Here is a 72,089-nt window from a genome sequence, read left to right on the forward strand (position 1 = left end):
TGTTCATGCAACTCGTGATAGCTCCATGCATGTTATTCATTATTTATTATTCATTATTCAATATTTCATGATAAATCAACTCATCATTTCCAATGCACATATTACAAGAGAAACATTGTTTCACACATTTAGTAGAAATGAAGATGCAAATTTTCATATTAGATCACTTTTATTTTTGCACAATAAGCACATACGTTAGATATGTGCATACTTACACTTTGTTTTATAACCTGTAAATTTTATGGTCATCCCTATGTATTGCCTTAGTCATAATTATTCACACCCTAATGACATTGGTTAGTCTGTGGTTAATAGGTGGTTAAAAGAGTAGTTAGTTACCTTGTACATTATATATACATGAATGCATGATTTGTAAAGGAATATGATTTATGGTTTGTCACATATGCGTTTCATCTTCCTTCATTGTTGATCCTACGATGTGCTAACAATGGTATTATAGCCAAACAATTTTATGTATCTCAAGCCAAAGACCGTCACCCATGAGTATCCGTTGCCTTTCACGATAAAGTGTGTTATTCTAAGCAAAAGGAGGTGCCAATATGTTGCACATGGAAGCACCAAATATAGAATAAAATGAATATCCGTTGCCTTTCATGATAAAGTGTGTTATTCTAAGCAAAAGGTGGTGCCAATATGTTGCACACGGAAGCACCAAATAGAGAATAAAATGTGTTATCATTTGATTGCAACACTATGAATAATACTAGCTATTTTTTAGTTGTCTATGTTGTGAATGGGAGTGCATTGGATGAGGAATATCATTGCATTAAAATTAAAACAATTTCGCCACAACAATATACAAGTGACTTTTTATGTGACTGATGATGATATTGCATACTTTGACATGGCTGAGAATCAATGGTTTGACAGTATAATTGGTCAGTTGATACATCACTGATGGGGACTTTGAATGTCAGCCATTCTTATTGTTTTTATTTTGATTATAGCTAGCTTGTGTTTACAACTAATAAAAATTACAGCCCACTACCACGCTGGGATGCATCTTTCGATTATTTCCCCAATTAAGTTTTTTAAATTCAGTTTGCTCAAGTAAAACTCATCATTATGTTCTTTTAGGTAAATAATATCTATTTATTTTCAACCTAATCCCAATTTCATCATTTTATGCTTGCAGCAATAGTGAATTATGTACGATTTAATTAATTCTATCACCATAGTCCAGCAATTAATGGGAAACACATTATCTTTGCTAGAATGATTTCACTTGCACATGGATCTTAGTGCTTTGCTCTACTTTGATTCTTAAATATTGTCACCCACCTTCAAGAGAAAAATACCATCTTTGTTTCTTACATTTTATTTAGTTTTCTCATGCAACCCTCAATTATAATGATACTTTAAGATTACTTATACTGTTGATTTCCAACCTTACCCAAATTTGTCATTTCTCATTTTCTAGCAAAGTGAATAAAATCTAAAAATACAAAATCATGAGAAGGTGTTCGTGTCTCTCAAAGGTGGAGCTGTAAATGCCAACTTCTTACACTTCCAAAATAAAACAGGCCTCACCATAGGTAACATGATAACTGCTTTAACAGATAGATCGAACACGAATGCTAAGCCAGATAGCAATTAGGTAACTGTTGGGCTCGGTCATACAATAAGAATAGGTTCCCCATATGATTGCATGCTTTCGTATTGTAAATTTGTAATAGTATACACTATAATTTGATTAAGACGAATAAATTACAAGAAAAATCAAAAGAATAGTTAATATCATATTTTATATTAATAAGTAAGTATAGCTAACTTAAAGTATACCTAGTATTTTAGTAGACAAACATGTTTCAATTCCATAGAACTGCAAAAATATGTACTCTACAATGAAGTAGTGCAATAGGGTTATTTGTCAACCAGGTGCATAGTTTTAAGGAAACTTACCACCAAAATGATCAAGGCTCAAATCTTAACGTTTATGTACAAATTTGTATATTGCTTTTATCTGGTAATTTCTTCGATGTATATAAGTGACTATAATGCCTTGAAGTTGGCAATTAAAATACAAATAAATAAAATGATAAACTAAATGTTACAATACTGATGATATTAATCTAATGGACCATCAAAAAAAGAAACATATATTTTATCACTTCATTTCCTAATCATATACAAATTCAATGGAAGGGAAATAGACAACAAACAGAAAAAAAAATCTAAGGTAGATATTAATGTAAGGAAGCTAAACATAATGGCCAATACAAGTCCTCCTTATATGAATAAATGGCTATTGACTGTGACAGAAACAAGAAAAATAAGTATACTTTTTGCACACAAACTCTTCTGCGCATCTTTTCAACACAGCCTATGGTAAATATCTTGATAAATGTGTGAATCCCCATAGCTGCCAAAAAATATAAACCATGGGGTCATAAATTTATACCATACAAACTAAAGTTATGTATGCATACATGAAAAAAACATCATAAGCATTTAATGTACCTCTAAATATATTTTGGCACTAGGCACATTTTGTATTTATCCTCATAATCAACAAAACTGTAGCTTAATTTGCTCTAGATTTTGATGGAAGAAGAAATTGCATTGCACTTTCAATAGTTGACTTTTACAACATATAGATTCAGTTTGACTGACAAATTTTTACAATATATAAATTCAACTAGATGGGAAAACATAATGTGGAGTAAAAATGAAGCAAAAATAAAAAAGATTGCTTAGCATTTACATTGTCAAAGTTAAAACTTGCATCTAGAAATTGAATCATTTTCGAGTACTGAAAAACTGTCCTTACACTGCCTTTCAATTCCATATGTGTTACTTCATTATTGAAGAAGCATTTAGCTATCAACTTAGTAATCAGACTAAGAAATCAATCTGGAAGGGGATGACCTTTGGCCAATACAAGTTGACAAAACTGAGGATAGCCCACTAAAGTAAAGCTAAGCTTACATTAAAGATAGAACTAATCAGTAATTGATAATGCTATAAAGAAGAAATAAACAGACAACAATGTAAAGATCACAATGTGAGATCCAGATGTATAGTCATACACTGCAATAGTATGTATGCATTTGACAGTAACAACACAGTGGTTATTACAGTATCGTAGCTCCTTGTAAATAGATATTATTTAATAACTTTGGCTCATTGTAAGGAAGAACTAGACCTAAAACTTGGATCGTATTATCATCAATTTTTTTTTTGAAATGTACTATTGCATTTTTTCTTGTCAGCATCAAAATTAATGTGTATTTCAGTCCTGATTCTCTTAGCAGCTCTTATTTCAACATAAGCATTCTCTTAGCAATGGTGCCTCTTTTCTCTTTTTTAATGTTAATATTATCTTTTAGGTAGGAGGATCCACTCCCATTACAATGTCAACCTCAATGTAAAGACCCCTTGTCTTCAATATCGGTTCTCTGTTGTTTTGTTGGTGGATGAAGGTTTATTTTGGTTTTGTATTTTCTGATTTTTATTTGCTTTTTGGAAGTTTTCAGATATGATGAATGCAAGGTATTTACAAATGCTTAAAACATGGGAAGCTGCTACAATAATGCATCTCGAATAACTAAAAATTTCATAAACATTATATGGAAACCAGCTAATTAGAAGTCTTTATTTGTCTGCAATTGAAAAACCAATTATAATGATAGATAAGGAACCTGAAATTTCTGATTTGATCAGCCCAAAGATCTTCTTATTATCCTCCAATGATGCGATTAGGCTTTTACCACTTCAGCACCACTTTCAAGATTTTTTGTTGATTTTTTAGAAGCTTTGTAAACCAAAATCACCCACCTAGGGTCTGGCGCCACTTTGCAGCTGAGAATGTTTGAAATCTGCAGCATGGCTGCTAATGATTTGTCACAAATAATTCTCCCTTTGCTGATTACCAGTAGTTCCTCAATCTAATTCAAGAAGATTATTGAAAACTCTATGAAAAAATCCCCAATCTGCACGATATTGACTTCTGGATGAAGCCAACCCTGAGAGCTATCCTCAGCTGGTATTTCACAACCTCAGACAGCTCTGACAATGAAGAGTGCACGTTCTCCAATGTCCAAAATCTCTGAAAATCTGCAGGAAACCCTTGTCTCTCCACAAACTCCAAAGCTCACAATATTCAAGAGAAATGATAATCACATAATGAGTTCAATTTCTCTTGCAAAACCTTATATCCCCTTATGAAGTTCAACTTCCTCTAAAAAGCATTTTTAAATAACATTTAAACTTAGGAAATCATTTTAATTTCTCATTAATATTGGACCCCATAATTAATTGTAAAAATGGCCCCGACCCACAACTTTAAGTGAAATTATAAAGTTAAATTATAACTTTATAATAAGCCATTTAATGATTTAATATTAATTTGGCCACTAAAATATTAATAACTCCCAAAATACTTAATATTTTGATATGTCGTCTGAAACGGGCGTCCATCTGGCTTTTCCCCATGTGAACATGTGCTCTTTCTAAAAATAGAAAGGTCCCCTCTCGAGCAACTTTTGGCTTACTATAAATAGTGAACATGGCAAATGAATAGCAAATGAGGTCCAAATGATGCCAAACGAAAGCCAAACGAAAGCATACTGAACCCTGGAGTAGATACCAACTGAAAGAGACCCTCTATCCATCCTCATTAGCCTACGAGGGTTAGAATTATAGGCTAATCTACCTGATACTTATGACTAATTGGAAGGGGACATCACAATCCGCCTTTCCTTGAAATTGCTTGTTCTTAAGCAACTTCAATTCAGGATGCTGCAAAATATCATCTCTTTCCCATATAGCATCCTCAACTGGCAAATCTCTCCACTTAACCAAATATTCCTTGATGACTCTATTTCTCAATCTACACTCCTTGGAATCAATGATGGCCTTAGGTACTAATATCAATTTCCCTTCATCATCAAGAGGAGGTAGCATTGTGGATGGAGTGACATAGTGTCCTATCGCCTTTTTAAGGCATGACACATGGAAAACATTGTGCACCTTTGCATCTGCCGGCAACTCTAGCTCATAGGCCACCTCTCCAACCCGCCTGACAATCCTGAATGGCCCATAATAATGCGGCTTGAGCTTCTCTGCACCACTCTTCTTAAGGGTGGATTGCCTGTATGGCTGTAGCATCAAGTACACCATATCACCTACATCAAATGATTGCTCAACTCTCTTCTAGTCTGCATATTGTTTTTGCTGGTTCTGTGCCTTCTATATATTCTCCTTCAGTGATCTCACAATGTCTTGACTCTCTTGAAGATCCCTGGCACTCAACACTCTACTGTCACTTAACAACAAGTCCAGAAAGTTGGGCGCATCAGACCTATACAAAGCAATGAATGGTGTCATCTAGATGGACATGTGATATGCAGTATTATAACAGTACTTGCATAGATGCAACCACTTCACCCATGCTTGCTGCTATCCGGCTATATAATTCTGGAGGTAACTTTCCACCCACTTGTTTACACTCTCTATCTGACCATCAGTCTGTGGGTGGTAGCTCGTATTAGGGGTGAGCTCGGTACCACTAAGTTTGAACAACTCCTGCCAAAAATTACACATGAATCCGCTGTCCTTGTCACTGACTGTAGTTCGAGGTAACCCATGAAGTCTGAACACCTCTTAGAAAAAAAGATCTGCAACCTGAACTACTGAATAAGTAGCTGAGATTGGAAAGAAATGGGCAAACGTCGTAAGCCGATCAACAACCACATAAATACAATCTCTGTTGTGAACTCTAGGCAATCCAATAATGAAGTCCATCGATAAACATTCCCACTTCCTATCAGGAATGGGAAGTGGCTGGAGAAGTCCTGCTGGATATGTATGTTCCTCTTTATTCTGCTGACAAACAGGACACTCTCTAACATATTGAAGAACATCGGATTTGAGCCCCTTCCAGATAAAACATTCCCTAACCTGCCTATATGTCTTATAATAACCGAGGTGTCTTGCCATGGGGGAATCGTGTAAGGCCCTCAGAATCCTGTTCTTCATCTTTGATCCTGGTACAAGAAATACCCTCCCTTTGTAAATGATGAGATCATTTACAATGGAGTACCTACTGTCCTGCACTGCACCATCCATGATGCTAGAGGCCCACGAGTCCTTAGCATACTTTGCTGAAATCAAATGCCTCTAATCCTCCGTAATCTCAACCATAGCACTCAAATGCGGCCTACGAGACAACTGCATCGACAACAATATTATTCTTCCCTTTGACATAGGTGATGTCAAAGTCATACCCCTGCAGCTTACTAACCCACTTTTATTGGCGATCATTCAAATCACGTTGCCCAAGAAAATGTTTCAAGCTATTGTGGTCTGTTTTGATGCTGAATTTGGAGCCCACCAAGTACTGATTGAACTTGGCCAATGTGTGCATTATGGCCAACATCTCCTTATCATATATACTTTAGGTCCGCTCAAGCCCCCTCAACTTCCTACTCTCATAGGCAATGGGGTGCTTATCCTGCATGAGGACTGCACCAATTCCCTCTCTTGATGCATCGCATTGAAGCTCAAATGGCCTAGAGAAATCTGGTACAGCCAATACTAGACTTGTAGTCATCAATTGTTTGAACTTCTCAAAACACTATTGTGCCTGATCGGTCCAAACAAAAGTCCCCTTCTTCATCAAGTCTATCAACAGTGCTGTCTGCTGAGAAAAACCCTTGACAAAGTGCCTATAAAAACCACATAAACCCATGAAACCTTTGAGATGTGTAAGGTTCTCTGGAGTAGGCCAATCCACAATAGCCCGGACTTTATCCGGATCCATCCGCACCCCTTCAGCACTGATGATGTGCCCAAGATATAATAGCTCTGTCAAACCCAATGCACACTTGGACTCCTTGCAATACAAGGACTTTCTCTCCAAAATACCCAACACTGCATCCAAATGTGCTAGGTGTTCTTGCCATGTCCTACTATATACCAAGATGTCATCGAAAAATACAAGGACATATCTCCTCAACTGATGTTGGAATACTCGGTTCATAGTGGACTGAAATGTCGCTGGTGCATTGGTTAAGCCGAAAGGCATAACCAAGAATTCAAAATGTCCACAGTGACACCAGAAAGCTATCTTCTCTAAGTCTTGCTCCCTCACCCGAATCTGATGATATTTTGACCTTAAATCAATCTTTGAGAAGAAGCAAGCACCATGTAACTCATCGAGTAACTCATCAATGCGCGGAATGGGGTATCGTTTCTTGATGGTCCTCTTAGTCAAAGCCCGGTAGTCTATGCACATTCGAAGAGTGCCATCTTTTTTCTTTACCAACACCACTAATGAAGCAAAAGGAGACTTGGACGAATGTGGCCCATGTCCAACAACTCCTTAATTGTTTTCTCAATTTCATCCTTCATTTTCTTTGGATGCCTCTAAGATATGATCATGGCAGGTTTGGCACCCTCCTCGAGCTCAATAATATTATCAATACCCCTGTCGAGAGGTCTACCAAGTGGAATAGCACTAAACACCTTGGGGTGTTTAGTCAACAAGTCTTGTATATCGGGTGGATAATCCACGTTCTGCTGCTCCAACTGTGTAGGCATTATTCTACATTCTGCTGCCCGCTCTAGCTGATCATGGCGAATTAATCTCTCCATCCGCAAGCTTGTGTCTATTATTGCCTTGAGCACACATTTCCTCCCATTTGCTTCAAATTGTAACTCCATATGTTTCACATTAAGTGTAAGCTCCTCAATAGCATGAATCCATGTCATGCCAAGCACCACATCCATGTCTCCCATATTGACTACATAGAAGTCAGCCTTAAATTCATAAACGCTCAAGCGCATAGGGAGATCGGTAATCATTCTGTTACAAGTGAGTGCATAACCATCGGCTACTCTAACACGCACTCCCTCAAACTCGTGTTTGAATCCCATGCCTTACTACCAACTTCTCATCAATGAAGTTATGTGTTGCACTTGTATCAAAAAGTGTGATGACTTGCTGCCCTGCTATAACTCCCCGCATCCTGAAAGTGCCCTCACAATGTAAGGAAGTAACGCACATGGTAGTCCTTTTGCCTTCTGATTCATTTTCTGACACTTCTGAAGCCTTTTTTGACTCTGTATCCTCATGGTCAGTCTACTGATCTGAAAGAACAGAGTTATCATCACGCTCATAAGTCCATTCCATTTGCTTGGCCTTGGCCTTAGGCCTCAAGGGACACTCATGCTCGGGTGTGTAGGGTAACACCAAAAATATAACTTTTTCCTCCTCAAATCATTCAAACTCTCTTGATTCTTGCCCATAGGAAATTTAATCTTGAAATCTGATTTTTCTAGTCTCTTATGAGAAAATTTATTGTCTTTCTTGGAAGTAGAGAACTTAGGTGGAAACTTGCTTCTAGGTGCTGCAAGCTCCATGCTACGTGCCTTTTTCATGGCTTCCAACAAAGTGGGTGGGTCAAATGCCTTAATCCAACCTCTCAAAGGCTCCAACAATCCCTCCATAAATAATATGACAAGTCTCCTCTTTGAAATGCTAGGCACCATCTTTGTGAACCTCTGGAATTCACCAATATAAGTCTCCAAGTTACCCACCTGTTTCAGTTGCCCCAACTCTCTAAAATACATCTGAGGATCTTTGCAATCAAATCGATCTATTAGCCCGCCAATAAACTCTGCATAAGAGGTAATGTGATTATGGCCAAGGGTGACCAAACCATGGTACCACCATTTGTGAGCAGCTCCTTCTAAATGTAGTGTAGCAAATCGGATAGCATCCTCTTCAGGCATCGGTTTCAACGACAGAAAGTCATCTAGCTTCTGTATCCATGCTCTAGCTATACACTTATCACTCCCATCGAAATATGGCATTATAATATTTACCAAGAGTTTGCTGGTAATTGTTTGCCCTCTTGGGTGAATAACTTAAAGCACACAGATAAAACACATAATGCAGAATAATAATGCCATAGATACCAGATGCAATATATCAGATGTTATTCTATTCATAAATCGTTGTCCAGTCATTGTCGTCCTACACAAGTTACATTCGGAAGTATATAAAGGTACCGAGGGGGTGTGAGCGCCAACCATCGCACCGCAACTACCACTGCTCGGCTGCCAACTAACAAACACAATTACAACTTAATTAACTAGTTTTATTTCCGTGTACAATATTGCCGCCAACATCATCCCCCCCAAAAGAAAAGAAGTCGTCTCCGAACGACTTAATACAAAATAGAAATGACATTAAACATAACTGCTGACGCCAGTCGAGCCCAGAACTTATACACCTGTTGCATCCTCGCTTAAAAACCCTTTTCTGCTACCATCCTATGCTCAAGTGCGGATTTCACCATTAGTGCTTCCTTTGACATCACAATCCTCCTGTGCCTAAACCAAACTTGTCTACAAGACATGCTTTTCAGTCTCAGCCTCCACCAACTGCTACTCAAATGATATTGTCTCGATAGCCCCCGACGTTGCCCTCTTGGCATCCAACTCCTGGGTACGCTGAGCTAAGTCTCACGCTAGTACTGCCTCCAACTTGGTGGTCAACTCCTCCCGAGCCCTCTCTGCATCCACCAAGGCAACCTCAAGTCCAACCGAGACATACTCCAAGTTCCTCAAAGCATACCTATCTTGCCTGGAGGTGGCCACAACCCGCTGGCACAAAGGCTAGGAGACACCTCAAATCCTCCATCACACTCCCCAAAGGCTAGGGCAGCACTCCTCGCGGGGTTCGGGGGCAGCGCCCCAGGTGCGCTCCCTGTTGCAATACAGGGCGGGGTCGAGGGGCAACTGCTCGGGTCCCCTGTCTTTGGGATTGCCCTTCATCCTTCTCGGTTTTCCTTGCTCGAGAGTCGCCTGCTATGGTCCTGTGCCTCTCGAGTCCCCTTCCATCCTCTCGGGTCCCCCTCCGGGCTCTCGGGTGTCCGTTTGGCCTCTCGAGTCCCCTGCGCGCTTCGCGTGGTAGGGTTTCAATTTGGGCCCGTTGGTGGCCAATCTATTTTCAATGGCCATCTGAAGACCTGGAACCACAAATTCTACAGGGACCACAGTCTCCTTCCCGCACATAAGAAGAAGAAGAATAATAAAGATTTTGAAAGCTGCGGCCTTCCACACAAGGTTCCAATCGTTGTCGACACAATTGATCTTTGGATTATCTACGTCACCGAGGTTTGGGGCGTCTCCCTTCCAATATTCTATGTATTCTGGTAGGTACGCCTCCTCTGTTACTTGCTCTAGTTCCTCCACTTCGAGCCTATAGCTCTAGAACATTTCATAATCCTCCATTTGCCAATGGAAGAGCCCGTTCAATGACCCTGTCTCATCCTCGGATCACTCTCCTAGTTTGAGAATTCCTTCGTCGTTAGGCTCCCTGCAGCCCCGTCCTTCGGCCCTCGGGTCGCCTTTTCCTTCATCCTCCGATTCCAAAGATGATGCCAGTTCCTCGTCAACAACCTGGGTCCTCAAATCAATGGTGTACTTCCGCCCCCCTTTCTCCATAGAAAGGGTGTTCTTTTTCCAGTCGTGGTTCACCTTTGCTGTAACCAGCCACCCTCTGCCTAAGATGGCATCGTACTGTTGACGTGGACGAAATCGCATTGCTGCAAACTCCATACGGCCAACGCAGAATAGAATAGCCGACTGATTATCCTACTCTCTCTTGAGATAAGGAAGTCTCTAATGCTGTTTTTTAAGTTTGATCAAAGGAGACAACCTCAAGGTTTCTTTTGTCAGGTCTTGACTGCGGGATCTCTCAGTGGCTTGATGTGTTTTTGCTGGAAACACAAGGGGACTTACGTTTGATTGGCAATTCCATGTACAAATTCCCAAGGACCTTTTACGGTTTTCTTTCAGGTGGTGTTGGTTAATTTGAAGCTGATTTAGCAGGACTGCAGATTTCTAAAAAAGGGAGATAAAATTGGGAGGAAAGAAAGGAAGGGTAGGGAGAAAGAGAACTGTAAATGTTAACTAGGACAACAGATTTACCCAAGCAGACAGACACCTCCAGGAAACCAAATTAAGCATCATCAGTCATTCAGACACAATGTTTGCATAAACTTAGTGCAATCTTCAAAGGAGAAACCAGATTTTCATATTACCAAATACAATATTAGAACTTCTACATTCATGATATGTATACATTTGATAATCGAACTGAATCATAAAATAGCCCAGATTAACCATGCAGAAAGGAAAAAAGCAATCAGCTATCCTCTAATGGTATGGACTGTGAAGGTTCTATCAGATGCTTGGTAAGAACTGCTGTGCAAAATGAACAGACATAATTTAAAAGCTTTCTAATTTAAATGAAGAAGGAGACCATGCACTCACAAGGAAACTTGAAGGTAATTTTAATCCATTGTATTAATTCCTGCAAAATTTCTTCAGAGCTTTCGCAACAATTCAAGAACTTCCTCCTTTTTTGAGGGAAAACCAGTCCCCTTAAATAGGTTTCCAAAAATGGATGAACGGCCAAGATCTAATCTAGACAAGTGGCCCAGATTCATCCTTACAAAAAGAGGGACCCACACTCATAAATAGGGGGATAAATACCTACAACTACCCCAAAAGGGAGCAATAACTACCAAAGGATAATTACAACTTTTGAGATAATCCAAAAAAAGGGAGGTGCACAAAAAACTTTACAATATGTTGACCAAAAGTCAACTGTCACCTTTTTGGGACAAAAGTGCACTTTTTAAGACTTGGAGGGAAAAAGGCATTTTTGAGAAACTACTTTCTCTATTCTGGTTTCACATTCCTTTTGTAGAAACTGGTCTTCGCCATGCAGGTATTCTCGCCATAAATCACGACTTGCTGCTCGTTCCTTGCGGACATATTCCTGAAACTTGATGCATAATTGGAAGAGGGGATTAAAAGGTGGCACGGGAGGGTGGCGAATTTTGTACTGCATGCCTTCGAGATACTGGTCCACGTGCCTTAAACCGTCCTTCCAGCTGGAGCGATTACGCTCGAAGCACAATATGTCTGAATGGAACTGACCGGCAAAACTCAAGTCTTCAATGGAATAAGAAACCTTATCTGCTCCCAACCTTTCCTCCCAATCCGGCCGGATTACACTGTCGGATAGGTCATTTATCCACCCCGAAACCATTGATCGGAGGATGGTCTTGCCTAGTTCTTGCATGTTCCCCAGAATTGCCTCACATGCGTCATTTTCTTTGTCAATAATTTCCTGGGCGTCGTTCTTCATGGTGACGGTCCAGTACCATTCCTTGAGAACACTGATGCTATGGGGATCCAGGATGTCAGGCAGTGTGGGAATTTGTGTATGTGTCCAGAAAAGAGCTCTTAGGAGGGGAAGGGTAGAGGCCGCTACTTCATGCATGTGAAGGGATTCTCTCTTTACTTCCAACAGCCTGACTAGAGTGAGCTCTCGATGGAGAGCCATTTCCTTTACTTCTTTGAGGATCTGTTCTCCCTTTTTCTTGATGTCCTGCACCCATTCCTTAACGGCCTTTGCGGTATCCCGAATTCCTTCAAATTCAGTTGTGGTCCTTTGCGCCAATGCCATTGGGGGAATATGGGATTCAGAGGGGTTGTGTAATGGCCGCAGGAGCTTATCGATGTATCCCTCAGCCTGCTCAGCACGGGCCCGATACATATCCTTTTCAGCCGTGATTTCCTCGAGCTGTCTGAGTATGTTCTGCACTGAGTCCTTAAATTCCTCCTTTTCTTGCTCTTTTGTAGCTCGTCCGATGGGGACAGTCGCAATGCTATAATCTGCTAGTGTTATTTGATCTGCTGGCTTGTTCGCGGGCGGGGTGGCAATATGAAGAGTGCGGTTCCTTTGCTCATCTTTGGTTATCTTAGAGTATGTTCTTGGTTTCTTCTTCCCTTTCGCTTTTGCTTGATCCATTCGTGAGAAGATGTCCTCTAGATCGATGGGTGCCTTGGTGGCGGCCCTGCGCTGAGCTCTGGCGATCAGCCACTCTTGAGGCATTGTCTGGGTTGAGGATGGGGTTAAGTTAGCACCTTGTTCTCCCATGCTTTCAACTGGCTGATCATAAATTAGCAGCTGTCCCGCCATCGGAGGGGTGGAAGAAGGAGGAAGTTCCTTGTTTGCATCTGAGTTCTCCCCTATCTCACTGAATAATTGTCTGACATCTTCCTGTGATGGTGGCTCCTTGGTTCCCTCGAGCTCATGGATCTCGTCTGTTCTTTGTTCCCCTTCGACAGTTGAGTCGTCCTTGGCTGCATGGAGGAGTAGCAATTCGTGGCGGCTCTGCTGGGTAGGTTCATGCACTTCGATCCCCTGGGTGGATGGGATTTCTCCTTCCTCTATTTGGTCACCCGGCTTAGTCGGATTGGGGCCCTTTTGCTCGGTGTCTGGCATATCTGGAGCAGGAGGATCATTGGCTTGGAATGCCTCTATGTCGCTCTGGGAAGGCGGAGCAGGTATGCAATCCAAATCTATGGCGTCGTCGGACGAACTCGGGTCCCTTGAAGATGAAGTGGTCTCTGGCCTTCTTATGGGAATCTTCTCCCTCCTTGTTCTCTTGGACGTCCGAGTCCCTCTGCAAGCCTTAGCTTTCTTTCTTTTCTCTGGTTTTTCAGCTGATGTCCTTTCATCTTCGGAAGACTGAGAGTCGAAACTGCCCATCAGATGGTAAGTAAACTGGACACCCTCATGGACTAGCCTCTCGATCTGGTGATGTAAGCATTGATCTGTGTATCTTGCCGGGGCTGCCATGACTGCTTCGAAATCTGTGATTGGGTCTTGAGACCAATCAATGCCAGGCAAGAGATGCCTTACTGCTTCGAATTCCCGGACTTGGAGACAGTTTCCCGAGTCTGTGAGCTGATCCGGGACCTGACGGTACTCAAAGAGTCGCATTTGCTGCACACTCAATCTAGAATATTCCCGTCGCCTGACTTCGTAGTCATCGAAGCAATTTTTCCAATAATCTTCAATTGACTCCTTTGCTCTGTAGCGCCTACCGTAAGCCCTCTTTGCCAAATTGTCATGATCAAAACATTTCCTTGGGAAATGTTTCTGTAGGCCATAAGAGGCTAGCTCTGCAAGGGACTCTTCTGCTAGGGTGGGAGTTCTCAATTGGGCATCATGGCTGCCTATGATCATTGGAAATGCGAATCCAGCCTGCTTGCTCTCTCGTAGTAATATGCCGGCAGGGCGTGATTGTCTTGCCACCTCCATGAGGACTACTTTATCGGTTGGGTACCGCGGAAGTCGAAGGGGGGCACCTTCGAAGCCAGCAATTCGAATGTAGGAGAATCTTGGGAACTGAATGAACCAGGCCCCATACCTCTGCACTAAAATGGTAGCTTGCTCCGAGAGCCTTATGTGTAACCCTCCCTGCATTAGCCTGACTAGGCGCATTGTGAAGGCATCGTTGACACGTTCGTACTGTCCAACCGCGTAAGCCGGGCTGCTCTTTTCCCTTTGAGCTATATCCTGATAATGCAGCTGTGGGTAGCAATCATAAACCTTTACCTGACCAGGCCTATTCCCGATCTCGCCTTTCATTATTAATCCTGGCAGTGGCTGGTTCTTTGCGAACATATAGACCAAATAGGAGGTCATGGTGAAATACTTCTTTGTCTCAAGCTCAATCAGCTGAGCGTGGATGTTATCACTTATGATCTGGGCCCAGTCAAACTTAGACTTTCCGGCAAAGACCTGTTCTGTAAAATAGAACATCCATTCTTCAAAGTAGTTGGACTTAGGAAGTCCCATGACTCGGCTAAGTAAGGTGACCATATCCCCATGTTCATTATGAAAGTCACTCCTGGGGGTCTTTTTCACAATCCTGGTGCTTGAAGGCCTTTTCTCTTTGAACCATTCTTCGTTAGTCAATGCCCTGCATCGGGCTGGGTTCATATCATATGCCCCCTGTGCCTCGTCCATTGTTGTAGCTATGGGATTATTTGGAAAGGGGATATCAAATGCATCACCGATAGCCTCAAGGGAGAAGTCGGCAATAGTCATATCTTCCAGAAGCACTAATCTGGACTTTGGCTCGTAATGCCGAGCAGCTTCCACTACTAATTCATAGTTTTGGATTGCTGGAGGAAAACCTGCTGCTTGGGCGATGCCACTTTCCACCATTTGCCTAGGCCTGCCATATGCATTGGGTGAGAAGACCCGATCCCTGAAATCCTGAATGTCAATGTGGCCAAGGTCGGTGTCACCAATGTTGTCCCAGACGCTCTGGACCTTTGACTCTCTTAATCCTCCCCTCTGATATTGATACTTCATTTTTTCAACTTTCCGCGGGATGTCTGATTTGGATGCTCGTGAGGTTTCTGCTGCAGCGGGTGTTTTTGATGATTCTGCCGCTGATTTAGGCATTTATCCTGCACAGCCAGACACGGATTACAAGGTGATACAAGAACGATAATGCGGGTTAGATAATAACAGAAGTGCTTCAACAGACCGAGATTAGTTTAAATATCATTTTGGCTAACAATTTGATTAACTTTAACAGCATCATATTCCCGAAGATTTATGACTAAGCATTCCTACTTTCGAATTTTTTGGATTAATTTTCAACAAAGGCAAAACATGAGAATTTTGAAAAGAGATGCAGTTTCCGGCCAAACCTCGGGAATGAATCCTAAATTTCGGAGGTTCGAATAGCGGAGATGCAGACTCTAAGCATTTCAAATTTTGCGTATTTGTTTACTTGATTCACACATTTTAAACGACCGTACGCGATAAAGCGTACTTACCTGATTGGAGCGAATGATGGGTGATTGCCCGACCTTGTTGCGCGGGGCGAGCGGATGGTCCTGCAAAATTTGAATCCCAACGGTTATCCTTCCTGTTTAAATTTTCGCGGTTTGGAGGATGAAAGAGGATTTATCAATTTCACATGGTTGTGTGCCTAGCAACCTGAATTTTAAATGGTTGATGGGAGGATGATGCGGTGTCTTACCTCCTTGTTTTCGGATTTGAGAGTTCTTTCAAATTTTGAATTGCATTCTTTGAATTTTGACAAATTGGAGGCTTCGGATTTAACCTTCGCGGACTTCGGACCTGGGGTAAGGGGTGTGGTTTGCGCTGAATAGTAGATTCTGCGTTAAAACTTCGCTTTCTTTTAGGACTTCGTTTTCTGCGTTTTCTGCTCGCCCTGGCCTCCGCGTTACAAACTGTGCCTTCGCGTGCCAAAGTTCGGATCTTTAGCCCGAAGAGGAGATGCGTTGGATTTTAAACTCGGCTTTGCCCTCGTTTTGGTTCGGACCTAAAGTCCGAAAATGATCGCGTTATACTTTTCTCCTTCGCGTTGGTCCGGACCTAAAGTCCGAAATGATCGCGTTATACTTTTCTCCTTCGCGTTGGTCCGGACCTAAAGTCCGAAATGATCGCGTTATACTTTTCTCCTTCGCGTTGGTCCGGACCTAAAGTCCGAAATGATCGCGTTATACTTTTCAGTTTTCGTCTCCGCCGAAATTCGGACCTGGGGTCCGAAATGCGATCGCGCAGTGCTATGTTACTTCGACCATCGCCGAAGTTCGGGGCTTAGGGTCCGAAGTGTGATCGCGTGATGCTTTTTTAAAACTTTGCCTTTTGTGTTAAAGTTCGGACCTCAGGTCCGAAAATGTATTTCGTGATGTTTTGAAAACTTAACACTTTGTGTTGAAGTTCGGACCTCAGGTCCGAAATGTATTTCGTGATGTTTTGAAAACTTAACACTTTGTGTTGAAGTTCGGACCTTAGGTCCGAAATGTATTTCGTGATGTTTTGAAAACTTAACACTTTGTGTTGAAGTTCGGACCTCAGGTCCGAAATGTATTTCGTGATGTTTTGAAAACTTAACACTTTGTGTTGAAGTTCGGACCTCAGGTCCGAAATGATCGCCACCTTATGTTTTTTTTTTTTTTTGAACTTCGAAATTTCGGACGCTTAAGTCCAAAAGCGAGCGCATAACGTTTTTTTACCTTAACTTGACTTTCGCCAAGTTCGGACCTGGGGTCCGAAAAGGAGCGCATTCGGTTTAAACTTGCCTTCATGTTTTAAAACTTTTACTTTCGTAAAAGTTCGGGCCTGGGGCCCGAAAAGGAGATGCATCATGTTAAACTTTGAAATTTTGGAACAAGCTTTCGGCATTCTCGCCCGAAAGCCGGACCAGTCAGGAGGACTCATTGGTTCATTATTCCAACGTCGATCAGCTTATGGACCGATCACGAACTCGCTCGAAGAGACACGAGAAACTCTGCTTGGATTCTCGGGATAACGATCAAAAAACTCAAAACAAGAAAGGGGAACCCTGTCGGCGACAGGGAGCGTGTGCAACGCACAACACGTACCCCTTCTTCTTGAGTGGGATTACCACAAAATCTAGTATGAAGGGTTGCGTCTCGATGGTAACTTGTTGGCCCATCAGTGTCCCGATGGGTTTGATTCCATGCTGATCTGCTCCGAGCAGATTGAATGTAGATGGCCACAGTGTCGGCTTCCTGAGCTTCCACCAGGTTTCTTCTGGAAGAACATTCACTCCTGATCCACCATCGACAATAGTGTTTGTCAAGGTAGTCCCCAAGTATGCCCATTTCTACCACCGCCGGTTGGCGTCCGCTGTTGACTACCAACAACATGGGATCGACCGTGGGGCTTAGGACCTCCCTTAACGCATGGTCGGCTGTGGGGCTCATGACCTCCCTTGTTTTCACCTGTGAGGGTACGGAGTTTAAGATAGCCGTTTTTAGCTGCGGCATGGTCTCCAGGAGGTCTTGTATTCTCACGAGTACCTCCATCTGCAATATTTGCCCAATGATGTTATTTTCCGCTTTCGTACGGGATGATGTACTCGCCACCTCGTTGTCCCGTCGTTTGGCCGTCATCTCACGTTCAATATTGGCCTTTGCCTCCCGTAATCTCTCCTCCTCCGTACGAGGGTTGGGATAAGTGGCTTTTTTCGTCTGGGCGCGGGTGATCGCCAGTACTTCTTTCTCACCAGTCTTCTCAGCTTTCTCAATGTTGAGGAGATTAACCCCTGCCTGTGGGCAATTTGCGTCCTCATGGTCGCCTGGCCCACACCAACGACAGAGGTGCTGAGGGGTGGCTTCCTTCGTGCAATCACGGGCGAAGTGCCCCCACTGATTACAGGCCCTACATTGGATAATTGGCCGGCCCTTGGCGTCATACTAGATACAGCTTCCATTATTGTTATTGTTGCTATTCCTTCCGCCACCGCGTTTGTTGTCCCGGTAACCTCCAGATGATGCCGTTGTGTTGGTTTTCGAAGTTCCGATGGCCGGCTGCTTTTGCATGAAGAGAACTTGTTGGCTCCTGGTTTTCATATTGTAGGGACATTCCTTTGTCAAATGTCCCGCAATTTGACAAATGTCGCAGAAAGCCTTCTTGGGGTAGGACCCCTTGGTGTGTCTGTCACTCCTACAGTCGGTACACCACACGTCGTTTTCTTCAGTCTTACTTGTACTCCCCTTCATGGCTTTGAATTCTTTCAACATTCATTCCATGTCCTTTTGGAGAGCGTGCACCTTTTTACTCGATTCGCCACTGCTGCTGCTTTCCCCGTCAGAGTCTTCATCATCGTCAGATGAATATTTATTACTTTTCTTCTTCTTTGACGTTTTGTATTCGCTCTCTAGGTCCATCGCCCTATTATAGGCGTCGTCATATGATGTAGGTGGAACGATTTTCATCTTCCTTCGGAGGGAATGCTTTAGTCCCTCCACGAACCATCGCTTTTTCAACCCATCTGCTGGTTGACTCTCCATTTTTCCCAGCAATTCCTTCAGCCTCCTGCTGTATGCTCGTACTGTCTCCTTGATACCTTGTTTGGTATTGTATATCTCCGTTACAATTTCATTGTCATCACGGAGCAACCAAAACTCCTCCGTGAATTCCTTCTGTAGATTGGCCCACGTGGCCACTTTTTGCTTGTCCACATCGGAGTACCAATCTATGGCAACTCCACGTAACGTGGCTGGGAACTGCTGTACCCAGTCATCCTGGTTTGTCACTCCGTTGGCGGACCAAATGGTTTCACATGTACGGCAGTGCCGTAAGGGGTTTTCCTTGTCGTCCCCTGTGAACTTTGGCAATTTTTGTTTACTCGCCATCCCAGGTTGTCTTCCTGGGGGCGGCTATGCTTGTGTCTGTGACCCTGCGCTGCTTCCTCCGGTGGCGCTGGTGGTGTGTCCTGCGTGGGCGACTGGAGGTACGGTGTTTTGCCTGTCGTGTGTGGCACCTACACCCGTACAGTTGCCCTCCCCTTCACTCCCACCCGCGCCCACTCTTGGTTCCCGTTGGTGATCTTCACTCCGTGGTGTAAGGGATAAGTTTCTAAACTGATCCCGAGTCTCTTCGACTAGATCTCTCCTTAACCTTGTTTCCGCCAGAAACTCTTCGTGGCTCTGCGCCCTACGGTGTTCTGGCGACGCGTAGAAACTTCCCTCGGTTTCTGCACCCTCCGTGACACCTCCTTGGTTCCCCTCGGGCCACCCTTCGGCAGGTCGTCCTTCGGCAAGTTGCCTCAGCCTCCGTCTACGTTCTACTTGCTGCTTCAGAATCAAGGCCCTCTGCGTGGCCTCCCACTCGTCCGTTTCTGGTTTTTTTTTTAATTTCTATCTTTATTCAATAGGTTTGGCATTAATTGTCGCACATTTCCATAACTTACAATACATAAATCAAAACATGTCTTTATTAATTCATCTGCTCAAATACAACTCGTGTCAATGACACTTTTATTTGAAAGTAAAAAGTTCAAGGTTCAATTCCCTCCTGGCCTGGCGCCATCCTATTCCGTTTCCCGTCGGCTGTTTTCTTCGTAGTGTCGAAGGATCTGTTGGCGTCGCTCCTCCTAGGCAATTTCCTCTAGGTGAGCCTGTTGTGCAAGCGATGCCTGTGCAAGCAACCGGGGGAGGTGGTTCATCAACCGGTTTACTGCCGGGCTAACCTCCAGAGCTGTCCACACGACACTTGGTGGGATTTCCGCCTCCGCCGCCTCTCGTCGAACGTATGTCTGGATGGCTACCTGGAGTAGAATTGAAAATTCTCTCGTTGCCGTGTCTTCTCCTGTGTAAAGTTCTGTTTGCGCATTGTCGGCCTCTGGGTTTATTTCACCAACGGGTAGGCCCATTGTGTCTGTGCGCCATCCGTGTCTTCCGTTCCCGAGTACGTCTAGGCAGCGGCACCGAATGTTTGCCCTCTCGGGTGAATAACTTAAAGCACACAGATAAAACACATAATGTAGAATAATAATGCCATAGATACCAGATGCAACATATTAGATGTTATTCCATTCATAAATCGTTGTCCAGTCGTTGTCGTCCTACACAAGTTACATTCGGAAGTATATAAAGGTACCGAGGGGGTGTGAGCGCCAACCGTCGCACCGCAACTACCACCGCTCGGCTGCCAACTAACAAACACAATTACAACTTAATTAACTAGTTTTATTTCCGTGTACAATATTGCCGCCAACAGTAATCGGTTCGTGCTGGAGCATGATATTCATTCTTCCACCATTTCTCCTACTCCTTTGATTCATGAACTAATCAAAGGTCCATTGTTCTCTCAAATCAGGGGGTAGGGTGGTATATTCTAAATATGCCTGTTGTGCTTCAACTACATAAGGTACAGGGGCAGCAACATGCGGTTGTTCTTCTCGTGGAGTGAAGGTAGGGAATAGAGGTCTAGAGGCTGATCCTCTAGTGAATGCATCACGCTGATTGACTGTCCTATCCCTTCCATTACCCTCCATATCATTGTTGCTACTATCCCCACGAACACCACTATTTTCTCCCATATTGTTCTAATGATTTTGATTCTAATTAGCTTACTGATTATTGTTTTATTGCTGTTCCATTTTTCCTAACAAGCGTGACATCATGTCAAGCATGGTGTCGAACTTCCTTTCAATTCTTGCATCCTTGTCATCTTCTGCCATGTTTTGAACTGCTTTACCGTTGTCTCTTTCTCTCAAAGCCTCTGAAAATGTCTCAACTTCAGGCACCTGTGGGTTTTGATATTGCTGTCTTCTTTGTTCCCTGTTATAATATCTGATATCTCTTTCGCTCATCTGACAACTTCATCAAAACTGATCACAAGATGGCAGAATATTGGCTCTGATACCACTGTAAAGACCCCTTGTCTTCAATATTGGTTCATTGTTGTTTTCTAGGCAGATGAAGGTTTATTTTGGTTTTGTATTTTTGTATTTTTATTTTCTTTTTGGAAGTTTTCAGATATGATGAATGCAAGGTATTTACAAATGCTTAAAACATGGGAAGCTGCTACAATAATTCATCTCGAATAACCAAAAATTTCATAAACATTATATGGAAACCAACTAATTAGAAGTCTTTATTTGTTTGCAATTGAAAAAGCAATTACAATGATAGATAAGGAAACTGAAATTTCTGATTTGATCAGTCCAAAGATCTTTTTATTATCCTCCAATGATGCGGTTAGGCTTTTACCACTTCAGCGCCACCTTCAAGAATTTTTTGCTGGTTTTTTAGAAGCTTTGTAAACCAAAATCACCCACCTAGGGTCTAGTGCCACTTTGCAGCTGAGAATGTTTGAAATCTGCAGTACGGCTGCTAATGATTTGTCACAAATAATTCTTCCTTTGCTGATAACCAGTATTTCCTCAATCTAATTCGGGAAGATTATTGAAAACTCTATGAAAAGATCCCTAATCTGCATGATATTGACTTCTGGATGAAGCCAACCTTGAGAGCTATCCTCAGCTGGTATTTCACAACCTCAGACAGCTGCGACAATGAAGAGTGCACGTTCTCCAATGTCCAAAATCTCTGAAAATCTGCAGGAAACCCTTGTCTCTCCACAAACTCCAAAGCTCACAATATTCAAGAGAAATGATAATCACATAATGAGTTCGATTTCTCTTGCAAAGCCTTATATCCCCTCATGAAGTTTGATTTCCTCTAAAAAACATTTTTAAATAACATTTAAAATGTTATTACATTTAAACTTAGGAAATCATTTTAATTTCTCATTAATATTGGACCCCATAATTAATTGTAATAATGGCCCCGACCCTCAACTTTAAGTGAAATTATAAAGTTAAATTATAACTTTATAATAAGCCATTTAATGATTTAATATTAATTTGGCCACTAAAATATTAGTAACTCCCAAAATACTTAACATTTTGATATGTCGTTTGAAACGGGAGTCCATCCCACTTTTCCCCGCTTTTCCCCATGTGACCATATGCTCTTTCTAAAGATAAAAGATTCCCCTCTCGAGCAACTTCTGGCTTACTATGAATAGTAAATATGGCAAATGTATAGCAAGTGAGGTCCAAATGATGCCAAACGAAAGCCAAACCAAAGCATACTGAACCCTAGAGTAGATACCAGCTGAAAGAGACCCTCTGTCCATTCTCATTAGCCTACGAGGGTCATAATTATTGGCTAATCTACCTGATATTGATGACTGATTAGAAGGGGACATCATACTCAAGCATATATAACCTTGGAGATTCAATTTGATTTATTCTTTTCTACACATAAATATTGGAATTCATCATTAGGCATATCCTGTGTAGCATTGATCTTTTGTACTCCGATGTTGTTCCCCTTAAAATTGGAATTATAGTACAAACTACTTACATTATTTTGCACATACATTGTTGTTACTCTATGTTGTGAAACTTGTATTTAATTTTTTGCATTTGGATTTTTTGTTCCCAGGTTATCTTTGGAAGAAATATCCTTACAAGTTGTATTAGAGTGCATATCTAGGCAAGCAATATGGCTAGATAGCAAATGATATAACCTATAATTTGGGCAGATTCCATATTTTTCTCTTTAGATTTATGTCTCATGTTTCGTTTCAGCAACAATATTCTTTGTTAGTTTGTTTTACATTTTTGAATAGTTTGATGAGTTGGACCCTATTATAGAAAATTAGAAATATTCAAATCTAAAAATCTTCAAAACAATGACAAATTTTGTAGAAAACAAAAGGGTAGTCAACAAATATACATTTCTTTACATGTCTTTGATGAGATGGGGAAAAAAAAGAAAATAAACCTACTAGTGCAAGAGAACTTGCAAGAAACATATACCATTTGATTTGCCCCTGCAAGTTGATAGCAAAAATATTGGTCATCACTTATACTTTATGGAAATCCTAGACACTAAATCATAATCCACCAGCTACTAACCATTTGTGGCAATCACAAAATTAGAGCTCTACTTCACCCAGTAGAGGTAATGGATCCTTTGGAAGGCCATAGCCATTTCCATTCCATACCACTAATTATGACTCAGGGATTAGCCATCATCCAAAGTGGAACTCAATAAATTCAATGGCATATTTGATATTAGTAAATGATGCTTTCAAATGGATAGCTCAAAAGCAATAATATTTTAATCCTAGCAACCTGTACTTTGATACGAAACAAATTTAGTGGTAACAATGGATGCTCAAAAGAAGGTTGAAGGGTCAATCATGCATTAGATTAATTAAATAATGTCAACAATATTTTGATGTACAGTTGTTCTGTAGGTATGTGATTTTTTTGCAATGTAGTTTTTACTTGTGCTATGACTAGCAAATTGTTGCATGTAGGTTGTTCAGTTGTGGGTATGTTCCTCAAATGTAGGGTTTCTAGTTTCATTATTTGGGTTTATATGATAAGCAACACTTCCATGTAATTCTTACAGCTTGTTCAATATAATATGGTATCAAAGCCTAATCCATTGGGTTGGTGATTGAGCTGTGTGAAGAGACTGCAAAGCGAGACTGAAAGTACATCCAGATCTCTCTTTACATGCAACAAACCTATTAAGTAGAGGTAATATGATTTTCTTTATCATAGTAATGTGCTGCAGCATATGGAGCTCAGATGTGTAAACATCCATATAATGCAGCAACTAAAAGCTTGCAGCCCTCTGGCCACACTGCCACTCATCCATCAATGTTTGATTTCCGTTGTAGTCAAGTGTTCCGGTCTTCTCCCAGCAAGACTCGGCTATACACTGTATACTTGGCATCTTCAGAGTGGAGATGAAGAGAGCAGATACTCAATATATATGCTGCAGAAGAGCTTGGTGTGAGACATGTCAATGCTTGAGCAGTCACTGAAGACCATTGTCTCATGACAGGTAAGGGAAACGCAGGAGAATGTATATGCTGCAGAAGAGCGTGGTGGGAGACATGTCAATGCTTGAGCAGTCACTGAAGAGAATTGTCTCGTAGCAGGTGAGGGAAATGCAGGAAAATGTTGTTGCATGATCCATCTGATAGTTTATATGGCTTTTAATGCGTGTGATTTCAAATTTTCAACCACTGGGGCATTTGGGAGTGCCTGGGAAACAGGTTTTGAAGTTCCACTTTGTTACATGGTCTTTAAAATTATATACAATTTAGGGCAATATGTTTATAAATTTGACTTATTCTTACTTTTATGAAGTTTTTATAATTAAATATCCTTAAATAGTTGCCTTACTTTTGATTGGAGCAAATTAATTTAATATCTTTTGAGGGGGAGAATATTTTCTCTGCAACTTCGCCACATTGTGTCATTATCATATAAACAACTATGAAAATCAGCTTCAATCCAGCACTGCTAAGTTTCCTGCTACAAGTGTTTCCAAAATTTGCCTACAAAGATATTATTAATGTAAAATATTTCAAACTGTGAAGAATTTTATCTTGAAAACATGTCACATCATGTTTAGTGGGATCTAAAACATTGCCGTAAATTGGTTTTGTTCCAGCTCCAATGAGTCTCCTAGTTTAACTGTTTTTGTAAACCTGGAGCCTAGTGTAGTGTCCTGTAATGGCAGGGGTCCAGACCTATGTTCTGCCTGGCTATCAGAAGTTGAATGGAAAGAATTATACCCTATGTAGTCATAAGATACCAGTTGTGGGTAACATGACCTTGATCAGATCATGTTGAAGGAGGAAAGACTTGAATGAGCTATGACATGAGGCATAAGGAATCTTCAATGCTTCTGAAGTTGTCTATCATAGACGCACTAATTCTAGAGGTTCAAAGTGCCTTTAATGCAGCTACATTTTGGAAGAGTCTCAAAAATAAATATCAAGCATCAAAAACTGGGATAGCTTTAAAATATTTTGTTTCTGACTAAGTTGCAGAAAGAAGGATCTATTTTTGACTACATTTTGTGTTTTAAGGACCTCAGTGATCAAGCGTAAGCCATTGAAACCCAGTAGATAATGAGGATTTTGGTGATGCATAATTTACCATCATCATTTGATTCCTTTGTATCCTTGCACCTAATTGCAGAGACTCAAGAGCAGAATTTCAAAAAGTAATCTTTTACAAAAGGAATGAAGGTGGGAACAATCAAAACCAACAACTTCAAATATCACAAAACTGCATTCAGTGCAAGAACCAAAGAAAAGACAGAGAACAAAGCAACTGATTCATCAAGTAAATCTGCAAGAGGTGATAATTCATCACAAAGATCAAAGTGGAATTGACGTGTAGATAGCTCAATGGTTGATGTGATATTGCTGGAATCACAAGGGGGACTCACATTTCATGAGAAATTGTGAGGCAAATTTGTTGTCACCATAATAGCAGTTTGAAGAAGGAAATTTGTGAGTAAAAGATTTTCCATCATGCATTGAAGAGGTAACATACAAAGCTGGAACCTTTATTTGAAAGTTGGTGCTTCCTAAAGGGGATATTGGTGTCTCCCGCTAAGTTGGTGCTTCCAGTAGGATGGTGCCTACAAATTGTGGGGATTGGTGTCTCCAGTAGGTTGGTGCCTACAAATTGTGGGGATTGGTGTCTCCAGTGGGTTGGTGCCTACAAACATTGTAAAAGAAGAAATATATAAACACATTAATTTGCCGTGGTTTTCTACCATTTGGGTTTCCACATAAAACATTATGTTATTGTGGTCTTACTATGTGCATGATTGTAAGAGGATAGTGAATAATGCTATTATGATTAATAAAGTTTAAATTGGTAAAATTCATTGTTATACTGATTCACAGCTTCCCCCCGCCCCCTCTCAGTATAACTTTGTGCTCTTCACAAGCATATCTTGTGATATATATTGGGCACTTCACATCTTGACATGCACTACACATCAAGAGCTTCTTGGATTGTGGGCTTCAATAGTTCAAATTGGACAGGTGATGATAATCCAAAGTTTACTTCTAATTTTTGCCCCAAAGAATGGTTGTGTAATGTCCCCACTTGGGATTTCCCTTAATTTAAACCTGAGACATCCATTCTAACCTCAAATTAGAATAGTAATATATTAATAAATATAATTTTATCAGAATTAGATATATTTTACTATAAAATTCTGAGATTAATTTGAATAATGGAACTTATCTTGATCAGCTTTCCAGATTTTGATAATTGAGGATATGTAATGAGTGATAGAGTTAATGATACCAGCAGTTCTGAAGGTGTCATTCATTGATGAGTATGCAATTTGTGTCTATGACTGATTTTGTAATGGCAATTGTACTGTCGTGGTTTGTGTTATAGTTCTTTGTCACTATGCTATGTATATACTGTCATCCCTGACACCAGTCCACGTATTCATGCAATCTGGTTTACTGACTCTGTGCATGTAGAACCACCCAATTGGGCAATGATGGTGGTGTTCTTCCGGGTTTCTATCCGTAAGTATATATAACCAATTTATGCCAAAATGTGAATGAACGACTCAGCTCATCCCCATGCATACCACCAAGAACAAAGATGTTACTGCTTGTAACTTAATAACAGTTCTGATCTTATCAATCCATGGTGATGTTATTGGATGCTTTGATTCCTTTCCTTTATATCTCTCAATGTGAGGGAGAGGTCACACCTCTTCATCATGTATACCCTTTGGCAAGAGACACGCCCTTTCACCATTAGCACCCTTTGAAAGAGTGCAACTCTTCATTATTTCTGCCCTTTGAAAGGGACATAACCTTTCATAATCAGGTCTGCACTTCTTATTTCCAAATTCTTCCACCTCTCGAATGAGATTCTCTTCTCCCTTTTATATCTCATCGTTGAGGGAGTCACAACTTTTCCTTTCATGTCTTTTGACTTTTTATTAACTTATTTAATTTTTAATTAATCATATTTAATTATATTTAATTATATTATTTTTTATTTTAATTTAATTTTAAATATTTTAATTTTTTATTATCATTTATTATTATATTTTATTTCAAAGTGGGGACATTACAATCTCCCCCACTCAAGATTGCTTGTCCTCAAGCAATGATCATGGAGTGCTCAAAATGATTCTTAATATAAAATGGCTTTGAAAATACACATGGAGCAAACATGCTGAAAATACATCAGATATGAAACAGACACAGAGAATACACATAAAACACGGAGCAAACATATGCAAACACAGAGTATACACATGGAAACATATATTGTTAGGTTCTTGACACTCACTAAGAGTATCCCCTACATTCACTAAGAATGTCCTTAGCACTCACTAAGAATGCTCCTGGCACTTGCTAAGAGTGCCCCAAACATTCACTGAGAATGTTCCTAGCACTCACTAAGAGTGCCCCTAACACTCACTAAGAGTGTCCCTGACATTCATTAAGAATGCTTTGTTTCCATGCTGGATGTTTCTCCATCACAGTCTTCTTCTATCATATGTATGTGTCCTCTTTTGCATTGATTATAATGCATAATCGATGTATCCTTACCCTATAGACTAGCAAGATCATGCTCTGATACCACTTGTAATGTCCCCACTTGGGATTTCCCTTAATTTAAACCTGAGACATCCATTCTAACCTTTAGAATAGTAATATATTAATAAATATAATTTTATCAGAATTAGATATATTTTACTATAAAATTCTAAGATTAATTCGAATAATGGAACTTATCTTGATCAGCTTTCCAGATTTTGATAATTGAGGATATGTTATGACTGATAGAGTTAATGATACCAGCAGTTCTGAAGGTGTCATTCATTGATGAGTATGCAATTTGCGTCTATGACTGATTTTGTAATGGCAACTGTACTGTCGTGGTTTGTGTTATAGTTCTTTGTCACTATGCTATGTATATACTGTCATCCCTGACACCAGTCCATGTATTCATGCGATTTGGTTTACTGACTTTGTGCATGTAGAACCACCCAACTGGGCAATGATGGTGGTGTTCTTCCGGGTTTCTATCCGTAAGTATATATAACCTATTTATGCCAAAATGTGAATGAACGACTCAGCTCATCCCCATGCATACCACCAAGAACAAAGATGTTACTGCTTGTAACTTAATAATAGTTCTGATCTTATCAATCCATGGTGATGTTATTGGATGCTTTGATTCCTTTCCTTTATATCTCTCAATGTGAGGGAGAGGTCACACCTCTTCATCATGTATACCCTTTGGCAAGAGACATGCCCTTTCACCATTAGCACCCTATGAAAGAGTGAAACTCTTCATTATTTCTGCCCTTTGAAAGGGACATAACCTTTCATAATCAGGTCTGCACTTCTTATTTAAATCAGATGTTCACTTCTTATTTCCAAATTCTTCCACCTCTCAAATGAGATTCCCTTCTCCCTTTTATATCTCATCGTTGAGGGAGTCACAACTTTTCCTTTCATGTCTTTTGACTTTTCATTAACTTAATTAATTTTTAATTAATCATATTTAATTATATTATTTTAAATTTTAATTTTATTATTATCATTTATTATTAAATTTTATTTCAAAGTGGGGACATTACAAGTTGGGTCAAAATAAACTTTGACGGCGCTTCGAGAGGAATTCCGGGCCCTAGTGGAATTGGTTTGTCATCCAAGATGAGGTGGGGGAGATAATTGCTGAGCATGTGGAGTTTATAGGAATCTCTTCAAATAACATTGCAGAATTTTGAGATACTCTGATAGGATTAGAGTTGGGTAAGGACACAGGAGCAAGGAAGATACACTTGGAGGGAGATTTGATGATCACAGTCAATGCCATTCGACAAAAAGACACACCGAATTGGAGATTAAATAAATGGCTCTCACCTATTAGAAATTTAATTAAAACTTTGGAAGACTTTAAAATTAGTCATATATTTAGGGAAGAGAATGTAGTGGCCGATGACTTGGCCAAGAAAGCAGCAAGCAAGGATGGCTATGGATGACATGGTAAGAATGATGAAAGAACTTAATTGCATAAGTAGGGATTGGACATATAGGTTGGCATGCCATGGAGCAAGCGAGTTGTGGGGTGGCTGGAGAATTTAGATCACACATACAATACGTGCAAATTTATAAAATAACGGTTAGGAGAGAGAGAAACAGAACATGTGGATCAAATTGGAGATTGGATCATATTGCTATTTGCTAGAGTATAGTACGTTCGTATAAAACAATTTGAAATGCTTGGGTGTCGAGCTGAGCAAGTGGTATTTTTTCTGTTTTTGGAGGACAAAGCATTTAATGTCAAGGGCAAAGCATGATTTATTGCACATGCTTTAAGGATACACAAGGATATAGGCGTGCGAATGTGGCAGCATGCAATTAATCTTTGCAGACGCATTTAGTAAGGCAGTTTATGGGCTATATAATTGATTTCGAAGGTTAACTTTGCCATTTGGAGATCAACAATGGACACACCTATTCTTCTAGAGGCTACCAAGCCACAGATGGCATTTTTGGGGGAGATAACTGACAAGCGCTCGGGCACTCTGTTGGTGAATCATCACATGTATATCATGCATGCTGTGAAGGTGGTGTTGGGCCCAAAATTCATGTTGGCTCACTGTAGGTATAGAGTTAGATCAAACATACCAGCATTTTTCTTGGCGATGTTGATATATATGGGCACTTCAAAGGAATGGGCGAAAAAGTTGACCCAGATGGTGTTCAAGCATGCTTTTCTCGACGAGATTGACGCAGCTATAGATAATGTGGACATAAATCTCCTAATTCCTCTCCCTTAAAAATATTATATGGGCAAGGATGGTGGAGTCGAGGTTTGTAAATTCCCAATTGTGAGAACCTTAGAGCCAGACATACTGATGGGTCGATGAGGGGAGATAGATAGAAGCATCATTTTCTTGCTCTATATAGCTAAAATAAAAAATCCCACAAGTTTGGATTGGGAGTGGGACTACCTAACTACAAAGGGTTTTGTGGAAGAGGAGGAAATTGATGAGGATGTTGCTGAGATAGTGGGTGTGCTATATCTAGGGTGTGGAGAGGAATGGGCGGTGGATGATGAACGTGATGCGAAGGAGGTCGTAAAGTCTGAGGCCCATGTTGACTGTGGTCAAGAATGTCTAGTCATCAAGCAGGTCAGGGACTTGAGGAAGATAAGGAAGCGGGCAGAGCTTCAAGGAGTTGCTATTGAGTAGGAGCAAGGTTGAGCGGTACTTGGTTGGCGGGCAGAGCGATCCTCTGATGGAAGGGTGTTTATGGTCTGAAAATGATACTTTTTTGTTTCAAGTTAGATCTATCGGATAGGTGGTATATAGGTGGTTAGTTTAGGTATACAAGGAGTCCTCCATTTTTGGAAAGGTCTAGCTATAGGTTTTTTTTTGTGAATGATCAAGCGGCTGGTTGTAGTTGGGTTTGGTGGGATTTTTCTCATAATTTCTGCTTAGAAGAAAAACTTCTTGTAAATTTTTTTTCCTTTACCAATATAATGAGTGTTGGCCCTCCCCAACCATTTATTTACTGAAAAGAAAAAGAAAAACTTTACTTCTAATTTGGTCTATTGTCTTGGTTCTTGTTTGATTGCATGATCTTGAAAGAAGTAGACAACCATTGCATTATCATCTACAAAGGGTGAGTATAGAGGAGCACTTATTGATGACTAGGGTATTCTTTGGCTTCACTAGTTGCTAAAAGAGTTTGGCTTTCCTCTTGATCACCCCACTACTCTTTGGTGTGATAATTAAAGTACCAAACACATAACATGGAACCCAAAGGAGCATCAATAGAGATCTACATGCACTTCACTTAGTACCTCATCCAAGATGGTGTTCTTAGCCTGTAGTATTTAACTATTGAGGAGAAGGTTGTGGACATCTTCACTAAACCTTTGGCATTTCTTCATTATCTCCACTTGCAATCAATGTCAAGAGTGAAGGAAGCTATCCTTAGGGGGTCATCTTGAGTCCTTCTTTCACATGTTTTCTTTTCATGTTTCACACTTTTGGGAAGGAGATTTTTCCTACAAGTTTTCTTGCCTTTCTTTGTTTGTGAGAGATCTTTTGGTACATGGGTGCCTCATTGGGCCTTGTTGTCAAGACCCATCTTTGAATATTTTTTCTCTTTTCTTTCCTCTCTAAATTGCACTTAAGGGGTACTGTTGGTAGGAATAGGTCTGTTCTCTAACCAATTTCTCTTTTGGGTCCTTTTCACACCTAGTTAATTAAAATTAATTAAGGCATTAAATTTTTGTGTTTCATGCCTCATTGAGCCTTGTTGTCAAGACCCATCTTTGAATCTTTTTTCTATTCTCTTTCCTCTCTAAATTGCACTTAAGGGGGACTTCCCTAACTGATTTCTCTTTTGGGTCCTTTTCACACATAGTTAATTAAATTTAATTAAGGCTTTTAATTTTTGTGTTTCAAGTCATAGAATTATAACACTTGTCACAATCACATGTTATGCTATGTCTAGCCTTTGCCTATATATAAAAGGTTTCTCTATGTAAATTTCATTGTATTTTGTTGTACCAATATTGGAAATATAAAATTTGTTCATTATTTATCCCTTATGTTGAAGTTTATTATGTGGTTCAGAAGATTCTTGCTCCTATGAGTCCTTTTGGTGACTCCAACATTCTCTAAGGACCTTTTCCATGAAAGAAACAATAACAATCATGATATTTCCATAGTTCATGCTCATGCTTAAAATATTTCTGGATTCAATTGTGTCAAGATTCTTACAACCAACATTTTAGATCATACTCCATAATTCATCATTAGGAAGAGGAAAAACTTAGTATAGATTGCAGAAAATACTCCTTAAGAGGAGGGAGAGTTTGGAATGGAGAATGAGAGGAAATGGAACACAAAGGCAAGAAAAAATATAAAAAAAGAAATGGCTCAGCCACAATATAAAATAATTAGAACTACAACATAAACTATTAAAAAGCTGATAAACTGAAAGGACACAAACATGTTAAGAAAGCAAGAATGAAAAATAAGGTCACTGACAATTAATAAATATTTGTATATAATTATTTGCAGTAACTTGTCTGTAAATAAATACTAATTGTGGTTGCAACTCTAATTATTAATTGTGGTTGTAACCTTGTTTTACCTTACTTTTCACTCTTGCTTTCATGACACATTTGTGTCCTTTCAATTTATCAGCTTTTCAATAGTTTATTTTGTAGTTCTAATTACTTATATTGTGGTTGCTCCATTTTCCTTTTCCATTCTCTCTTGCCTTTCTCCTCCCCTTACTCTAGTTCTCCATTCCAGGCTCCCCCTCCTTTAAAGGAGCATTGCTTACAATCTATCGTAAGTTTTTCATCTTCCTCATGACAGATCATGAAGTGTGATCTGAAATGTTAATTGTAAAAATCTCGATACAGTTGAATCTAGAAATATTTAAGTAAAACAACAATGGCAAATATGGCACTGAATTGGAACTTCAAAATGAATTGTTAATGTTTGAAAGACTTATTTTATTTTCACTTTCAATGAACTTGTTGCAGATATGGAGCAGTGTGTTGTCATTGATGTCAACCCATATTGAATAGCATGTTGTGTGTTAGGATTGTTGCAATATAGAGAAGTGTGTTGCCATTGATATCAGCCTATGATAATGAATGTTCTTGTTTGGATGTCCAAAGGGGGTGATTGTTGCAGTTGAGGTGACAATGTGTTGGCCTTGATATCAAAATATGTTTGTATGCTTGAAAGTTCATAGTTGGATGTCAAAATGTGCTGATCAAATATAGTTCATGGTTGGATGTCAAATGTATGATGTTCTGAGGTAACCTCTCATTGATAGATTGTTGCAATGAAACAACTCATGTAGTGCCAGTTTTGGTGTCTCTGGCTCAAAAGATTGTTTTGCATTTCTCTACATTTGAAGATATGTTTTTGCAGTTTGGAAGTAAGACAAAGGAGGATGTGTAGCCTGCATGTTTCTCATTTCAGGTTACAAAAGTTAATGTAGTCATTTCCAGGACATGCAGAGTAATGACATTTTTGCTGCATATCAGGATGGGTCAAAGGAATACTCCACACTTCTCTACAATTCAATATTTTCTCTTGCGGTTTTGGGGACTTGATCATAGTGTCTGTACTTTACTTCTCCTCAAGTTTCGGGTGTTCAAGTGTTCCACAAGTATGAACCTAATTGTTATATCTCAAGATTGTGTTTTTTGGTTTGACTATGCTATTGTGTTTAGTTTTAGTCTGTTTGCGCTAGATCTTTTGATCATGATAAAGTGAAAGAAGGTTACAGGAAAGTCTTTGAAGTTCATATGGTACCTGTACGTGCTCCACACATTGGTTTCTGGTCTCTCTGGTACTGTTTGTTGTCTGCAGTGAATGTATGGAAGGTTAAATGGTTGTATGGCCAACCTAGAATATTTGTGCCTATGCTTTGTGGTTTGTGCCAATATGATGATGTGTGCTAAGGTGTTTTGGGTCCTATTTATCTTTTGGTTTGTGCCACAATTACTTCCCCTCCATCACCAAAGTTATTGAGTTGACATTTTGGCTGTTGCATGTTTCATGTCTACGCGTTACAACTTGGCCGACTGGGAGAAGATTGTTTGAGCTTGAGCAATGGTTTTAGTGTTCGTGCTGCTTTGGAAGATGTGTTGTGATATCTTTTGAGCCTCGTTGAACCTTGCATTGATCTGCAATGTGTTATCCTTCTTGGCTTATGTGTTGTGTGGAAGTGTGATGCTACACATTTTATCTATATGTGATTTTGAGGCTGACCTAATCAGTGTTTTGAAGGCTGGTGGAGGATTTAAATGAAAGATCAAATCATAGCAAATTGGTGAGGTGGTGTGTTGTTGTGGAAGTGTACAAAGAAATGCCTAAAGCATACCGGAGGCAGTGAGCTGAAGGTTGCTACATTTGAATAGGCTCGGAAGTGTATTGCAAGCAGTGAGCCAAAAGTAGTTGATGTGGTCTTACAGAGCTGTTGTAGTGGAAGTCAATCAATTATTCATGCTAATCTGAGGTTGAAGCCTCCTTTTGTAAGTGTTGTAATTCTCAGGGAATGAACATCCTTTGGTTGAAGCCATAAAACTATTATTCAGGGAGTTGTTGCTTCCTTGGATTGTAGCCCTAAAGCAAATTTGTAGTTCTATTTATTTTATTGTGAGGCTGGATTTGGACAGTAGATCCAAGCAGCTAGCTCACTGTGGTTTTTCCCTTGTTGAGTTTTCCACGTGAAGCTTGTGTCTCTTGTGTTTCGTTGCTGCTGATCTGTTTGTAAATAAGGGTTTTAACTTTTGTGCTGAAGGGTTTAAGTTTGATTGAATACTAATTCACCCCTCACCCCCTCACCCCTAGTATTCTAGTATATTTAACATTTCTGTGAGGTCCGATCTAAAGTCTACTTGGTTAATAAATAAAAAGTTGGTCCTTAAAATCATGGCAGCATCCAATAATAAAATTTTATCTTTTAACACTCATTATTCCTATGCATGTTTAAATTAAAACCCTTGAGTTGTCAAAAATAGAATCCACTTTATAGTACTGATAATCAACACATCATAAAACTGACTTTTGCATGTTTTTTATTCAGCTAAATCCTATCTGCTTTAAGCCCTATACTAAGTTTTTCCTTTCTAACTAAGAATAAGTCTTAAAATTCTAAGTGAGAATAATTGCTAGTTATATTTGAATGTGTCCTACTATAGCCTTTATTCTCCAATACATTAGGTTAGGTAAATTTTAAGTTTCATGATGTTTGGCATACTTCAACATTGTCAAATCAACCCTTACCCAAAAAGATATAAGACCAAATACAAACATTATGAAACCATAATAGGCACAATAAGTGGCTCAATTTCTTCCTTGCAATATGTGTTTGCCAGTAACGTTGGGCTGTGGCTATTCTGGCTCCAAAACGGACCTTTCATCAGCGTGATAGCGACATGTTAGTCAATCACAGCCGTTTATTGCAAAATGGACGGTGTAAAACGCGCGACTAACAGGCGTGTTAGTCAATCCATACTGCCGTTTTGGAGCCAGAATAGACGCGTCCGTAACGTTGGGCCTCCCTTGGGGCTGTGTTTTGCCAGGTCATATCAGATCTCAACTAGAACCAAACACCTAAAATAAAAGAGGTCACAAATTACACAAATGACAATGTATCTTACAAGTTATTACTCACCTCAACATTCTTAAGAGAGAACTCTGGAGTATGTGCCAAGCATGAATTGCCAAATGTGTCACAAGGTCCACTTGTTCCATTCAACCTTCACATAAAAAAAAATATCAATCTGAAACCCATTATACAACATAGAATTCTAAGAGGAAAACAACCCAAGCATAACCTTAACAACAAGAATGACATTGGATTTTTAATGGCATTGCAGGGACTTTATCATCAATAAAAAATAATGGCTAAGCTAAACTTAGAATCCCATTCTATATAACAACTCACTGCTACCTCCATAAAGAGAATCAAGATAGTGGCTTACAAGTCTCCATCCATGCATAATGCAAAGTTGCCACCTCCTCCAAGTGCCAACAAATCATTCATACACAAGATGAAGTATCTATTTGCCCCTGCAAAATGCAAACAATGTTATATGTATGACTAGTCTGAAAAAAGTTTTAACATTTTTAAGCCAGGCCATACAAAAAATTGCTATCCATCCCAAACATATCATCTATAAGGTTTCATAAAAAACAAGCCATATTTATATTGGACATTGTCCTTGAGACTCATATATGTATCCATGCAACTTAGAAACTAATAAAACAGAAAATCTCAATTATAGCCAATGCCACCAAGAGACAGGCAGGTACCAGTATAGGAGATGAGGATAGCTATGGGTACAGGTATGCAAATTCTCAAAAATGGTAGAAGGGTACTGAGAGATGCATGATATTTTGTTAAAAATTAAATATATACAGAAAATTCAAGACGGACATTATAAAATGGCTAAGCAACTTAAAAAAATTGTAAATTGCCTATTAAGAAAACAGACATTTCAGAGTGCATGAACTAGATGTAAACGAAATTAAAAAAAAATTCATATTGATAATAAGCCTTCTCTGTCAAGTAGAGTATGGTCCCATTTTGTCAAAGGATCCTCCTTGAACCTTGGGTATCTATGACAAAGAAGCTGAAGCATTCTCTGTACACACACCAGATTTTATACTGTCTTTATGGTAGTCAGTTTCTATTCATTAACAAAAGAAACCTTAAATACTCCTATTCCACTTAGATGCTGAAGAACTGTCTATTTATAAGAGAAATTCTATTGAAAATTATTGCAATTTGGGTGCTTCAGGTAGTTGTGTTATCTCCCATATCAGCGGATTGGATAGAAAGTGCATGGAGTGCTTCTCCAAGCTGGTTGTTCAATTCTACTTCCCATATGGGGGGGTTTAGTATGGACCATATCATCCATGGACCAAACTCCCCAATGATCCGGCCATGTTCCACTTCTTTGCATATGGTTGTACATTGTACCACCTCTCTGTTGGGATTTTCTTCATAAATTCTAACTTACAATGCTTCCACATTAGAAATATCACCTCATCTGCATGAAAAGTATGACAACTGAACCCTGACAATCTACAAAGTTAGGTTTGCCTGTATACAAATGGGTTCATATCAAGTCCTCATCCCATGCTAATATGCATGCACAAACATCTTGGATACATTCCCAAAACAGTCTGTTGGTTATCCCTAAAAGAAAACAAAAACCTTAAAAAACTCACACAATTTTTAATATTTAATATACTACAAGCCTAAGTTATTATATTAAAACAGTCAAGAAAATCTTAATTTTTATATTTAAAAAAAAAATGGTGAACCATTGCACACAAGCACATTCCTGAATCGACAACTAAACTGATAATAGGAGCACCCTCTATTGGCCATAAGTCGCACAAATCCCTTCATTACCTCTCCATCATTACATGGAGGCCCCTTTTCAACGATTTCTATATCTTGCCACTTCATATTTAAAGCATAAGCAGCCATAGAGAGGGCATGTTAAGTTTGTTCTATCTCCTGTGTACTTTTCATCAAATGATACAGAGAATCCCTTGTATTACTTTTTTTATTTCCTCCAAACATAGAATCAAATACTTTACAGACACCTCCCCCAAACATGGCATATTTGAATCTGTAAAGTGGATTACTTCACAAATGTGATGGATGAAGTTGACCACAAATATAATATCAGTCTGACAATCCACTCATCTCAACTGAACTATAGTCTGATCAATATTACCTCCAAGCAGCCCATGCATAACTAGTTGTAGTTAAAAAAAATAGTCCCCTTTGACAGCACCAAGACACTCTTAAAGTATAAAGAAAGAAGCAATCTCTCAGTAAGTTTGAGTTACACCTTTGCACATTTATAATAAATGGCATGTGAATGGTGATGATTATTTTGAACAGCATGTTAAAAATTGCAGAAAAATATAGATGTCAAAGTGCATCATTCAATAAGCCAGAAGATTTACAAAAACCTGCCAATATCTGAGTGCATTAGTCGATGCATATATACATGGCGTCAAATATATAGTCTTGTATTTTTATTTTTGCATCAACCAAGCCCATTGCTTTAGCAATTAAAGCAGCATTTGTAACAACCTAAACAACATGCGATGCTCCCTCCTCAGTGAAACCACATGGACCTAAGGCAACCGTGATTTTTACTCTTGCCCTGAAAAATCAATTGCTTTACAAGATACAGGTCTTCAATAGATGTTTCCCTTATAGTTATAAGTGGATAGTTATTTATATCAGTCCAACCGTCCATCACAATGCTACAACCTTGCGTAGACAAGGCTCTTTTGAATGGTGCAATTTGTTGCTCAAGCTGTATTTTTCTTTGCCAACAAGATTCGTGGGAAGTTTCTCAAATCCACATGGTTTGCCTGCTATCATTCTATTTCTTATAGCATAAACCATCTCTTTGGAATGAGATAAGAGGGCAAATTTAAATGGTATGTTATTTGCATAAAAGAAGTGAGTGAACAAGTTTCCAATGGGGTTTGTTTGCCACATACGGGTAAACGATTAAACGCAGGAAGTAAATGCACAGAACATAATTGAAATATATTAAAGAACCAGTTTCTGTATTAATTCAACAATCCATGTACATCAAGTGCTTATAACATCACACCCAGATACGACTATGATGATCCACTACGAAGGGAAGGTATGCAATATATAATACCTGAAGGGGTGCGACCAACTGTCGCGTCCAACTGCCCTTCGGGACGACTAACTGACTACCGTAACTCATAATTACTGACGACAACATAACATAATACGACAACATGGCATAATGATTATTCCCGACAACATCATCCCCCCCAAGAAAAGAAGTCGTCTCCGAACGACTTAATACAAAATAGAGATGATGTTCATACATTAAACAAAATCAAGGTATAGAACTGCAGGAACTGCTGATGCCAAAAGAGCCCAAAACTCATAAACCTGCTGCATCCTCGCCTGAAAACCCTTTTTTGCTACCATCTTTGTTTTTTTTCTTGACATCACAGTCCTCCTGTGCCTAAACCAAACTTGTCTGCAAAACACGCTTTTCAGTCTCAGCCTCCACCCAACTACTACTCAAATGATATTGTCTCCTCTCGACATCCAACTCTTGGGTACGCTGAGCTAAGTCTTACACTACTACTGCCTCCAACCTGGTGGTCAGCTCCTCTCGAGCCCTCTGTGCATCCACCAAGGCAACCTCACGTCCAGCCGAGACATTCTCTGAGTTCCTCAAAGCGTACCATTCATGCCTGGAAGTGGCCACAACCCTCTGGCAAAAAGGCTAGGAGATGCCTCAAATCCTCCATCACACTCCCCAAAGGTTGATAACTGAACTGAATAACTCCCTTGTGTTGTACGACTGCGCGTTCTTGCAAGGCCTTAAACTTTGTTAGTTCGCAACCTCCAAATCCGTCTCCCTCTACGGCTTATGGCTTCCCCGCCAATGCTTAGCTTCAGGCTTCTTTCTCATAGTACGAAACAATCCCAACACTTACCGTGACTTCTCTAATGCCTTCGCCCAACTCAAAAAGTGTATTGTAGCTCAAAAATAACCTTCAAAACCACATGGAAGTCCATGGCGCACATCATTTTGTGATATTTTAAGATGCCAAAAACCTTCTTCTCCACTCTAATTTTTTCAGTGTCCTGGCTCCAGACTCCATCGAATGATTTTTCGATCCGGTCGTCGGTTTTTTTTTTTTTCCACGTGCCATCACCGTTTATCCTTGTCGTGCCGTGGTATTGTTCCTTTCACCCTCTTTTAAACCGCTGCCGCCGTCGCTGTGCTCCTTCAGGCATCTCGAGCCCGTACAGAGGTTATTTGTATGGTGGAGTGGTCTGTCGTACGGTGGTTGAGCCGTACGGCGACTGGGATCACCCGAAGGCTTGGTGTCGTATGGTGATTGGTCTCCCGTACAGTGGCTGGGAAGGTTGCATGGTGGATGTTGTCCGACCGTACGGGTGTACGGTAGTGGCCGTACGATGGATGAATACCCGCCGAGTTCCGCCCTACCGCACGGTGGTCCCACCACCACTTTCAAAAAAATATTTTATTACCTCCCTACAGATAGGTTCGATTCGCGATTTCTTCCTTCGGCGCTAAATTGCTTCCCTTCAAATTACATATGACATCTTTCAACCGACGGCAATTGAAATCTCTCTGTGGAGTCTGCCTCTATCCAACACCCTTCGGTAATATACCCCTTTGGCTTCCAAGACCCCCTTCGGCTGGCATTTTTATTTGCTCCTTTGTTAATTACTATCCTTTGGCGACTTCGTATCTCTCTTTGGTGCTTTTCCTACGGCAAAATCTTCTTCTTCCCTATGGCGTCGGGTTTCCTTTACTCCCTTCTACTGCAATTTCTTTTTCCCTCATGCTTGTGTCTTTGGTTGGGCGTGGGCATTTTTTCCCTTTTCGTTGGGCGTGGTTTTTGTTGGGCAGCACAGTGGTCACCTATTTTCGGCTGGGTGTGGTTTTGTTGGGCATCCTCCGCACCGCACGGTGGTCACCCCAACGGTGGTTCCGCCGTACGGTGCCCCCGACGGTGGTCACCGGCGATGGCCCCTTGACGGTGGTTCCACCATACGGGGACCTCGACAGTGGTCCCACCGCGCAGCGGTTCCACCGTGGCCACCGATATTTTTTCAATTTTTTAATTTTTAATTTCCTAGAGAGTTTTCGACTCGGGTCTCATGCCTCTTGGATCGCCCTTGTTTGCCTCGCCCAAGAGTCTCCTGCTTTGGTCCCGTGCCTCTCGGGTCCCCTTCCATCCTCTTGGGTCCCCCTCACTCTCGGGTGTCCTTCTGGCCTCTCGGGTCTCCTGTGCGCTTCTCATGGTAGGGTTTCAATTTGGACCCGTTGATGGCAAGTCTATTTTCAATGGCTATCCGAAGACCTAGAACCATAAATTCTACAGGGACCACAGTCTCCTTCTCGTCCATAAGAAGAAGAAGAATAAAGATTTTGAAGGCTGCGGCCTTCCACACAGGGTTCCAATCGTTGCCGACACAAATGATCTTGGGATTATCTCCGTCACCAAGGTTTGGGGCGTCTCCCTTTCAATATTCTCTGTATTCCGGTAGGTACACCTTCTCTGTTACTTGCTCTGGTTCCTCTACTTCGAGCCTGTAGCTCTGGAACATTTTGTAATCCTCCATCTGCCAGTGGAAGAGCCCATTCAATGACCCCGTCTCATCCTCGGAGCACTCTCCTAGTTTGAGAATCCCTTCGTCGTTGGGCTCCCTGTAGCCCCGTCCTTCGTTCCTCAGGTTGCCTTCTCCTTCACCCTCCGATTCCGAAGATGATGCCAGTTCCTCACTAACCAACTGCGTCCCGAGGTCTATGATAAACTTCCTTCCTCCATTCTCCATAGACAGAGTGTTCTTCTTCCAGTTGTGGGTGGCCTTGGCTGCCACCAGCCACCCTCTCCCTAAGATCGCATCATACCCTTTTTTCTTTAGTGGGATTACCACGAAGTCCAGTATGAAGGGTTGCGTCTCGATGGTAACTTGTTGGCCCATCAGTGTCCCAATGGGTTTGATTCCATGTTGATCTGCTCCCAACAGATTGAATGTAGATGGCCACAGCGTCGGCTTCCCCAGCTTCCGCCAGGTTTCTTCTGGAAGAACATTCACTCTTGATCTACCATCGATGATGGTATCGGTTAGAATGGTGCCAAGGATACCCATCTCCACAATGGTCGAGTTCCTTCCAGTGTTAACTGCCAACAGCCTGGGGTCTATTGCAAACCCCCCAGGAACATTTGTGCGGTGGTTGGTATTGGCGCGTGGTTGGGAGAGATTATTCAACAACGTCGTTTGTAATTGAGGCATCGTCTGGAGGAGGTCGCGTACCTTCACAGGCACCTCCAGTTTTAAAATTTGTTAAGTATAGCCTCCTCCGCCTCCGGTCAGCTGGAAGTACCCGTCGTACCCTTCGCCTTCACCCCCTCTCCTATCTCTTTCTCAATTTCTTCTAGAGTTGCTGGAAACTCCTTTGTCCCTCCCCGAGAGTGCGTTTCCCCGTATCCGTTCCCATTTCTGAAACGGATACGTATCCGATACAGCCCAGATACACGTCGAATATTGCATCCACGCATGCCCAAAAATACTTGATTTCCAACCATGCTAAATATTAATATGATTTGATTTTTAAACAAAATTGACATAAATCTCCTTAAATTTAATTTAAAAAAACTTCATTAATGCATTTAAAAAAAAAAATGGTATTAACAAAACCCACACCAAATGAAAAAGACAAATGAAATGTTTTTCTATTTCAATGACCCATTTTTTGGGTTATCTTCCAATGCAGCTCTTCTATTTTTGTGTATTGTAAAATGTTAAATCTACTTATCATTATTTATGTAGCAATTATGTGTCTATATTGCTTTTGAAGTAATGAAAATCTCCTCGAATAACTTAGAAAATTGTGTTAAATATGTGTATGTGTTTTTTATGAATGACGTGTTCAGCCGTATCCATATTGAGGATCTTAAAAAATAGCTGTATCCATATTGGATACCATATCCGTGTCCATGCAACTTTGATTTCTTCCCATGCTTCCCGTACCCTTTGCTTCTTCGTCTTTGGGTTTGGGCACATTGCTTGTCTGGCTTGGGCGCAAGTTATGGCGAGCACTTCCTCTTCTTTGGTTTCCTCGATATTGAGCAAGTTGACACCGGACTTCGGGCAGGTGGCGTCTTTGTGGTCTCCCGGTCTGCACCATTTGCACAAATATTGTGTGGCCTCTCCCTTCGGGCAGTCTCAGGCGAAGTGCCCCCACTGGCTGCACGCTCTGCATTGTATCATCGGTCGTCCTTTGTAGTCGTATTGGATTTGGCTCCTTGTATTGTTATTGTTGTTTCGTCCTCCCCACCGGTTATCTCGGTAGCCTCCCGATGTTGCATTGTTGTTCACCTGGGAGCTGCCGGTACCGCCCGATGTAGTTGGTTGTTCCTGCGTAAGCAATACTTGTTGGTTTCGTGTTTTCATGTTGTATGGGCACTCCTTGATGGAGTGTCCCATCACTTGGCAAATCTTGCAAAAGGCCTTCTTTGGACAAGTACCCTTCGTATGTCCTTCCTCTTTGCACTTCGTGCACCATACATCCCCTTCGGTTTGACTCGTGCTTCTTATTGCTTTAAATTCTCTCCTCATTCGCTCCATGTCTTTCTGGAGCGCTTGCACCTTTTTGCCAAACTCGCCATCACTGTTGTTTCCCTCAAAAGAGTCATCATCCTCAGACGAGCTATCCTTCTTCTTTTTCTTCTTGGATGTCTTGGTCTCGCTCTCGAGATCCATTGCTCTATTATATGCATCTTCGTACGAGGTTGGTGGAACAATTTTCATCCTCTTCTGGATGGAGTGTTTCAGTCCCTCCACGAACCATCTCTTTTTCAACCCATCCGCTAGTTGACTCTCCATTTTCCCCAACAGTTCCTTGAGCCGCCGACTATAGGCTCGGACAGTCTCGTTCTTATTTTGCTTTGTGCCATAGATTTCGGCTACTATTTCATTGTCGTCTTCGAGGAGGCGAAACTCTATCTCGAACTCCTTCAGGTTGGGCCATGTGTCGACTTTGGTCTTATCCATATCGGAGTACCAGTCGATGGCCACTCCCCTTAAGGTTGCTGGAAATTGTGTTACCCATTCGTCCTGGTCGGTAACACCGTTCGCTGACCATATGGTTTCGCAAGTGCGGCAATGGTAGACGAGATCTTCCTTCCCGTCGCCGTTGAACTTCGACAACTTCTGCTTACTTGCCATCCCACCGCTGGGTCTCGCTCCTCTAGTGCCTTGTGTACTTGTACCTGGTGATCCTCCGCTTCCGCCTCCTGCACCTGACCCTCCACTTGTGGGTCCTCCGGAGAAGGTTGTTGACCCCGAATCGAACAAATTGCCTCTCGTACAGTACCCTTGTGCTCCCCCGACACCGTCGGCCGTACCGTCACCTTCAGTCGTCTCCCTCCGGTTGTCCTCCAAAATGGACAAATTCTTTAGTAGGTCTCTGGTAGCGTCAATTAGGTTTAGACTTCGCCTTGTTTGTTCTACCAACTCTTCGCGACTTCTTACCCTACGGTGGTATTCTGGCGAACTATAGAGTTCTCCTTCGGCACCCTCCATGACTCCTAGGTTCCCTTCGAGCAACCCTACGACAGTGTAGAGAGTGTAATTCTCTCTATCTATCTCTACCTCCGCAACCTCCATGACACCTCCTGGGTTCCCTTCGAGCAACCCCTCGGTCGGTCGTCCCTTGGCATGCTGCCTTAGCCTACACCTTCGTTCTATTTGTTGTTTGAGATTCAACGCTCTTTGTGCCACCTCCCATTCGTCACTTTGTATCTTTTTATTTTTGTCCTTATTTAGTATATTGGGCGTAAAACACTTCCGTACATAGCAAGCACACACCATGTAAACAAAAAAAAAACTTTTATTATTTTCCCTTTTGGCCACAATTTATGTCAACATTGTGTCGGGATTATTACAGGATTCAATTTCCCCTTCGCCTCTTGCCATCACGCTCTGCGTCCCAACGACAATTGTTTTCTTCGTACTGTTGGAGGACCTGTTGGTGTCGCTCCTCACAGGCAATCTCCTCCAGGCGGGTTCGTTGTGCCAGTGATGCCTGTGCAAGCAACCGGCGGAGGTGGTTCATCAACCGATTCGCTACAAGGCTAACTTCCAGTGCGGTCCACACGACACTTGTTGGGACTTCAGCCTCCGTGGCCTCTCTTCGGATGTAGGTCTCGATGGCCGTGTGAAGCAAGATTGAGAATTCCCTCGTTGGAGTGTCTTCTCCATCGTAGAGCTCCGTTTGTGTGTCGTCGGCCTCTAGGTTGATCTCACCAACGGGTAGGTCCATTGTGTCTGTACGCCATCCGCTCGTTCCTTTCCCAAGTATGTCTAGGGAACGACGCCAAATGTTTGCCACGTACGGGTAAACGATTAAACGCAGAAAGTAAATGCACAGAACATAATTGAAATATATTAAAGAACCAGTTTCTGTATTAATTCAACAATCCATGTACATCAAGTGCTTATAACATCACACCCAAATACGACTATGATGATCCACTACGAAGGGAAGGTATGCAATATATAATACCCGAAGGGGTGCAACCAACCGTCGCGTCCAACTGCCCTTCGGGACGACTAACTGACTGCCGTAATTCATAATTACCGACGACAACATAACATAATACGACAACATGGCATAATGATTATTCCCGACAACAGGGTTTGCCCTGTCACCAATGTGCAGTCTATTACAAGAAGATCCAACATTGTGTGCCACCTATGTCAAATCTCTATGGGATAAAACTATCTCTAGTTCCACTTCTCTTGTTCCTTTTCCCAGATGACTGTAAGTTGCATATGACATAAACACATGGGTGCCTAAATGAAGCATTTTATTCTCAGCCCTTTCTTATTCCCTCATAGATTCCAGCCATTCATTTTCATTTATGCAAAGATCATCCCCTTTCGTTCTATCTGAAAACACTAGTTTTTTCTCTAACATACATGGCCCTAGATGTTCCTCTCATAAAGATTGCATATAATAATATCAATCCCATAAGTTTCTTTGGTTCCCAAAATTCGATCACAATACTCTTAAAGTGGATAAAGGCCTTCTTCTCTCACTCCAAGCATTCTAACAACAACAAAAAATAATGCGATTCTAATACAAATCTACTTTAATAATTACAAGGAAAGCTTTTTATTGATAGGTAAAGCAAGGGCTCCATCGCAGTCCTATCCCATGAAAGGGTAGAATTGACCTTAGCAAATAAACACAACAAAATAAATCCTAAATTCAATAATTCATTCTCTACCAATCAAACTAGATATCATACTATACACTAAAATTACACACATTCAAACATTCAGTCTATATTGTTGATGTATGTAGCTAGGTCGGAGGCCTTCTAGGGCCGACCTAGCTCACCTAGCGTGTATGAGGCCCTGCCGGCCTTAGAAGACATTAATAGTCGGGCCCCAATTGGGTGTCATATGTAACTTGTGGTATATGTAACTTGTATGTAACTTGTATTTAATTACGACATATTCCTCTTGGCGCCAAAATTGAAAAGGCCTACTTAAGTGATTTGAGATGCTAGCGGCACATATATATGCAAAGTTAATATCATTGTAAATACACACACTCAAGCGAGCTATTTCTGTGATCAGCGAAGCATAATTCAAGGACAGTAAACCATCATTGAACAGCGAATTATCTTCTATTGCTGGAGAACTGTTCTTAAGGTCAAGCGAACTACCATTGAGGGCAGCGAACCTTACCCTAGGTGCAGCAACTGTTCTTTCTATAAGTGATCATCATTGGAAGGTCAGCGAACACCTTCTTGTGGTCAGCAAACATCATTTGAAGACTGTGAATTATCATTGGAAGTGATCTTCATTCTAAGGCTGTGAACTTCATCTCTAAGTCAGCGAACCTACTTGTGACAGCAACCACTCTATTCTCAGAGATAAGTGCATCATTGTGTATGCTGTTCTTCTGTGCATATCTTACTGGTCTTAATTGCTTCAAGTGTTGAAGCATATTGTAATTACCTCTGATTATTGCATAATAAAGATCTGAGATTAGTTGTTGGGTTTTTCACCTCCAAGAGGGAGGTTTTCCTAGGGTAGTTTCTTTGTGTGCATTGATTTGTCTATCTGTTATTGTTATCTAATTTGCTACAGTCTGATCCTAAAATTAACGTGGTATCAGAGCTTGGTTCGAATTGATTGTGATCAGATTGTTAGCAGCACTTCACCTCCTTCTCGCCATTTCTGGCATTGAAGATGGTGACCGGTTTAAAAGTTGAAGATATGCTTGATGGAGCTTTGAACTTCACCTTGTGGAAGGCTAGAGTTCTTATTGCACTTGAAGAGAATGATCTACTTCAGTTTGTAGAAGGAAAAGATCAGCCTGAGCCAGAAGATCAAGAGGAGAAACTCCAACTCAAGAAGAATGCAGTCAAAGCCACGAAGATCCTGATTGACTCCGTGAAGGATCATCTTGTTCCTATCATCTCCAAGATGTCTTCAGTCAGAGATATTTTCAAAACATTGGAAGGGATGTATGAGATCAACAACACAAGTAGAGCATTTGCATTGAGGCAGCAACTTCACCAAGTCAAGATGGCAAAGGGAGAATCAGTCATATCCTTCTTTATTAAGATTGCAAAATTGAGAGATCAACTTATTGCCATTGGAAATGAAGTTGTGGACAAGGATCTTCTCATGCTAGCATTGAAAGGCCTCCCTCACTCTTGGGAGCCATTTATCCAAGGCATAAGTGGGAGATCCAAATTTCCCAAATTTGATCGCCTTCGTGCTGATTGTATTCAAGAAGAGTCAAGGTTGATATCAAGAAGAATTGAGCATAATCATTATGATGTGAAAAATCAAGTCCTTGCTACACACACTTCTATGGAAAGAGGCAAAAGAAGAAAGAGGAATAGAGACAAAGGTTCAGATCCTGTTCCGAAAAAGGACTCATCTCACATTCAATGTTTTAGGTGTGACAAGTATGGTCACATTGCTCGAGAGTACAAATCTAGGTCTACTCCTCTAGCTTCTTCTGTGGAATTTGACATAGGGACACCTCAGGAGGAGCCAAGGTGAAATGTCAACTCAGAAGGGTTCTTGTTCTAAAAGGAGGAAAGCGTCAGAGGGAGCTTGACATTTTCAGCTTCAGAGGGAGCCTGACTTTCCAGCTTCAGAGGGAGCCACATTATCATGAAGACTTGGTTAATGAGTTCTTCTTTGTGAGGGAGAAGTTCGAGATGCAATCCCTTGTTAATGAGTTCTTCTCTGAAGGAGAAATTCGAGGTGCAATCCCTTGTTAATGAGTTCTTCTCTGTGAGGGAGAAGTTCGAGGTGCAATCCCTTGTTAATGCATTCTTCTTTGCGAGAGAAGTTTGAGGTGAAAGCCCTTGTTCCGCCCTCTGCAAGTAGGCATGGTGGTAATGCACTCTTCTCTGGGAGAAGTTTGAGGTGAAAGCCCTCTTCCACCCTCTGCGAGTAGGCATGGTGGATGTCATGGAAGAAATTCTATGTACTTGTGTTTTTCCACCCTCTGCGAGTAGGCATGGTGGATGTCATGGAAAAAATTCTATGTACTTGTGTTTTTCCACCCTCTTCGAGTAGGCATGGTGGACCCACCCTCCGCAAGTAGGCATGGTGGATGTTATGATTTAGCACTTGTGCTTGTTCACCCTCTCGGAGCAGCTATGGTGAACGTAATCAATGGGAGTAATGATGGTTGTATTCATTTGCATTTTTCATGGGAGCAACCATGTATCTCAAATCTTGAGAAGGTCTCCTCCCTAGCTAAGAGGGAGTGTTGATGTGTGTAGCTAGGTCGGAGCCCTTCTAGGGCTGACATAGCTCACCTAGCGTGTATGAGGCTCTGTTGGCCTTAGAAGACATTAATAGTCGAGCCCTAATTGGGCATCATATGTAACTTGTGGTATATGTAAATTGTATTTAATTATGACCTATTCCTCTTGGCGCCAAAATTGACAAGGCCAACTGTTGTGACCATTTCACACATCGCCCCATCGCAAATGGGGACCCCCCTCTTTTTGCTTGTTTTTCGCTTGTTTTCGCTTTCGTTTTTAGGGTTTTGTTAGTCAGTTAGTTGTCTGGATTTAGGGCCAAGCCTTAGGGTTTTAAATTTTGCCTTTTCAAGCCAAAATCCAGTCATTTTTTGAGAGCTTTTGAGCTTCTTTTCTAGAATGCAAATTTTGAATGCAATGAATTCGCCAAAATGGTCTAATTTTCAATTGGAATGTTCATACAGAGCTTAAACTTGTCTAAGTGTTGACCGTCAATATGAATTTTTTGTCTGACTGAATATTTTGACCAAATTTTGACTTTTTTTGAAGTTTGATCCTGGGCATTGGAATTGATTTGTTTTCGCCTCGTGAAGTGTTAAAATGTGAAAAATCTTGTTATTTTGGCCTGTAGGAGCAAAATCGCTCCTGTCCCTCAGTGAAGGACGGGAGCTCAATTTCAAATATCTCATCATCCTTGCAGAGTCCAGATAAATTTTACGTTTGAAGTGATGGAAAACGACAAGATCTTTCCATTGAATATAAATTGAAGATTTTCATGAGCACAGAAAGGCCTCCAGAAGGAAAATCGCTCCTGTCCCTCAGTGAAGGACCGGAGCTACGAATCAAATTTCACCTCGTCTTTGCAAGATTTTAATGACTTAGCAATTTGAGGACGTCCAAGGGAAGATGCTTTGCCAAATGAATATAATTTGAGATGCAAAAACGAAGGAAAATGACCTATATTGACCAAATCGCTCCTGTCCCTCTCCAAGGGACCAGGGCGAGGTACCTTGTAGCTCTCGTCCCTCTCCCAGGGACTAGAGCGATTTCCTCCATTTTGCAAAATCCAGACAAGGGTCAAGGCAAGTTTACGTTCAAAAACAAGGGAAAACATGAGATGAGCACATTGAATATAAATTGAAGATTTTTGGGACGTCCATACCAGTGTTAAATGCCTAGTTCGCTCCTGTCCCTCAGGAAGGGACCAGAGCGATTTTTGATATAATTGCTTTTCTTGCAAAGTTACAAATAATGTAAAGGCATGGGTGGATAGAGTGAAGAAGGACGATTCCGTTGAATATAAACTTGGAACTTGGCAAAGTAAGATAAAGGCCACAAAGGGAGGATCGCTCCTGTCCCTCTCCAAGGGACCAGGGCGATACAATGGTGATGATACGTCCCTCCGAAGTTCAAGGTCGTCCCTCCAAGGTTCAAGGCTGATCCAAGTCAAGACGAAGGGTGGCGAAGACATCTCAAGGCATTTCCATCAAGCGCAACGTTGCAAAGGTCATCACATGGAAGGATTTGCAGTCTATAACCCAGATCGCTTCTGTCCTTTGGGAAGGGACCAGAGCGATATCTACATAATGGCGTAAATTTCAAAAGGCAAACAAATTTCAAGTTACCAAAAGGGTCGAAAGGACATCATTCCACGCAATGAAGATAATTGCAAGTTGGTACAAACAAGAACAAGCATGTTATGATGAACTTCGCTCCTGTCCCTCAGGAAGGGACTAGAGCGATATTGATATATTAGATTAATCCATGCAAGATTTACGTAAAGACAAAGGTACACTAGGTTACATATGCTCCAGGACATCGTTTGAAGATAATTTGCAAGAGTTTTAAACATCCAAACATTGCTAATCAAGGTAAAAGTCTCCCATCGCTCCTGTCCTTTGGACAAGGACCAAGGCGATACTATTAGAACACTCCCGTTCCTTCAAAGATCAAGGCGAAGCAAGGTTAGGAAGTGCGAAGGACAACGTTTGAAGGACATTGCAAAGGAGATCGAAGTTTAAAATCGCCAAGACCAAGGAGAAATGTGGATCGCTCCTGTCCCTCTCCAAGGGACAAGGGCGATGATCCTTATAACATCAAAGGTACCTTGCAAAAGCGAGTGGAAATAAGCGCAAAGGACACGAGCAATGATATTTCGAAGGTCAAAAATGCAAGGTGAACGCAAAAACATGGAGATCGCTCCTGTCCCTCTCCAAGGGACCAGGGCGATAATGATCATAAGATACATTTACTCGCACAAGAAAGGCATTCTAATTCGAAGGACCACCAGATGATCGATTTGGGAGGTGAAAATGAAGGAGTTGAATGTCAAAAACGCAAGAATCTAGACCAAAATCATGGATCGCTCCTGTCCCTCTCCAAGGGACCAGAGCGATGAGGTACGTCCTTTTATTTTCATATCTTTGGCGCCAAATTTAAACAATTCGAATTTCATTAAATGCTAAATCAATTTAAAAATCGAAAATCCATTTTTTTTTATTGGCATTTAATATGGCGTTAACATGTATTAATTATTTTTGCCTTATTTAAAATCGAAATTTGCAAATTTAAAAAACGCAAGGCATTAATAGTTAATTAATTAATAAAAAAAAATCGAATTGGAGCGCTCATTTAAGGAGGTCGGCCTTGTCATTTCATTGCAAATCATTTAAAAATGGTTTTATTTACCAAGTCGGCCTAAGGGGTGAAGGATGAATGCGCTATATAAGGAGTGTAGAATTATCATTTTCTACATCATTATTTTACCTTCCTTCATGCGAGTTGACAAGAGGCGAATATAGTGCGAGTTTCATTTATCCAAGGTGGCAAAGACACTCCAAAGGTGGTGCGAATTGCATTGAAGACCAAGGGTGGCGCGCGTAGACATTCCAAAGGTGGTGCGACTTCAAACCAAAGGTGGCGTAGACATTCCCAAGATGGTGTGAGGCGTGCGAAGTGTGTTTGAAGAGGTGCGAATTGCATTGAAGGTCAAAGGTGGTGTGAATTCGAAGACCACACCAAGAGCGAATTTGAAGATCACATTCTCTCCAGAGGTGGCGAAATCAAATTTGAAGGGATCATATTGAAGATTATCTTTATACCCCATTTTTGCCTAGGCAAATTTTGTTTTTGCATTCTAGAGTTAGCTCTCTATCGAGGTATGGCGATTTAATTATTATTGTTTTATTCATTCATCGTCATATTTCAAATTTTGAATTTTAAATCTCTTAGCTCAATCGTTGTATTTTAGGAAATGATAACTCTAGGGACTTATCATGAGGTTTCCTAAAATCTATCTCTCTTATCTACGTTATTTATTGCAAAAAATCTATTTCTCATAATGAAATGTTGTGTAGGTATGGCGACCCCAAAGGCGGGAGCATCCACCAGTCGCTCGGCTCTCATGAAAGAAGATCAGAAGACTGATGAAGTGGAGACCAAGATCGTGTCCAAGTGGAGCAACATTGGAGATACAAACTTGGGGAACTTTAGCACGAAGAAGTTCCGAGAGGTCCCTTACATCGGCAAGCCATCACCTGTCGCCCGGAGAATAATAGAAAGTGGCATCATTAAGGCGGCCGGTTTTCCTCCAGCCATTCAGTGTCACGAGTTGATGATCGAGTGTGCCCGTCATTACAATCCACAGTCCAGGACGATTGTGTCCAATGAGGGAAACATTTTGGCGTACCTTTCAGAGGAAGCCATAAGTGAAGCCTTCCATCTTCCAGAGCACAGGGACATGATATACAAGAGCATTGAAGGAGCCAGATCAGTGTACGATGATGATCCAGATGCTTGTCTAAGCATAATCAACAAGAACTGGCTACTTAAGAGTCGTCCCCGTCTGAGCAAAGTACCGAACACACCACACCGGATTGATTTCCAAGAGGAGTACAGAGATTTGATTACCATGCTCAACAGAGTTACAGGAGCACCTCATGCCTTCTATTTTGAGAAATGGATGTTTTACTTCATCCAGGTGATTGTTCAAGGAAAGGGTACAATACATTGGGCTAGGATAATTAGCCATTGCTTAGACGTACAGTTGAGAAGACTCAGGGCTACTAAGTCCTTCCACATGAGTTCATACGTCATCTATGCCTTAATCAGGAGTGTTGAGTACGCAGGACTACCTCACAGAGGAGTGATTGGAAGAGGACCCGGCGAGGTCAGAGTTTGTGAATCCTATACCTACTTGCATCATCCACCAGGGAAGAACTACAAGTTAATCAATGATACTTTCACGATGAACATCACTAGGACGCTGCAAGGAGGGATTCACAACAGATTATCTCAGGATGCCCAGGAGTTAATCAAGAGGTACGGTGCTTGGTTCATTCAGTTTCCCAAGTTCACTTACATTAGAGTGTATGGATGTCCTTTACCCCCATACATGTTGCCGAGATACCCGACAGACAGAATTGTGTTACTTGAAGTAACAAGGCAGTTGGCAGCGTATGTGAAGGCATTCAGACACAGACATCAGAATGGAGTTCAGGTACCTATTATTTTGGGTAATTCAGTTGAGGTATGTCCCAATGTCTCAGCCATGGATGATGCAGAGAGGGAGTTAGCCTTGTATCCTTTTTCATCTTTTGCTTGGAGGAATAGTTTTGACCCTCATGGACATTTAGAGGAGACAGTCGGTAGAAGATTTAGACATGAATACCAAATTGAAGATTTTATGATGAATCTCCTAGATGATCTTGAAGTGAAACGTAAGATACATTCTAGATTGCCTTTGGATTTTATCAGGAAATGTAAGATTTACAGAGTAGCCGACCAAGCTCAGGACAACGGCAGGCACATCCAATCTTCATATGATAGAGAGAGCAAAACAATAAGTTTGAATTGGAATGAGCCCGAGGCCGTGGATTTAGATGATTTGATGGCACCAGTCTTGTCTTGTACTCGCAGATGGGTAGATGTTCAACATCAGAAGTTGAGAGAACAAGGCATAGCCATGTCTTTTACTTTGGAAGAAAAGCCAGCCGAAGGTGGAGCCAGTGTTAGTGAAGGCAATCCTAATCCTAGGAATTCAGGTGAAGGTAACCTTCGGTGTGCCAGTGAGGGCAATCTCCATTCGAGAGGTTCGAAGAGAAAGGAAAGATCAGAGAAGAAAGAGCCTTCCAAGAAAAAGCAAGGTGCTAACAAAGATCAAACACCAGGTACTTCTTCCAGACCAGAAGATAGAGCAGTTCGATTGGAAGAATCCATGGAATCGATGGTACAGAATGACAGGCAGGAGAAAGGACAGGCACAGCATGTTTCATCCGATGGATCTCTCCAAGGCTATGATTTAGATAATGATAATGAAGTAACATCTCCTCCCAGACAAGAAGAAGTAGTACACAAAGAAATTCAAGTTCAAGAGACAAGATCAAATATCCCAGATTGGTTGAAGGAAAGATTGACTAAGGTGATCGCAATTGAGGACGAGGACAGTGCAATTGATTTAGAGAGCCTTGTTGGACGTTCACATATGACAACAGAAAAGAAGAAGGCTACAAAGATGTCCAAGATGATTCGAGATGAGACTGGATCTAGAAAACTGCAGATAGCTACACCGGCAGCAGACAAATATGAGGATGAGATCCTAGCAGAGGACTATCATATACAGACTATTGAGTTAGGACCGTCCACAGCAGAGCAGACTTTAGATGATGCCACCGACACATTTGAGGCATTGAAGGATAAGTTTAGAGAAGAAGTAGAAAAGAATAGAAAGCTTGAGAAAGAGGTCGGTGCATGGAGGACATATTTCAGTCACATCAATGAACCTTTGGGACGTCAGGATCCAGTTAGATCACCATTGCAGGCATTGCCCCTTCAATCAATCAATGAAGCAGAAAGATTCAGGAATATGGTCCAGCGTACATGTAATTGGATGGATAGATCTCACACGGTGGCCATTGAGTTTATTACAAGGATGTCGAAGATCACCCACCAGGCTATCCAAGTTCTTGAGATAATCCACAGATTGATGGCAACAGTAGCTGCATTTGCCCATACCAAGGACGTTGTCATCCCTGTCTTGAAAGTTATAAGACACACACCCAGAAGAATTCTAGCACAAGAGAGGATCTTAGAAGGTGATTCTCACAGTTTGTTTCAGTGGTCAACCTTACTCCATATAAAGAGTGTTCTCTTTGAGGACATCAGTGTTAGATGTGGTCAAGTTGAGGAGGTGATCAATCCGATCCAGGACAGAGTATTTGAGGTACTTCGTACCATTCTTGGCAGAGGGATCGAGGTCGAGACAGATGTGGATTTACAAGAATTTGAGGATAGAATCACGATCATCTTTCGCAAGGACGCAGATGTTACAGATGAACAGTATGATCAAATGTATGCCACCATGCTCCTGATTGATAGAACAAAGGAACTTGAACCTACTTGGGACACAGCTCTTCTAGATGCATTTGATCAGGTTATCCACTTAGAAGAGAGTATCAAGAATCTTCCCGAGATTCCAATCACAGAAATCGAAGGAATCGTGACAAAATTCATTGCATATGCTAAGAAAGAGAATTGGAAAGGGAATAAGATTCTAGATGAAAGGTTGTTACAGATGACATGACATCTTATTTCTCATTGGTTGATACCTCCTAGATTTTTGTGCCAAATTTAATATTTGGCTATGTATTTAATATTGTTCAGTAAAAGGAGGTCATTTGTAACAAACCCTAATTAGGGTTTAGGTGTCATGATCTTGTCCATTGATTTACTTTCAATCTGGACCTTTCATTGTAACTGGGGATGCTATTTATACCCCCATTTTTCATTTCATTTGGTAATAGAAAAATAGAAGAGTCAGTTAATAGAGAATAGAGTTAAGAGTGAAATAGAGAGATTAGAATTGTAAGCAATTTTTATTTTGTAGCAAGATTGAGTCTTGAAGAGAGAAATTCAAGCAATTGTTGTATATGATGACTTGGAAATCAATGAAATATTGAAGTTATGGTGTTTTGTTGCAAATTTCATAAGTTATCTTCATGGTTGTTGGATGTACTTGAATCACGCTCAATCGAAGTAGTTTGTTAATTTGAAAGGCTAAGTGTGAGGTTTGATATTTGGTAGGATTCGCTATCCAAACCACTAGCTTCTTGCTGATTGTAGGAACGCCTTGCGTGGTCGACTGGAAAACATTTTGAGTCCTTAACCTTCAAGCATTTTCGCATCTAGGATATGTACCTTCGTAGTAGTGTCCTTGGTCTTTGATGCATTGAATACCATTATTACCCTAGAAGATCGCACTAATTTCAATTAAGTTGTTATCTTATGGCAAAATTGAAGTTGGTTGAGTCTTGCCAAATCTCATTCATGCTAAGTCGTTCATAGGGTTAGGCTAGATTAGACCTCTTAAGCCCTATCTTTTTCCTTTTTTTGAAAGTTCCTTTTAGTTTAGTGAAATCTTCGAGCCTTTGGAATCCGTAAGACGCCTTGGAGGAAACAGCAAATCACATCATACCACTAAAAGCTTGTCCACACGTGGAGACCCCACTAAAAGAACCTTGGAGTCTATCTAACTGATCCTTTTTGCAGATCTTCAGCAGTTAGAGACTATTTTCTCAAGAGAGGATAAGATGCCTGTCGGTATTTTATTCTGTGTATGATTGTGTACAAAATACACGTCAACAGAATTGGCGCTAGAAGGAGGGCTCTCTTTAGTTTCCGAAGTTCGAAGTCCGAAGATTTTGAAAAGAGAAAAATATTGCAAACATGATCATGAAGTACGATGGTGTTGCCGAATGAAGGACTGAATCAAGTGGTGCAACCCAATTTGCAAGTAGGCAATACCCAAGAAGACATCATTTCCCAATTGAATCAAGTAGCTTCGAACGCAAGGAGAAGCCAAGTCGAATATAACAGAGTCAGAATCATCTTAGAGCAAGAGGAAGATATAGCCGAAGAACATCAAAGGGTCATAGCTAGGAATCTTCGCAATCAAAGGAACGTACAATAATCCTTGCAAGACTTCACGCTGGATCGCATTGGTTCATTCTCGCCCGAGAAACATCAAAGGTTGTTGAGGTCCACACCAGGCATCAAAGATCTAAGTGAACTTCAGTTTACTTCCAAAGCAAAGCGAGTTAAGAGAGAGGACACTCCCAAAGAGTTCGAACTAAGATTGGAAGGATCTCCTGAGTCATCACAAGTTTTTCAAGAACAAGTGCAAGCAGCAATCCAATCTAGTATCCAGGCAATTTCACAAACAAAGAGCCAAGCTAGTTCATCAAGTTCAGTTTCAAGGAATACAATGGCTCATCGTGCTCCACCACCACCTCCTCCTCCTCATGTACTTAATGGTGCGACGTGGCTAGTCAACAATCCATCACCATTGGAATTTGCAGTTTATCATGATATGCCGAAAAATCCAGAACACTTTTGTTCCAAGTTCAATGTTAGTGATTTCCATCGCACGGCAGAGGATCACATCAAGATGTTCGAGGACCTTCTTCGTAACAGACAAATTGAATATGGAGATGTGGCATGTAGGCTTTTTCCCTACTCATTAGGAGAAGAGGCATACTTTTGGTTTATTCATTTGCCTACAGGGTCCATTAGGACTTGGGACGCGATGAAAGACGCATTCATTGCTAAATTTGGCATCCCAACTACACCAGCAGAGTTATACAGACAGTTTGTTGAGGTTCGAAGAAGGGAGCATGAACCTATTACTTCCTTCAACGACAGATTTCACCGAGCATACACAATGCTACGTCCCCCTTATCTTATTGCAGATCCAAGGGAAATTTACTATGGAGCCTTAGATCATCTCACAGCCATGTTCGTAAGGACACATCCAACTCCGAATGATTTAAATGCGGCCTATACGAGAGCCATTGAAGTGAGTAAGCACATGGGACAAAACATCACTGGACCACTACTACATATGGGATCCGTCGCAGCACCTAACCAGATGCAGGCAGTTGGCACAGCCTTGGCCAACCATACTCCAGTCATGAACCCAATCCCGCAAGCGACCTATCCAAGCGTACAGCCGGCAAATCAGTTGGTCCTTCACCCAGGAGCTCCAATCTCTCAAGCCCCACCCGCTCAACCTGTGTACCTGCAAAATGCTACAAATTCATCAAGAACACAAGAAGAGAAAGATGAAATGAAAGAGCTAATTGAGCAAGTCAAGAAGTTATCAACTGAAGTCACCCATTTGAGGAACCAAAATAATCAGCTCCAAAGCATGCAAAGGATCAATCACAATCAGAATTTCCAAGGAAATAATAATCAAGGATTTAGAAACAACTATCAAGGAAATAACAATCAAGGTTTCCAAAGAAGACCATGGAACACGGCTCCAAACAATGGAAATGTGGTGACGCCCTTGGACAATCCACCAAATGCGCAAAGTCAAGAGAACCCCTCTTCGAGCAAAGTGTTTTTAGCCGAAGCAGCCTTGTCCAGTTGGTGCAGACTCCACAACACGAACCAGCATTCCGAGTTACAGTGCCCTGAATTTAAGATTGCGGCCGATATTTTCCAACAAGAGATGCGTACTACCAATCCACCTGAAAATCCTCCCACCACAGGGTACGAAATTGTTCCAACCACGCAGTATGGTCAAGCCATGATCGTTGAAACCTGCAGATATTCACAAGAAGAAATTAGTCAAGTACAAAATGAGAGATTTCCTCCAGAATCGGCCAATGGACCAATGGTGCCACCAGGATCTCAGTTTCCGCCAGCATCAGCAAATGGACCTGTAGAGGATTCAGAGTACTATTTCCCACCATTGAACGACAGTGTTTTAGTAGAGGGAATCAAGGAAGTGTTCCACCAATCATCAGGTGGGAACCAAAGAGTTTACCACAGGAATCAGAGGAATCCTGAACCTTTAACAACATCGATTCCTCCAAACAATTTTTCAACTCCGCCGGATCCCCAAGCTAGCAACGTCCCTGAATATCCACAAAACACTCAAGAATACAGACAAAGAAATATTTCACCTCCCGTGGGAAATGAAATGAAAAGATTGGCCACCTTGGTATTGGATGAACTTAAGAAAGTCAAGGTGAGTTTACCACTCTATGAGTTGCTCAAAGTGTCTGAAATTAAAGAGGCAGTGATCAATAGTTTAAGTGAACCTAGTGCAACAAGGTCAAATGTTCAAGCCACTATCAATGTGACCCAAGAGGAGGCCAATTCTCAAGAACAACTTGAACAAAATGAGTGTATGGTTCAAACTATAACCTTCCCAGCTAAAAAGGAAGATATGTTGGAAGGAAAAGTATTACTCAAAAGAGGCGAAGCAAAGAAAGCTCAGCCTACAGTCAAAGAGAACCTCACTACTAACTTGGTTCTTCCCGAAAAGGAAGTCGCAATCAAGAAAGATGTGGTTAAAAAAGATAAATCTACAAGCAAAGCCAGTCACTCGAAAGAGGAGAGCCCAGCAAAGGATGATCATTCAAAGATTAATCAAGTCAAACATCAAGAATCAAGTGAAGAAAATTCAGTGCCTTCTCAAGGAAAGGACGAACCGGCCCCGTTCCTACTATCAGTTAGAATATTTGGAAAATTATTACACAATTGCCTTTATGATTCCGGAGCCTCAAGCAATGTCATGCCCTTAGCCGTTTGTCAAAGACTTGGAATAACTCCTGCACCTACCAAGAGAAAAGTCACTCAGCTCGACAAGACAGAAGTTCCAGTCATGGGGGAATTGAACAACATTCACATGCAGTTGGCCGCGGACCCGAGAGTCCAAAATTTTATAGATATATCAGTAGTGGATATTCCAGATTCATATGGAATGCTCCTGAGTCGAGATTGGTCCCGAAAATTGAATGGATATGTATCGACCGATTTCGCACACATGTGGCTACCATGGAGAGGAGTCCCGAACCAGATTAAAATTGATAGCACCCCAAGGTTGAGGTTGATGATAACTGAATATGGAGAAGACAATGAAGTCCTATTTTTAGAGTCCGACCTAGGAACATACAAGCCCAAAGTAGAGGAGATCTTGATGATACAAGATGTACAAGATGAAAATACCCAGCAGGAGGTCATGGAGTCAACTGAGATCGTCATTGAAAGCGATCAAGGATCCGACCAAGAGGACGAAGGGATGTTTGAAAACTTCAGAAGGTTCGTACAAAGAAACATCCAGCAAAGTGTGCAACTTGGCAATCTATCATCTGTCCGAGATTTGCTCCTTCCGAATTGGTGTAGAATTCACAATGCCGTCCACTCAGAATTATCTTGTGCTTTATGCCAGACCGCATTGGAACAAGTATACAAAAGGGTCCCACAGACACCAACTATAGAAGAAATTCAAGGTTCAGAGGATGAAAGCTCTACAGACACCGAAAGTTCTGTAGAAGATGAAGTTTCGTCCGATACAACAAATGAAAGTCCCGAAAGTCCAGAAGCAGATAATCAAGAAAATCAAATATGGACATTAAGATTCGACGGATCTAAGTCCAAACAAGGATCCGGAGCCGGATATGAATTAATTGGTCCTAAGGGAGAAACATACCTTGCCGCTCACAGATTGCAATTCCCTTGCACCAACAATGTAGCAGAATATGAATCTTTGGTTCATGGATTACTGTTAGCCATCCAAAAGGGGGCAAAGATACTGCAAGTATACGGAGACTCAGAAATCGCAATAAGACAAATCAGGAAGCAATATGTCTGCCATGACAAAAGGCTAACTAAGTATAGAAATCGAGTCTGGGATCTAATTGAAAGTTTTGATGCTTTCAATATCAATTCGATTTATAGACATCAAAATCAAGTGGCCAATTCACTTGCACAGGCCGCGAGCTCATTGATTCCATTAGCAATGGAAGGATTAAAGAAGTTTACAATCGAGTTAATATCAGTCCCTTCAGTCCCAGATAACGTTACCAATTTCCAGGTTTTCGAAGACGACAAGCACATCCTAGACTTCCTAACCAGCACAGACGTCTTCTTAACACAGATCATAGATGAAGATGAAGTAGGTGAAGCTGAGTTCGATGCCGAAGGAGTCCTGAACTTAAAGACAAACACTATTCCGAAAGGAATGGTTGAATTAGAAAGGATTTTTGATCCTGACAAGTTGAAAGAAAAGAAGAATCACAGTATAGAAGGCAATATGTGCGACGCGATCAATCTAGGTGATGAGACACAAGTTAAAAATGTTTTCATTGGAAAGTCCTGCACAACGACTGAAAAAGATGGAATCCTAAAGAACATGAAGGACTTCCCAGATGTCATTGCATGGAGCTACGAAGATCTCAAGACCTACGACACTGCGATTATCACTCACACAATCCCGTTGAAGCCAGGAAGCAAACCGTTCAGGCAAAGACAAAGACCCGTCAATCCTTTGTTAGAACCGCTGATATACCAAGAAGTGAAAAAGTTACTCACAGCTAAAATCATCTTCCCAGTAAGACACTCGACGTGGGTCGCCAACCTGGTACCTGTTAGAAAGAAAAATGGAGAGATCAGATTGTGTGTGGATTTCAGAAATCTTAACAGAGCGTCAGAGAAAGATAACTATCCGCTCCCATCATTAGATGAAGTACTGCAGATCGTCAATGGATCGCAGATGATGTCCTTCCTAGACGGATATTCAGGATACAATCAAGTCCTAGTCGAACCTGAAGATCGAATAAAGACTGCTTTCACCACCAAATGGGGAACATTTGCCTATAAGAGAATGCCTTTTGGACTTATAAACGCCGGGGCCACATTCCAGAGAGCTATGGATATCGCTTTCAGAGATTTAATTGGTAAAAGCATTATTATATATATGGATGACATCACAGTTTTTTCTAGACAGAGAGAAGATCATGTAGACGATTTGAGAAGAGTCTTCCAAAGATGTAGAAGATACGGTGTCTCCCTTAATCCGAAGAAATGCATATTTGGAGTCACAGAAGGAAAGCTTTTAGGACATGTCATCTCAGAGAAAGGAATATCTATTGATCCTGAAAGGGTGAAGGCCATATCTACTATCAATTTGCCAGCAAGCAAGAAAGAGCTCAAATCATTTTTTGGCAAAATCAACTTCGTCCGAAAGTTCATTACCGGATTTGCCGAGATTGTCAGGCCATTGAATGAAATGTTAAAGAAAGATGCAAAGGTCGAATGGACTCCACAAGCCAGAAGGGCATTTGAAGAAATAAAGACCGCCATCATGGAAGCGCCAGTTTTGATTAGTCCTGATTATCTCAAACCATTTTATTTATATTCCTTCGCTTCTGATTACACTTGTGCCGCCATTCTCACCCAACGAAGTGAAGAGAGGGATGAAAATCCCATTGCTTTCATGAGCACCCCGTTGAAAGATGCAAAATTGAGATATCCAAACATTGAAAAGCAAGCATACGCATTAGTAAAGGCAGTTAAGAAATTCAGACATTACCTCCTGAGAGCCAAGATTTATGCAATAGTGCCTGATGCGGCAGTCAAGACTCTTCTCATGCAAAATGAATTAGGAGAGAGAAGAGGAAAGTGGGTCGCCATTATCCAAGAATTTGATATTGAGATACAGCCTATGAAACTTGTCCGAGGACAAGCTTTGGCACAGACATTAGCAATAGATGGGCCAGGATTAGTCCAACAAATTTATGAATTAGAAGATGTCACACCTGATGAATGGTACAAAGACATTGTGACATATTTGCTTAATCACAGATGTCCTGCTCAGATGACACCTACACAAAAAAGAGCATTAAGATTAAAGTGTCAACATTACGTGCTTCAAGGATCTGTCCTATACCGTAAAAACTATGAAGGAGTGTACCTGAGATGTGTTGGCAAAGACGAAGCAAAACAGATAATTGAACATTTCCATTCCAAGTTTGGAACCGGACATGGAGCCAACCTCGCCACAGCTCACCAGATCCTAAGAGCAGGATATTACTGGCCTACGCTTTTTAAAGATACATTCGATCACATTAAGACTTGCCACACATGTCAAGTCGCAGCTATAAGAGAGAGAAATCCTGCCATGCCACTGAATCCGGTGATTGAAGCTAGACCATTTGCTAAATGGGGAATGGACTTTATTGGTGTCATCAACCCCGCATCCTCAGCACAACACAAGTACATCATTACAGCTACAGATTATTGTACCAGATGGTCAGAGGCACAGGCACTTAAGGTTTGTTCTACTGAAGTTGTAATCAAGTTTCTAGAAGAGAACATAATCACAAGGTTTGGATGCCCTTATGCGTTGGTTTGCGACAATGGATCGGCATTCACGTCATTGAGATTCTCAAATTGGGCTTTTGAGTACGGGATAACCCTCAAGTTTTCATCGAATTATTATCCTCAGGGTAATGGATTAGCAGAATCCACAAACAAAAATTTGCTCAGTGTTATCAAGAAGTTATTAGAGAGAAGCCCCAGAGAATGGCACACCCAGTTGAGATTTGCTTTATGGGCAGACAGAATCAGAACAAAGAACGCATTAGGCATTTCGCCTTATTTTCTAGTTTATGGCCAAGACCCAGTCTTCCCCATGCAACTCAGGATTCCAACCTTGAGATTCATTCAGGAGTACATGGAAGACACTGATGCAGTGCAGGCCAGGTTGACACAGTTGATGAATTTAGAAGAAAAACGAGATCAAGCACTAGAGACCTTTGCTAAACACCAAGGAGTGGTGAAGAGATGGTTTGATCGACAAGCAAGAGTCAAGGCGTTCCGAATTTCAGATCTCGTCCTGTATTGGGACAAAGCGCATGAGAAAAGAGGAGAACATGATAAGTTTGATAGGCTTTGGAAAGGCCCTTATCAAATTTCAGAGATATTGGGAGAAAATGCATTTAGGTTGCAGACTTTAACTGGAGAGGACATCCCGTTGCCTGTCAACGGGAGATATCTCAAACATTATTTCCAATCCTAAAATGCCAAGGCCTTCCCTTGTACATAGTTAGTTTAGTTTGCTTTCGTTGTTTTCCGTTTGTTTGTTTTCCTCGCGTGGGTTTGCCTCTTGTTTTGCGTTCTTAGTTTAGGTGTTTTGTTTTTAGGTTAGTTGTTTTGTCCTGAGGGGTATCCATTTGGCATTGGGTGATTTTGTTATGTAACGCTCTGACTTCCTGCCGGATTGTTGGATGCATTTGGAAAATCATGAGGTCTTTTGGAATAACCAAGGGAGTTTCTTTTAATGAAGCTTTGAGTCAGGACGTATTTGCACTGAAGTAGATTAGCTTATTGAACTCACGTATTTTGTCCTTCAGTTATTATATTTTCACATACTTATAATCTCCGAGTCATTATGGTTTACAGGCGAAGCTGTGATCAGTGAAAAATCTAAAGTCTAGCTTCAGCGCCACCGCAATCCTCAAACCCTAGTGAGTTTCACTACTCACGAGCCAAAGAATTGACAGAACTGAAAAGCAATATCAAAAGAAAAGATGAAAAAATGAGAAAATCAAAAGAAAAGAAATGAGCTAAAAGGAAATATCAAATTGGCTAAAGGGAATTTTCGAATAACTCCATCGGGGCTATAGACGCCTGACTGGCAATGGAGCAATATTCGTGAGCTTGCGGCGATAACCTCGTCGGGACTATAGACGTCTGACTGGCAGCGAGGCTCTATCCAGGATGCTTTTGGAGATTAGACGAACTACGTAGCTTATCACAGGGGAACCTGAAGATCATGATTGTCTTGTTGAGGGGAATTAACGCATTTGCACACACATGGGTAACTGTGGACTTGATACTTTGCCTCAATAGGATGGTCTCTTCTTGTAAGTGTTTCTTAACTCCTGGATTTGTTGAGGGAGGTTTTCTGGGTCTTCCTTTAGAAAGATTGATTCCCAAATGTTTTGCAACATTTCTCAGTGGTGTCGCCAGATGTTGTGACCATTTCACACATCGCCCCATCGCAAATGGGGACCCCCCTCTTTTTGCTTGTTTTTCGCTTGTTTTCGCTTTCGTTTTTAGGGTTTTGTTAGTCAGTTAGTTGTCTGGATTTAGGGCCAAGCCTTAGGGTTTTAAATTTTGCCTTTTCAAGCCAAAATCCAGTCATTTTTTGAGAGCTTTTGAGCTTCTTTTCTAGAATGCAAATTTTGAATGCAATGAATTCGCCAAAATGGTCTAATTTTCAATTGGAATGTTCATACAGAGTTTAAACTTGTCTAAGTGTTGACCGTCAATATGAATTTTTTGTCTGACTGAATATTTTGACCAAATTTTGACTTTTTTTGAAGTTTGATCCTGGGCATTGGAATTGATTTGTTTTCGCCTCGTGAAGTGTTAAAATGTGAAAAATCTTGTTATTTTGGCCTGTAGGAGCAAAATCGCTCCTGTCCCTCAGTGAAGGACGGGAGCTCAATTTCAAATATCTCATCATCCTTGCAGAGTCCAGATAAATTTTACGTTTGAAGTGATGGAAAACGACAAGATCTTTCCATTGAATATAAATTGAAGATTTTCATGAGCACAGAAAGGCCTCCAGAAGGAAAATCGCTCCTGTCCCTCAGTGAAGGACCGGAGCTACGAATCAAATTTCACCTCGTCTTTGCAAGATTTTAATGACTTAGCAATTTGAGGACGTCCAAGGGAAGATGCTTTGCCAAATGAATATAATTTGAGATGCAAAAACGAAGGAAAATGACCTATATTGACCAAATCGCTCCTGTCCCTCTCCAAGGGACCAGGGCGAGGTACCTTGTAGCTCTCGTCCCTCTCCCAGGGACTAGAGCGATTTCCTCCATTTTGCAAAATCCAGACAAGGGTCAAGGCAAGTTTACGTTCAAAAACAAGGGAAAACATGAGATGAGCACATTGAATATAAATTGAAGATTTTTGGGACGTCCATACCAGTGTTAAATGCCTAGTTCGCTCCTGTCCCTCAGGAAGGGACCAGAGCGATTTTTGATATAATTGCTTTTCTTGCAAAGTTACAAATAATGTAAAGGCATGGGTGGATAGAGTGAAGAAGGACGATTCCGTTGAATATAAACTTGGAACTTGGCAAAGTAAGATAAAGGCCACAAAGGGAGGATCGCTCCTGTCCCTCTCCAAGGGACCAGGGCGATACAATGGTGATGATACGTCCCTCCGAAGTTCAAGGTCGTCCCTCCAAGGTTCAAGGCTGATCCAAGTCAAGACGAAGGGTGGCGAAGACATCTCAAGGCATTTCCATCAAGCGCAACGTTGCAAAGGTCATCACATGGAAGGATTTGCACTCTATAACCCAGATCGCTTCTGTCCTTTGGGAAGGGACCAGAGTGATATCTACATAATGGCGTAAATTTCAAAAGGCAAACAAATTTCAAGTTACCAAAAGGGTCGAAAGGACATCATTCCACGCAATGAAGATAATTGCAAGTTGGTACAAACAAGAACAAGCATGTTATGATGAACTTCGCTCCTGTCCCTCAGGAAGGGACAAGAGCGATATTGATATATTAGATTAATCCATGCAAGATTTACGTAAAGACAAAGGTACACAAGGTTACATATGCTCCAGGACATCGTTTGAAGATAATTTGCAAGAGTTTTAAACATCCAAACATTGCTAATCAAGGTAAAAGTCTCCCATCGCTCCTGTCCTTTGGACAAGGACCAAGGCGATACTATTAGAACACTCCCGTTCCTTCAAAGATCAAGGCGAAGCAAGGTTAGGAAGTGCGAAGGACAACGTTTGAAGGACATTGCAAAGGAGATCGAAGTTTAAAATCGCCAAGACCAAGGAGAAATGTGGATCGCTCCTGTCCCTCTCCAAGGGACAAGGGCGATGATCCTTATAACATCGAAGGTACCTTGCAAAAGCGAGTGGAAATAAGCGCAAAGGACACGAGCAATGATATTTCGAAGGTCAAAAATGCAAGGTGAACGCAAAAACATGGAGATCGCTCCTGTCCCTCTCCAAGGGACCAGGGCGATAATGATCATAAGATACATTTACTCGCACAAGAAAGGCATTCTAATTCGAAGGACCACCAGATGATCGATTTGGGAGGTGAAAATGAAGGAGTTGAACGTCAAAAACGCAAGAATCTAGACCAAAATCATGGATCGCTCCTGTCCCTCTCCAAGGGACCAGAGCGATGAGGTACGTCCTTTTATTTTCATATCTTTGGCGCCAAATTTAAACAATTCGAATTTCATTAAATGCTAAATCAATTTAAAAATCGAAAATCCATTTTTTTTTATTGGCATTTAATATGGCGTTAACATGTATTAATTATTTTTGCCTTATTTAAAATCGAAATTTGCAAATTTAAAAAACGCAAGGCATTAATAGTTAATTAATTAATAAAAAAAAATCGAATTGGAGCGCTCATTTAAGGAGGTCGGCCTTGTCATTTCATTGCAAATCATTTAAAAATGGTTTTATTTACCAAGTCGGCCTAAGGGGTGAAGGATGAATGCGCTATATAAGGAGGGTAGAATTATCATTTTCTACATCATTATTTTACCTTCCTTCATGCGAGTTGACAAGAGGCGAATATAGTGCGAGTTTCATTTATCCAAGGTGGCAAAGACACTCCAAAGGTGGTGCGAATTGCATTGAAGACCAAGGGTGGCGCGCGTAGACATTCCAAAGGTGGTGCGACTTCAAACCAAAGGTGGCGTAGACATTCCCAAGATGGTGTGAGGCGTGCGAAGTGTGTTTGAAGAGGTGCGAATTGCATTGAAGGTCAAAGGTGGTGTGAATTCGAAGACCACACCAAGAGCGAATTTGAAGATCACATTCTCTCCAGAGGTGGCGAAATCAAATTTGAAGGGATCATATTGAAGATTATCTTTATACCCCATTTTTGCCTAGGCAAATTTTGTTTTTGCATTCTAGAGTTAGCTCTCTATCGAGGTATGGCGATTTAATTATTATTGTTTTATTCATTCATCGTCATATTTCAAATTTTGAATTTTAAATCTCTTAGCTCAATCGTTGTATTTTAGGAAATGATAACTCTAGGGACTTATCATGAGGTTTCCTAAAATCTATCTCTCTTATCTACGTTATTTATTGCAAAAAATCTATTTCTCATAATGAAATGTTGTGTAGGTATGGCGACCCCAAAGGCGGGAGCATCCACCAGTCGCTCGGCTCTCATGAAAGAAGATCAGAAGACTGATGAAGTGGAGACCAAGATCGTGTCCAAGTGGAGCAACATTGGAGATACAAACTTGGGGAACTTTAGCACGAAGAAGTTCCGAGAGGTCCCTTACATCGGCAAGCCATCACCTGTCGCCCGGAGAATAATAGAAAGTGGCATCATTAAGGCGGCCGGTTTTCCTCCAGCCATTCAGTGTCACGAGTTGATGATCGAGTGTGCCCGTCATTACAATCCACAGTCCAGGACGATTGTGTCCAATGAGGGAAACATTTTGGCGTACCTTTCAGAGGAAGCCATAAGTGAAGCCTTCCATCTTCCAGAGCACAGGGACATGATATACAAGAGCATTGAAGGAGCCAGATCAGTGTACGATGATGATCCAGATGCTTGTCTAAGCATAATCAACAAGAACTGGCTACTTAAGAGTCGTCCCCGTCTGAGCAAAGTACCGAACACACCACACCGGATTGATTTCCAAGAGGAGTACAGAGATTTGATTACCATGCTCAACAGAGTTACAGGAGCACCTCATGCCTTCTATTTTGAGAAATGGATGTTTTACTTCATCCAGGTGATTGTTCAAGGAAAGGGTACAATACATTGGGCTAGGATAATTAGCCATTGCTTAGACGTACAGTTGAGAAGACTCAGGGCTACTAAGTCCTTCCACATGAGTTCATACGTCATCTATGCCTTAATCAGGAGTGTTGAGTACGCAGGACTACCTCACAGAGGAGTGATTGGAAGAGGACCCGGCGAGGTCAGAGTTTGTGAATCCTATACCTACTTGCATCATCCACCAGGGAAGAACTACAAGTTAATCAATGATACTTTCACGATGAACATCACTAGGACGCTGCAAGGAGGGATTCACAACAGATTATCTCAGGATGCCCAGGAGTTAATCAAGAGGTACGGTGCTTGGTTCATTCAGTTTCCCAAGTTCACTTACATTAGAGTGTATGGATGTCCTTTACCCCCATACATGTTGCCGAGATACCCGACAGACAGAATTGTGTTACTTGAAGTAACAAGGCAGTTGGCAGCGTATGTGAAGGCATTCAGACACAGACATCAGAATGGAGTTCAGGTACCTATTATTTTGGGTAATTCAGTTGAGGTATGTCCCAATGTCTCAGCCATGGATGATGCAGAGAGGGAGTTAGCCTTGTATCCTTTTTCATCTTTTGCTTGGAGGAATAGTTTTGACCCTCATGGACATTTAGAGGAGACAGTCGGTAGAAGATTTAGACATGAATACCAAATTGAAGATTTTATGATGAATCTCCTAGATGATCTTGAAGTGAAACGTAAGATACATTCTAGATTGCCTTTGGATTTTATCAGGAAATGTAAGATTTACAGAGTAGCCGACCAAGCTCAGGACAACGGCAGGCACATCCAATCTTCATATGATAGAGAGAGCAAAACAATAAGTTTGAATTGGAATGAGCCCGAGGCCGTGGATTTAGATGATTTGATGGCACCAGTCTTGTCTTGTACTCGCAGATGGGTAGATGTTCAACATCAGAAGTTGAGAGAACAAGGCATAGCCATGTCTTTTACTTTGGAAGAAAAGCCAGCCGAAGGTGGAGCCAGTGTTAGTGAAGGCAATCCTAATCCTAGGAATTCAGGTGAAGGTAACCTTCGGTGTGCCAGTGAGGGCAATCTCCATTCGAGAGGTTCGAAGAGAAAGGAAAGATCAGAGAAGAAAGAGCCTTCCAAGAAAAAGCAAGGTGCTAACAAAGATCAAACACCAGGTACTTCTTCCAGACCAGAAGATAGAGCAGTTCGATTGGAAGAATCCATGGAATCGATGGTACAGAATGACAGGCAGGAGAAAGGACAGGCACAGCATGTTTCATCCGATGGATCTCTCCAAGGCTATGATTTAGATAATGATAATGAAGTAACATCTCCTCCCAGACAAGAAGAAGTAGTACACAAAGAAATTCAAGTTCAAGAGACAAGATCAAATATCCCAGATTGGTTGAAGGAAAGATTGACTAAGGTGATCGCAATTGAGGACGAGGACAGTGCAATTGATTTAGAGAGCCTTGTTGGACGTTCACATATGACAACAGAAAAGAAGAAGGCTACAAAGATGTCCAAGATGATTCGAGATGAGACTGGATCTAGAAAACTGCAGATAGCTACACCGGCAGCAGACAAATATGAGGATGAGATCCTAGCAGAGGACTATCATATACAGACTATTGAGTTAGGACCGTCCACAGCAGAGCAGACTTTAGATGATGCCACCGACACATTTGAGGCATTGAAGGATAAGTTTAGAGAAGAAGTAGAAAAGAATAGAAAGCTTGAGAAAGAGGTCGGTGCATGGAGGACATATTTCAGTCACATCAATGAACCTTTGGGACGTCAGGATCCAGTTAGATCACCATTGCAGGCATTGCCCCTTCAATCAATCAATGAAGCAGAAAGATTCAGGAATATGGTCCAGCGTACATGTAATTGGATGGATAGATCTCACACGGTGGCCATTGAGTTTATTACAAGGATGTCGAAGATCACCCACCAGGCTATCCAAGTTCTTGAGATAATCCACAGATTGATGGCAACAGTAGCTGCATTTGCCCATACCAAGGACGTTGTCATCCCTGTCTTGAAAGTTATAAGACACACACCCAGAAGAATTCTAGCACAAGAGAGGATCTTAGAAGGTGATTCTCACAGTTTGTTTCAGTGGTCAACCTTACTCCATATAAAGAGTGTTCTCTTTGAGGACATCAGTGTTAGATGTGGTCAAGTTGAGGAGGTGATCAATCCGATCCAGGACAGAGTATTTGAGGTACTTCGTACCATTCTTGGCAGAGGGATCGAGGTCGAGACAGATGTGGATTTACAAGAATTTGAGGATAGAATCACGATCATCTTTCGCAAGGACGCAGATGTTACAGATGAACAGTATGATCAAATGTATGCCACCATGCTCCTGATTGATAGAACAAAGGAACTTGAACCTACTTGGGACACAGCTCTTCTAGATGCATTTGATCAGGTTATCCACTTAGAAGAGAGTATCAAGAATCTTCCCGAGATTCCAATCACAGAAATCGAAGGAATCGTGACAAAATTCATTGCATATGCTAAGAAAGAGAATTGGAAAGGGAATAAGATTCTAGATGAAAGGTTGTTACAGATGACATGACATCTTATTTCTCATTGGTTGATACCTCCTAGATTTTTGTGCCAAATTTAATATTTGGCTATGTATTTAATATTGTTCAGTAAAAGGAGGTCATTTGTAACAAACCCTAATTAGGGTTTAGGTGTCATGATCTTGTCCATTGATTTACTTTCAATCTGGACCTTTCATTGTAACTGGGGATGCTATTTATACCCCCATTTTTCATTTCATTTGGTAATAGAAAAATAGAAGAGTCAGTTAATAGAGAATAGAGTTAAGAGTGAAATAGAGAGATTAGAATTGTAAGCAATTTTTATTTTGTAGCAAGATTGAGTCTTGAAGAGAGAAATTCAAGCAATTGTTGTATATGATGACTTGGAAATCAATGAAATATTGAAGTTATGGTGTTTTGTTGCAAATTTCATAAGTTATCTTCATGGTTGTTGGATGTACTTGAATCACGCTCAATCGAAGTAGTTTGTTAATTTGAAAGGCTAAGTGTGAGGTTTGATATTTGGTAGGATTCGCTATCCAAACCACTAGCTTCTTGCTGATTGTAGGAACGCCTTGCGTGGTCGACTGGAAAACATTTTGAGTCCTTAACCTTCAAGCATTTTCGCATCTAGGATATGTACCTTCGTAGTAGTGTCCTTGGTCTTTGATGCATTGAATACCATTATTACCCTAGAAGATCGCACTAATTTCAATTAAGTTGTTATCTTATGGCAAAATTGAAGTTGGTTGAGTCTTGCCAAATCTCATTCATGCTAAGTCGTTCATAGGGTTAGGCTAGATTAGACCTCTTAAGCCCTATCTTTTTCCTTTTTTTGAAAGTTCCTTTTAGTTTAGTGAAATCTTCGAGCCTTTGGAATCCGTAAGACGCCTTGGAGGAAACAGCAAATCACATCATACCACTAAAAGCTTGTCCACACGTGGAGACCCCACTAAAAGAACCTTGGAGTCTATCTAACTGATCCTTTTTGCAGATCTTCAGCAGTTAGAGACTATTTTCTCAAGAGAGGATAAGATGCCTGTCGGTATTTTATTCTGTGTATGATTGTGTACAAAATACACGTCAACACCAACTTAAGTGATTTGGGATGCTAGCAGCACATATATATGCAAAGTCAATATCATTGTAAATACACACACTCAAGCGAGCTATTTCTATGATCAGCGAAGCATAATTCAAGGACAGCAAACCATCATTGAACAACGAATTATTGTTTGCCTCACTGGGTAAACAGAAAGAGTACAAAAGTAATGCATGTTGGTTGAAAATTTTGTACACTTGGGGAAATATACAAAATTGTGGTTTCAACTACAGCACACGAGTAAAAACTCTCCTAATTAAGGGAAGGCTCCCCCTATCTAACTACAACTTGGAAAATAAAATTGGATGGGACAGCAATCTTTCTTCTTTTTTTCAAGAAAGACAATATCCTTTTTCTCTTCACAGAAAAGGATAGCGATTGAATAACAGCAGTAACCACTTTCAAGTAAAATGAGAGAAAGGAAGTGAAGTTTCCTGAAAGCTCAAAGACTCCCGTCACTTCCTTCGGGACGGGACAGCAATATCAAGCTCAAAGACTTGACTATTGGAAGTCCTATCTACCCTTTGCTATACTAAATTTTACAACGAATAAAAGATAACAACTCAAAGACTGAAATAATCTATTCTTTTAACACAAAGACAAGAACTAATGCAAGCTCAAAGATTTGCTGCTATTTCTTATCAAACAGTAATTTTCCTCAAGAATAGACGCAAGCTCAAAGACTTGCTGCTCCTTCTAGAGATTTTCCTATTTTAATTAATCTTCTCTACTTGCAGCTCAAAGACTTCAAATCAGATTGGACTAAGCTCCTTTAGAAACACTTGGCATAGAAGAAATAAAAGATTCAAACTCAAACATGTAGCTCAAAGACTCAAAACTTGAGTAGTCCTTCTT

General features: G+C 41.0%; 1 long non-coding RNA gene across 1 annotated transcript; it reads right to left on the bottom strand.

The window, feature by feature from the left end:
- Positions 1-2,014: 2,014 nt before the first annotated feature.
- Positions 2,015-35,711, bottom strand: LOC131072185 (uncharacterized). Its single transcript, XR_009112670.2, has 3 exons — positions 35,559-35,711; positions 35,249-35,333; positions 2,015-2,383 (listed from the first exon to the last, which is right to left on the bottom strand). It is a non-coding gene; the product is annotated as an uncharacterized LOC131072185 (long non-coding RNA).
- Between the last annotated feature and the right edge of the window lie 36,378 nt (positions 35,712-72,089).

Source organism: Cryptomeria japonica, chromosome 11, assembly GCF_030272615.1.
Source record: "Cryptomeria japonica chromosome 11, Sugi_1.0, whole genome shotgun sequence".
Taxonomy (NCBI): domain Eukaryota; kingdom Viridiplantae; phylum Streptophyta; class Pinopsida; order Cupressales; family Cupressaceae; genus Cryptomeria; species Cryptomeria japonica.